Source organism: Pinus tabuliformis, chromosome 1_1, assembly GCF_031772625.1.
Source record: "Pinus tabuliformis cultivar Carrire ecotype Pingquan chromosome 1_1, CPIR1, whole genome shotgun sequence".
In the NCBI taxonomy this organism is placed as follows: Eukaryota; Viridiplantae; Streptophyta; class Pinopsida; order Pinales; family Pinaceae; genus Pinus; species Pinus tabuliformis.
The window spans coordinates 741,344,760-741,416,848 of NC_142297.1; the positions used below are offsets into that span (position 1 = coordinate 741,344,760).

Sequence of the window (72,089 nt, forward strand, 5' to 3'; positions counted from 1 at the left end):
TGGAGAAACTGTTGAAGAAGGATATCACGTTCTGTTGGAATGAGGAATGTCAGAAAAGATTGGATGTGTTAAAAGAGAAAATGGTCACTGCGCCGACCCTCGTCTTCCCAGATTGGAAGAATGAATTTCATGTACATGTAGATGCGTCATGTATTGTGCTGGGAGTAGTACTGACACAGGCCGTGAGGGAGACTTGGACCATCCTATAGCATTTGCAAGCAGGAAGTTATCCAACGTTGAGAAAAATTACTCCACTACTGAGCGCGAAGGACTAGCCATGGTGTACGTGCTCTAGAAGTTGAGGAACTATTTGTTGGGCAGACATTTTAAGATGTATATAGACCATTCCGCGTTGAAATACCTGGTCAATAAGCTTGTGTCAGGGGGTGGGGAAGATCTATAGATGGTTGTTTTTGTTCCAGGAGTACGATTTTGAAGTCATTGTGAAACCTGGATGGTTGAATGTAGGACGAGATCATCTGTCGCGCATCAAAACTGGAGAAGAGCCTACTAATTTAGAGGAAGGACTGCCTGACGTGTAGCTCTTTGCAGTGTGCGTTGCGGATAGTCACTTTGAAGATATCATACACTTCCTGACGATGGGAGTAGTGGCAGAAGGATATACAAGCCAACAGAAGAAGGAATTGGTAGCACGTGCGACAGAATTTTCTATCATTGTAGGGCACTTGTACAAAAGGGGATCAGACGAAATATTGCGATGTTATGTGCCAGAGTTTGAAAGAAGAAGTATCCTCGCTGACGCTCACGGGGGAGCTGCGGGAGGACATTATGCAGGAAAAGCAACAATGTAGAAAATTTTACGCGCTGGGTTGTGGTGGCCAAACTTGCATACTTATTCAAAAGAATACCGTCGAGCATGTGATGTATGTCAAAGGACTAGTAGACCATCCCGGAGAGATGATCCGCATCTGAATCCGCATGTGACATTACAACCATTCGAGAAATGGGAATAGAATTTGTGGGAGCGATTCAACCTTAAGGAAACAAGACAGGTGTGTGGTACATCATCACCGCGACTGTGTATTTGATCAGATGGGCGAAGGCACAACTTGTGAAGGACTACACAAGTGCGACAACAACAAAGTTTATTTTTTAGTATGTGCTGATGTGATTCGGGTGTCCAAATATTTTGATGAGCAATTGCGGTATGCACTTTCTTAACGAAACAATCAGAACATTGAAAAAGGAATTTCAGGTCTACCATCAAAAGAGTACGCCTTATCATCCGCAGGCTAATGGGATGGTGGAAGCATTCAATAAAATATTGGAGGGCACACTGACAAAAGTCTGCAATGCTCAGAGAAATCACTGGGATGTGCATGTACCCGTGGTGCTGTGGGTTTACTGAACGACTTGCAAGAAGCTCACTGGACAAACACCTTTCAGCCTCGTGTATGGCGTAGAAACTATGATGCTAATGGAATACATTATACCTAGTCTACACATAGAGCCATTCAAATGAATGGCGGATCGTGGAGCCCTAGGAGAGAGGCTCGTGCAGCTAACAAAGCTTGAGGAGGACCGATTTCTAGTTGGATTTAATCAACAATTTAAAAAGGAGCGCGAAAAGGCATGGCATGATTGGCACATCAAACTACGCACCTTCAAGGTAAATGATCTTTTTTTGTTATATGACAGCAAGTATGATAAATTTCCAGGGAAATTTATGATGCACTTGTTGGGGCCATATCTCATCAAGGAGATTACTGATGGTGGAGTAGTTCAGTTGGTAAAATTGAATGAAGAAATCTTCCCAAGAAAGGTGAATGGCAGCCGATTGAAGCCATACACCAGTGATCTGGTTAGGTGACTATATGAGGGAAGCACAGTCTTAGGGCTCTAGGCAGTTGAAAGGAAGCACAAGACTATAAACTAAACTGCTCGAGTTGGAGAGTTGCACGATTGGCAAACTGCATAGAATGAAGAAAAGTCATAGAGCCCGCAGAAGTGCGCAGGGAGTTGCGTTACCAAGGGAGAAACTGCACAGGGCAATTGGAAAGTGACCATTATGGTCATGATGGTGAAAAAATGGCCAAATGGAGCGAGGGGCGGCATTTAAGTCAGAATTTATGGGCAAGATCTTTGAAATTCTGTCACCAATCTAGCATTAATGAATTGATTTTGGGGGGAACGGTCATATTTGAATTCTAAAATGCCTATAAATTACAAATGGATTCCTAACGAAAAACACTTGGCATTTTGAGAATTGAGGTGTTGAGCTCTCAGGCACACATGAACCGTGAATACTTTGAAGCTTTGATAACGAGTTCAGCGTTTGAAAAGTTGCCAAAGGAGACACATGAGTTATTGAATAACATCATCTCGATGTCGGCAGAGACTGTAAATGTTGGGGAAGCAATGCCAGCCGAGGGAGCTACCCCGGAGGTTGCACCTGTGGAAGTACCAGCTGAAGTACCTAAATCACCATCACCTAGGCTGAGGCCTACCTCGACTAAGGAAGGTCCGAAGAATAAGAAAGGTAAGCAGACTGCGCCACAGCAGCTGGTGCGCACATCACCTAGAAACCACCCACAGAAGGACAAACCCATCGAGAAGGAAAATGGGAAGGTGGTTGACCTAGAGCCTGAAGAAGAGGTCGAAGAAATCCAAATGGGTGATGAGGACAGTGAGATGGGATCAGAGGATGTTGAGGTTGAAGGGTCTGACCCCATTTCTAAGCTGCTCGAGTGCATTCCTCCGCACAGGGGCAAAACGAAGGTGCCGAAGGATATTGATGAAAGTAAAGTCACCCTGCACACACCCCTACTGTCGGACCAAATCGTCTTTGAGGGACCGCGCTTGGGGCATGTCCCCCTTCTAAAATTGGAAGATTGGGATTTAGCTGACATGGAGCGTTTTCCCTATTTAGCGACATACCAACTTATGCACTATGTCTTCCAAAAAAACACTGGGGTGACCGCCTTGGAGCCAAGGAAGTGGCTGAAAGGCGTGGACAGGGCAGGCCTACTAAACCTACTATGGGTGCTGCATTAAAACCGCGCGCCCATCACGATGATAGTGATCAACCAACTGTTGTGCTTGGTGCACGATGGGTGTCTGTGGCTGGAGGAGTCGATACCCATCATTGACATGATGATCCATAGGATCACCTCATTGCCTCACTTAATAGAAAATCTAGCCATGTCATTTGGCGGAAAGACCAAAGAGCATGACCTCGCTGAAGCGATGAAGGATAAGTTCAAAATCGCGAAGAAGCGCGCGGCTACGCCATCACCAGTATATCTGACCCCACAGTCAAAGTAGTGACACAGATCCTGGTAGGAAAGATCATGCGAAAGTGTTGCTCAGATGAATAGTCGATACCAATCGTAGCCTTAGCGGCCCAGTGTGCAGAGAGAGTTCAATTTAACTAGGCACACTACCTATGTGGTGAGTTCCTTGTGAACTACTGAGAGGCGCAGGATCACAGTAAGACATTCCACTATGCATGGCTACTCCTGTCCATAGTGTTGGTTGCGTGGGAGTTGCCTGAGGATAGCCAATTTCCTCTAGTCACGCCAGACCTACAGGAAGCAGCGAAGTTCGATTCGCTGTGGGCTACGAAGGACCCTCAGCAGATCAAGGACAGCAAGATCTTCTGAATCTTGATGGAGATGAGCATCCATATGGCCATAAACCGCAAACTACGTCTATCACCAGCAAATTTTGATAAGCTGTAGGAGTATGTGGAATTCAAGGCCGACTTCCACGATGTCTCGATACATGCATGAAAGGACCCTAAGCAGAAGTGGTGTGACCTGCCATACCTGGCCACAGATGACGGGATTGCAGTGGTCCTCAACCGCTGGCTGACAGAGTGGCGCATTGCCTCGGACTTGACAGTTGGGTCTAGCAAGTCTATCGCACTGCGAAAGAAGGAAGAGGCCAAGCTGAAGATGGAACAGTTGGCCGCTAAGAGAAGAAAGGAGATCGAGGACAAGGCCAAGGAAGAGTGCATTGCTGCGAAGTAGATGGGAAAAAAAGCGGAGGAAGAGGAGTGTGGCTCTGACAGGAGTCAGAAATCGCCTTCCCCGGAGACAAAGGAAGAGGACGAACAATCGGAGTAGGGAGGAGCGGACCCAGAGACCACTCTATTCTGCGTCAAACACAATAGATATCCAGAGAAAGTAGGGCTGCGAAAGAAGTCCATGGCCAACAAGATGTCTCTCAATCCCATCATCCTAATAGAGGGGGAATTGAATGACATAAGTGATATGGTGAGGGATGCCACTGCAGAACTACTGCAGCAATTCTAGCTACAATAGTAACATGCCTTGGGTGCTATTTAGATGGGTCTGTGTGAGCTGCGGATCCAAGCATCATAGGTACACACCAGTGTGGGTCGAAGCAGCATGGCATCAACTAGTTTGGAGTCTGGCACCTCAGATGCAGCAGGGATGGTGCGCACACGGGATCCCTGAGAAATGGTGCTGCTAGATGGAGCACTGACTACAAAGACAAAAGCTGACAGGCTCACTGTCAGCACCTTCAAGGGAGTTGGACTTAATTTGGCCATGCTTCCCAATGAGGTGCTTCACCTTCTGTGGGATGGTGTGATCACGGAACTTCAGGCCCGCGAACAGCGCGCGTTACAGGTAATTAGTGAGTAGAAAGTTAACAATGCTCAAATGGTTGTGCAAAGAGACTTTGCTATTGACCTTGTGAAAGCGATCACAAACAAGAATACACGACCAAGGTAGTGACTGTGGTATGCAGGTCTATCCCACAGCTGGACATTCCCAATGCTAAGCCAGTGGATGTATGGATTCACAAGCTTGCTGCCGGAGTGCATGATGCACGCACAAAATTGGCAAAGGTTCAATTGGAACTGAACCTCAAAATCGCAGAATTATAGTTGAAGGCCCAGCCTTTGACTCCGCCAAAAATCAGAGAGTAGCACGAGTTAGCTATGAAAGACGCTGTGGGAGCAGTAGATAACGCAGTGAAGGATTGCACTGCGCTCTTTGTGCAGTCACTCGAGGTATTCACCAGCCTGCAATAAGATCCCAATGTGTAGAGGTTGGAAATAGAGGCGTGGGAGCCGCAACGGCGCAATGATGAAGTTAAAGCGATACGTGCACTGTCGCCATCACATAGAGGCTAGCAAAGTTGCAAGAGGCCAAGACGCTGAAAGAGCAGGTAGATGCAGCTCAGCACAAGGAAGCAGTGATGAAGGCTCACTTGAAGCATTGGCTGGATGAGACATATTTGATCACGGCCACTATTGAAGGAAAACTAGCTAGTCTACACGAGACTCGACAGAATATACAGTCAGATAGTGCAGGGCGAGTGACAGTGCAGTTGGTCGAGGAAATGAAGAAGGCGACAATGCAGTGCACCACCAAGATAGGAGTTGTCCAAGTCGAGTTGGGAGGTCTTCACAACAAGATCTCCACACCAGCAGAGTGACTCGAGGGCGAGTCACCATGTTTGTGTTGGGGACCTGTTGGGAACGGGTTCCCCTAAGAGCCATTTTTTGGGCTAAAAGCCTATGTTTTGGGGTAGAAAGCCCAAATTTTGTATAAAGAATGTAAAGTCTCTGCAATTTGTGGTCGCAGAGCATGAAGATGTAAAGAGTCACTGAGGGTTTTCCACCCTTCTTTTGTAAAAGTCATGTCGGCTGTAGAGATCCACCCATGGTCCGTGGATAGTCGGAATGTGACCATTATGGTCACTGTTCATGATTTGGCGGTGAAAAAATGGCCAAATGGAGCGGGTGGGGGTATTTAAGTCAGAATTTATGGGCAAGATCTTTGAAAATATGTCCGCAAGAAGATCCCAATGTGAAGATGCTAGAAACGAAGGTGCGAGAGCTTCAGTAGTGCTATGACAAAGTTAAAGCGATGTCACGCACTGTCGGCATCACACAGAGGCTAGCAAAGTTGCAGGAGGCCAAGGCACTGAAAGAGCAGGTAGATGCAGCTCAACACAAGGAAGCAGTGCTGAAGGGTCGCTTGAAGCCTTGGCTAGATGAGACATATTTGATCACAACCACTATTGAAGGCAAACTGGCCAGTTTGCATGAGACTTGACAGAAGATACAATTAGATAGTGCAGGGCCAACGATAAAGCAGTTGGTCGAGGAAATGAAGCAGGCGGCAACACAGTGCACTGTCGAGATAGCAGTTGTCCAAGTCGAGCTGGGAGGTCTTCACGACAAGATCTCCGCGCCAGTAGAGCGACTCGAGGGCAAGTCACCATGTTTGTGTTGGGGGCCTGTTGGGAACGGGTTCCCCTAAGAGCCATTTTTGGGGCTAAAATCCTATGTTTTGGGGTAGAAAGCCCAAATTTTGTATAAAGAATGTAAAGTCTCCGCATTTTGTGGTCACGGAGCGCGAAGATGTAAAGAGTCACTAAGGGTTTTCCACCCTTCTTTTGTAAAATTCATGTCAGTTGTAGAGATCCACCCATGGTCCGCGAACCATGGGATTGTATAAAAAGAAGTGTTAGAAGAGTCTTTTAGAAGTTCAGTTCAACTAAGTTAAGTTAAGTCATTGATGAGTCTGTGAAGAGCTAAGAGCAAGAGTCTTAGCGTAGGAAGAGGCTCTGCAGCTGAGTGCGCATAGGCCTAGGGTAGAAGTCCACATCTGAGTGCACAGACCCCTGCAGCTGGGTGCACAGGCTAGTTAGAGTCTATACTAGAAGTCTGAAGCATCAATAAAGAGAAGTATTCTGAAATTATTGTGTATTTTACTTCTGTTAATTGCATGCGATCATGTTATGTTAAGCTCTGGGTTTATGTTATAATGCTACTTTGATGCGCGAATATATATGTTTCCATTTGTTACATGAATGCATGTAAGGATATATGTTTACGTGAAGATAATCTTAACTGCATAGTAAAGTTGGCAAGCACTTAAGATAATTTGAGAACTTATACAGTAACATAGTTACAGAGGTGCGTAAGTGCTTGAATCGCTGGTTAGGGTTGCATGAATGATGATCGTATACCTTTGCGGAGGCTTTGAAAGATGAGTAAGAAGGTACATCAATAAGCCCTAAGGGCTTATCGATCTGCACGGAGGTAGGGTTTAAGGTAGAAAAATGACATCACAACCATCTCAGGGTGCGGAAACGTGGTTCGTGCATCCCCCCATATTGCTTCGGGTGAGACTTCAGTCCACGCTCCACGAATTGATGCCGAAAGGACCAGTAGCATAGGGATTTGCTTGGATGACTAATGATGAACCTGAGTCAGGGCCCATCAAGCCAACATGGGGGCATAGCCAAAAATATAGATCATTTTCTCGTACACTCTTCCTTGATTAATAGATTGTGCAATCTCTTATTCTAGACATACTTCACTGGTAAATCTTACCACTATGTGATTGTCCTTGAGTGGACTGGGTAATAACAACGTAAGATATGTCATTAAAATTTAATCACATGTGGCTACATGAGCAGGTATTTGTTGTCATGGTAATAGATTAGTGGCTTAAACCTCCAGAGTCTCCTCTATTTCCTAAAATGGAGGTGGTATTTCGCAAGATGAGGAGGCTAAAGGTGGAGGTAAAACAATGGATAACTAGGCAGAAAAAGGAACTATATAGAGATTTGATTGAAATTGATAAGGAGGTGAAGACTTTGAACATCCCATCTAGAATCAAGTTTTTCATCAAAGAGACAAAGAAGGCACTCCTGGCCCTTGCGTCCAGGTACCATCAGATATTGAAGCTCCAACCAGAAGAGTGAAAATTGAAAAGTAGGATGGCTTGGGTGGCAGAAGGGAATAAGAACATACACTATTTTCCCAATATGGCATCCAAAAGGAAGAATACAAATGTTATTTGGGACATAAAAGATGAGGCGAACAATGTCCTAACTAGGTAGGAGGATATTCAATAAAAATGTGTTTTGGTATTTTAGTGGCCAATTTACGACAAAGGAAGAATGTAACATCTCCAATCAGCTGGCATTCACTAAATTTTTTCCTAATATGGTGGATGAGGAGGCTAATGCAGAGTTGAATAGGATGATTACAATGGAGGAGTTGCAGAGGGTTGTGAAAGTTGTGGCCCGAGATACAAGCATTGGACCTCATAGATGGCTAGTAGAGATCTCCCTTCAATTCATTGAGCTTATGGGGCTAGATATCCTAGAATTGCCTAAATCATCTAGACTTTAGTGTCACATACCTAGTTTCATTAATGCCACTTTTATCACTCTTACCCCCAAAAAGCCTTTCCCTTTCTCCTTTTTGAATTTTCGGCCAATATCCTTATGAAATTCGATGTACAAGATGGTATCTAAAATAATTGCAAATAAAAAATACGTTATCCAATCATATTACTTCGAAACAATTTGGGTTTTTAGCTAGTTGTCAAATTAAAGACGCATTGGCCATCTCACAAGTTTGTATACATTCTATGAAAATGCATAGGTTAGGGGCATGCTTATTGAGAATCGATTTAATAAAGGAATGTGATTTCATTGAATGGGAATTCCTTAGACTAATTCTACACAAAATTGGTTTCACTCACAGGCTTATTTATTGGATAATGGCTTGTATTTCCTTAACGAATTTGGTCATTATGATTAATGGATATCTGACTGAATTTTTTAGTGACATAAGGAGTCTTCGACAAGGGCGTGCATTATCATTTTTTTTTGTTCATATTGGTCATAGTAGACTAAGAAGAGTTATCAGTGAAGCCAGGTCTATGGGTGTAATTGTTGGATGTAGGATCATGAGATCCACTAACATTACTCACCTAATGTTTGTGGGCGCTGGCTTATTCACCGGGGAAGACAATATTAATGAATTGAGGTAATTTCATGACATCCTTACTAGATTTGGTGATGTGTCAGGGATCACTATGAAGAAAGAGAAATATAAATTGATAATAGCCAGTATGGAAGAGGAGGCAGTGGGAAAATCCCAACACATTTCAGGTAAAAATGAGCTCGTTGGCTGGTGTCTTTAGGTATTTTTGGGTTCGATTGAAACCAAATAAGTATCAGTGCCAAGATTGGGACTCGCCAGTTAAAAAGTTCAAGAAAAATTGACTCTTTGGGAGAAAAAAATGGCTGACATTGGGTGGCATACTGGTAATGACCAAATTTGTTATGGAGGGTATATCCATTTACTAGATGAAACTTTTCAAGTTACCCAAAGGGGTTATAAGATTATTCGTTGTGATCATTGCAAAATTTTATTTAGGATGGTGCATAGAAGTCAAAGAGAATATATTTGGTTCGCCTTGAGTTGTTAACTCGGAAGGTGGGCGAGGGGGGATGGGGCGTTAGAGCCACCAAAATTTTTAACGTGGCATTGCTAGCTAAAAATATCAGGAGGGCTTTCAAAAGTAATGGCCTATGGCAATGAGTCATTAGAGAGAAGTATCTTAATTTATTGTAGCTTAAGGCATGGATCAGTGAAGGCGCTCCTAAAATATAGAGTGCATCATATATTTGGAGAAGTATGTTACACGAAAAGTAGGGGCTTGTGGGAAATCTGCGATGGGAGGTTGGCAAAGGAAATAAGATTGTTGTGGGTCCCGAGGAAATAAAAGGTATGTAAGTATCCCACTTATTCTCTACCTAGATTATCTATTTTCTTAATCAGTCATGCATACATTTTCTTAATCACCTTGTTAGCCATAAATAGTCCCTACTCTCTTTCCTAAGATGGCTGAGCTCTAAGGATCTTGACCTTCCAGCAACTTATGAGGCAAAGTGGGAACAATATAGATATATGACTAGTCTCACTGACATCAGGCTATCTAAGAAGGAGGATAGGTTAGCATGGGGTGGGATTGAGGATGGAGGGAAAATCTCGGTCAATGAAATATACACATACATGAAATAGGGGTACAAGAATTTGAGCTATGATCTAGTGCTCAGACTTGCTTGGCGATGGGAGGTACCTTTGAAATTGAAATATTTTATGTGGTTGGTTCTCCACCAGCCGCATCCTTACATGGGATACTCTCACTAGAAGAGGCTTTCAGGGCTCCGACATATTCTCAATGTGTGGTGGAGCAATGGAAGAGGTGGTACATCTCTTTCTTACATTCCCTTTTGTGATAACTATTTGGAAAGTGGTTCTAGTGCATCTCAACATACAAGTAGATGTGGACGTTCCTTCTATTGAAAAATGTCTTAATAATTGGTTTGAGGGACAAAAAGAACATAGGGTGCTCCCTTTCTATATAGTTTGGGGTATAAGGTGGATTAGGAATGCAAAAATATCCGATAACACCATTCCTGAAATGAGAAACACCAGTTTGAATATTTTGGCATATTATCAATAAATAAGGCCCTGGAGTCCGAATCCAAAAAGGAGAATTTGCAGCTACAAAGAAATCAAGTCATCCACGCCGATGGGATTCTTTAACGATGACTCATATAATGGGGTATGTCGGTGTGGGGCTCAAATCATTCTTATGCCTGGGAAGTCTTATCATTTTAGTTGGTCAGGGGTGTCGACACCAATATTCGAGTTGAATTGCTTGCACCATGGGGTGTTATGAGGTGTGCTATCTAGTTGGGTATCGAGGATGTTATCCTCTACAATTTCCTAGGCTGAGGAGGAGATCGAAAGTGGTAACTTCAAACCACTTTCAGCTCAGTAGCTAGCCCTACTAAGCCAGAGAGGGATCTCTAATTTTTTTTATCAATGAATAGCTTTAAAGAACAATTTTTTTAGGCTAGATATGCAAGTTTGTTTGAGTTCTTGTGAATTTAGGTTTTTTAGGTTTGATGGACTAGAGTTTAGAATAGGTAATTAGGTCTAGGCTTCAAGAATGCAAAGACAAGTATGGAAAGGCGCTAGGTATCAGTGGGCTATGATGTACTTGAAATGTTGTCAATGTAGAGATTAGAAAATTTTGAAGAGACTAGTGAGCATATGTAAGTATGAATTCATTAGCTTTAGAAGAAATAAACACAACTATGAATTCCACATAAACAGAGCTTGAAATCAAGAATCATGTCTATATAACTGCAAGGTAATTCATAGAAAGAATACAAATCATGTGAATAAAGATTGTTCATCCATTAGAAACTGATATAAAGAGTAAACAAACACCATAGACTCACTGAACTAGAGTTCCTGAAAAATGGTTGCAACTGCTCCTCTATTAGCTGAAAAGATCATAACATACAAGCCTCCTCCAAAAAAGTCCAAACCATTTCTATGATAGATAAATGATACATATAGACTCAATTAGACCACTTCCCTACCTTCAGGAGTCAGATTCCTAGTTGGTGGAACTGATTCCAAGATTCTCTCAACCAACAGGTGAGAGTGAGAAGGTTAAACACAAACACTTCTTGGAGACTTTGTTTTGGATTTTGCTTCCTCAATGAGGCCTATTAAACATAAAAAAACCCATCATGTGAATTTATTCATGATTACATCATCTAACCTCGAACTAAGTTCAATTACATCAAGAGTTTTGAATTTTACCAAGTCAAACTGAAAACTAGGAAATTTACATAGTGAAATTTTAAATTAAAAACACAGAAAATTGCAGAAGCATAGTGCCGACTTTGAGCCCACTTTAAGGTGCCTTCCTTAGGTCCAAATGAATATCTGAAAGAATGGTCAACTAGAGTTTCAAGTCTAGTTTCCAAAACACCTTGCATTTTTGAAAATGCCCATGGGAAGGCCTTCAAAATTCCAATCTCCTAAAGTCCCTCCAGAAGTATAGCGCCTATCAAAAAGAGGTCCATAAAGCTGATGTTTGACCACTTTTTCCCATTTTTCTCAAAATTTGGGCCCTCTCTAGGAAATATGAATAAATGGGTTTTGAGAGGATGCCAAGGGCTTTCTAAAAATGCAAGCCATTTCTGATTTGGGTGCCCGAGGAAAAAGTGTAGCGCCAAGGCGCTACGCTTCTGTGATTGGCCAAATTTCTGCATAAGGCACCAAAATATCCAAAAAACCAAAAATGTTCAGAATTTCTTCAAAATTGGTCATGAGTTGTAAAATGAAGTATGTTAAGCCCTCATGGATTCTTTAGCAAGCATCTCGAAGTTACCCTTCTCATTTTGGTCCTTTAGGGCTTCTTTGAGCTTGTTTTCCCGCTGTTTGACCTTGGCATTGCAAATCATATTCTTGGCCTGGTAGTGATGTGCCATATGCCTTAGTAGCTGGTTGTCTCTATTGGCCTTGTCCAGAAGCTTCTCCAAGTGGTAATTTTCCTTGTCTAACCAAGACTCCCTGTCTTCATTGACCTCTAAGGAAATTCTGTTTTCTAACTCTAGTTCCTCATCTAGTAAGATGTGTTTTTTCTCCTCTTTTAATGCCTTCTTAAGCCCTTTGGTTCTTGGCCTCTTTTTCTTACTTTGTCCTTGAGTTCCTTCGAGCTCATTGATCTCCAAGGTTGCTTTTTCCTTGCCTACTTGCTGCAATAGTTTAGCTTGCTCCTTTTCCACAATAAGTTTCTTTGCCTTTCGCTGACTGTTTTCTTGTTCTAAGAATGAAATGACAAACCTTGCCCTTGCCATGTTGTCCATGAGTTCTCTAATCTGAGAGTCTTTGTCTTTGATAATCTGTTACATGCTTGAGGGCTCATTTTCTGCTTCTAAGTCTACTAACTCAAACTCATGCTCAACCAAATCTTTATCCTGCACTGGTATCCCCTATTTTGTCGATGTAGAAGGCTTGGCCCCTTTCTCACCATGAGAAGTAAACACAAGCCTTTTTCCTCTTTTGTACATCCTAGTCACCTCAGGTCTAGGTGCTTTAGGAATCTCCATTGATTTTCTTGAGGACCCAACCTCCATTTGTTGTGTTGGCATGCTTGAATGCTGAACTGAAACATTGGATTCATGCCATTTCAAAGCTGCCTCCAAGAAAGAATCCCATGTCATGTTCTTCTCTGCAAGTTGATGGAGCACTACAGTCTTGATCAAACTATGATGAAAGAGACTAGGATAGTGTTCTTTGTTTTTCACCTGTACCTTCTCTGACATCTTGGAAAGGCTCCTACATAGATAGTTGCACATGTTTAGAGGTTTCTGAGTTGTAAAGTGCATTAGAAGCCGGATGTGATAGGAATATAGTCTAGAGAACCTTCCTTCACATGTGAAGAATCTCATGAAAACTTTCATCAATGGAGCATACTTCTCCAATAGGTACCTAAAAGGTATGATATGTGTATGGGTTTCCCTGTATGGTGTTTTCAAGAAGGACCTGTAATGCACAAGATCTAAGTTCATGCCCTTAAACCAATATTCTCCATGATTTGGTATCCCTGTAGCAAGTGAAATAGAAGCCACTAAAAATGTGAACTCAACACCAGAAATAATGACACTTTCTCCTTTCAAATGAGTAGCAGCCCAATCTGTCAACTGTTCATGGAAACCTACTTCACACACCCTTTTGCAAAAATCTAGACAATTCACATCTTCAAAACACTGTTTGATAAAGGGTGATGTATTGATCTCATTGCAGTTGGCTTGTTCATATCTGAGAGTTTTGCCTCCCTTATGGTGTTTCTTACTTTTTAGTGAAGAAACTCCTTCCATGATGACATAAGCCCTAGCAGCAGGAAAATGAGAAAAAATAGTGAGGGATGAATGAAAAATGACATGCTGGGTAGGTGGAGTGCAAAAAATGGCAAGGGAAATTATAGGAGGTGGATATGGACTGTGAGCAACTTATGAAAATGAAATGAGGTGAAATGAAGGAAGGGAGTGTTTGTGAAAAATGAAAAACAGAGTTTCTAGGAAAACTATCCAAATTCCTTAGGAATAAGTTAGGGTTTCATTTTTGGTGAAGTAATTTAGTGATTTGTAGTTGTTTCAGTGGTTCATAATGTATATTAAATAGGTGTATAGGTGTAGAATGATAGTTTTACATGTTTAACATATTAAAACTAGACCAACCATTATCAAACCTGGCTCATTTCATGAAAAAATCACTAAAAACCCTAAATGAAGAAATCTTAAGCTTGAATCTATCTTGCGAAAGAAGAATGTAAGTGAAGTGATGTACTTACTTGTAGAGGAGTCTAAGTTAGCAAGAAAACAATTTGCAAGCTTGAAATTTCAATTTGGGTGAGTTTTGGACGGTTTTAAGCTGCTCTGGCACAAGTGCAGAGCAATCTCTGGAAGCGCAACGCTGAAGCACAGTGTAGTGTCCAGAAGCGCAGCGCTGGCCTCAGAAGCGCAACGCAGTCTCTGGAAGCGCAACGCCTTGAATTTTTTGCTAATTTTGCCTAAAAACTCAAGTTTTTCTCTTCAATGAATTTGAGGGCTTGATGCACAAAGGGGGGTAAAAGGAAAATAAAGTGAGTTTGGGGCTTTTTGGGTTTATATAGGCAAGTTAGTTTTCCTTTTGAAAATAAATGGGCCCCACAAACCCTTTAAAAAACTGATTTTTCACCTTTAAGACTGATTCACCTTGGAGAGGTGAAACGTGGGCTGCATTTTCACTTTTTGAACATTGAAACTTTTTCTCCTAGAGCCTTTGAAGCTGAAATCATGATGAACTTATGAAAACTCATCAAGTTAATGTCAAAGAGCTGCTTGTCATGCTTTATTTTAATGTTGGATTTACATAGGATGATGATGGACTTTGAAACCCTAATGACTTAATGAAGACTTGAAACTGAATGAAATGATGATGATGATTGATATAAGGAAAACCTTCTTTCTATTATGACACCTTCATCTTAATGAGGTAGGTGACCAGCATATGTGACTTTCCCAAAAGACTAGAATCATTCCTAGACCAATTAACTAGTGACCAAATTTTACTCTGTAAACCTAGTGACATGACAAAATTTGACCTTGAGACCTTGACAGACTTGGTAAAAGCATATTTGATCACTGGTGACAGGCAAACAAGTCTGACACTAACAGAGGAGTTGGAGGTTTTCGGCGATTCCAAATCAGTCATTGAGTGGGTACAAAGGCACTCTGGATTCGGGCCGCTCTCGCTATATCGCTGGGAGAAAAATATCAATGCTCTGTTGGAGTCTTTTAAGCATATCTCTTTCTCCCACATTTCTGAGAGCAAAATATGGACACATGGTGGCCAATCAATTATCTAAATGTGGTAGATTGTCCAATCCGAGTGTTATTAGCTGCCATTTCTACATTGAAGGGGTTCTGCAAGGTTCTGGGTGCTTTTATTTGTAATGAGGATAGTCGATGTTATAAGCTTCCTCTTCCTCTCCTCTTGGGAGTTTTTCTTTGTTAGATCCAACTAACAACGTATTGATGGTTCGTGGCCAGTTGGGGACTATTTGTAGTCAGTAAAATAGATAGCCCACGTCCATGATCCATTTTTCAAATCGAGATAAGAGGGTTGTCTGATGCGAGCAAGCCTTATATCCATTTTCAGGTGATATGGGTGGATCTTTGGGTCAGAATTATTTGGGATGCATAGAATTGGATATTTCTTTCTTTTGATGTGGATGGCCTCTGATACATATTGTTGGGTTGTTTCTCTTCCGCGCCTTTCATTATGGTTTTCCTTCCACTTGCCAGCAACTGATCCTTTCAGGTGGTCTTGTTGTTCCTCCAATGGGCGATATTGGAATCCTCTGTTTCCACTAAAGAGCGATGTTTTCCCAAGTATCAGGGTTTTTTTTTTCTTCCTGTCAGTCTGCTCTTAGGAGAAGGTTTATTTTCTGGTCTTTATTGCTCTGTGTTTCTGTCTTATTAATGCACGGTTAATCTGTTATAGCCATTTAGCAATTACAGATAGAACAGAGATTTATTTTGTAAGGTTCTTTTGGGTAGCATTTAGCGACACAGGTATCTAGTGATGATCAAGCTCACTCTTCTTTGTAATCAGAAATTTGGAACTCAAGAATCGTGGAATTGCAACTATCTTTTGTTTTGCGATTTTTTCTTTTGAATATTTTTATTTGGTTGTTAATTATAGACTTAGCTTTCAAATCTATTGCCTCATAAGAACTTCAACAAAATAGTGATTAATATCTCGCAACTCTTAGGCATGGTAGTTTTTAAGTAATGTATAGGGATACAACATTGTTTTGATGTAGCGTGACGGAAGTAAATATTGTTAATTAAAATTAAAAAAAATAAAAGTTAACCTGGTTTTCATGTAATGTATAGAGTTACGTTGTTTGATGTAATATAACACAAGTGGAGACCCTCGATTAAAATGAAATGATAACTAAAATTTTGGAAAAGTTAACCAAGGTAAAAGCCAATTAGATGAAAAAGGCCTAGTTTAATTTATAGAGGAAATGACTTTTTTCACGATCATTTTTCTGGTTAATTTTAATCAAAATTTGATAGAGACTTTTAAAAACTTGAGTTTAAATTGTTTAGTCTGCATAATTCGAGTGCCTAGAGTTTTTGAGGGTGCTAAACCCATATATGCATTCAAAAATGTATTTTAAATAACAAAAAAAAAACTTGAAATTGTATTGCCTAATTTGAGTTTTTGAGGGTGCTAAACCCATATATGCATTCAAAAATGTATTTTAAATAACAAAAAAAAAACTTGAAATTGTATTGCCTAATTTTGATGAACTCCCGTGAAAAACGCTATGTCGATAAGTTAGACTATTAAAACAATTAACTTTTTAAAACAAAATATGTTTAAGTATGAGGGGTTTTCGTAGTGCATTATCTTAGATATCATTTTTTGGGATTCAAGAGCATTAAGTAAATCATTCATCTATGACCATTTCCATGCGAGGTAGTCATAACTGACTAATTAATTTCTCATAGCATCAATCATCACTTCACCTGGTAACCAAGATTTCCCAGGAGGTCATGCATCCTAGACCACCTCTTGCTGAAGTGTGCTTAACTGTGGAGTTTTCCCCACAATCAAGCTCACTTAGCAACAACAAAATATGTTATTCAATCTTTTTCAAAAAAATGCATACAATGTTTATGTATATTACAAATCTTCTAATAAATTATATATATATATATATATATATAATTAATTAAGGTGTATATATATAAGTTTATTTATTTAATTACAAAAATTTTCAATCAATCAAAATACATAAAAATAAAAATAAAATAAAAAGATCAATCAAAATAAAATAAAAATAACCCTATGTTAATTTAAAATTCTACCTTATTATTTTTATTAATTTTTGTTGAATTAAGGTAAACTTGACTTAATCAAATTATCGTGCTTTTTGAACTCCAAGTTTATGAGAACCTATGGTATTCATGTGGAATATAACCTATTTAAAACAAGAATTAAACCAACATAAATCCCTCTGAACTCTAAATCTACCAAATATTGAGAGGGATCAAATCTATTAAAATAGAAATATCTTAAGATACAAAAAGATTTGATGTCTCTAAACTTTTGGTACATCCAAAATTAAGATAAATTGAAACTACTATTAAATTAAATAAAAATATATTAACCAATTAATTTCAATTATTATAATTTTTATTTAAATATTTTTTATAATTTTTTATACTTTTCAATTATTATAATTTTTATTTAAATATTTTTTATAATTTTTTATACTTTTAATATAACATATAAAAATTTCGAATATTATTCATTCACTTTCAAATATAAATATATATTGATAAATGATATTTTTCGGGATTAATCACTCTTAAAACAGTGCTGTATCTCTCATTATTATGAAAATATATTATTGATATCAAAAACATGTATATTTGATTATAAAAAATTAAATCTAAATCCATTTCTTTGTATATTTAAGTAAATGCGCACTTTTAATCGTGGTATCTGGGCATAGAACTTCAAATTTAGTTTATCTTTTCATTGAAAATCAAATGACCGCCACTTGTAAGGAGGATAGTTTACGGTTGAGGCATATGACTTGAGTGTCCCATCAAAGAGGCTATTTTCCTGCGAGGATGGCTACTCCTTATTTGGTTTCCAGTTTCGACCAAAGGGAAGAAGTATCACGCCTTCATAATGGACTCCATCCAAAACTTTCGCTATTGAATTTTGCAAAAAAATATTGTTTTTAGAATCACAGCATACTAAAGCATATTATCATTACAAATCCTTATATTTGAGAAATGACCACTGTCCCACTGTAAAACTATTTATTTAAGTAAGAATTATTAATAAAAGTACAAAACATTGCCCTCACTTGATATCTTTGTTCATATGAAAATAATTTTGGACAAAACTTTCTTAATTACGTGGTAAGGTGTTTTTCTATGAAAAGAAGTCTCTCGAATGTTATCTGTTCGATGTTGATTTTAGTGTTAAATGATTAAAATAAAGTTTATTATCAGATTCAAAACTTCCTTAATTACATTATGAGGCGTTTTTCTATGAAAAAAAAGGTCTCTCCAATGCCATCTGTACTACTTTGATTTTAGTGTTAGATGATTAAAATAGTTGATTTTAGTGTTAAACTATTAAAATAAAGCTTAGCATCAGATTCAAAACCAGTATTGTTAGTTACAATTCAATTAATTAAATGATAGGCGGGGTATTATTAGTTACAATTAGGTAAAATGATAGGCCACCGCTGCTACTGAGAGGATGATGGCCACGGCTGCGCAGGCTCTTGCTCAGACGTCTCGAGCCTTTTCCTCGCCACATTGGTTTTCTTGGGAGGACGCCTGTCCAATATGGGTTTGGGGGCATTCGTCATGGAGGCTCTGCCCGTCTTAGAGTATAAAGCGCAGAGCTTCAAAGAGGTGCTTAATTGCGCCGTCTGTTTGTCAGAATTTCAGGAGATCCAGAAAGGTCGGTTTCTAACCAATAGCAAACACAGGTTTCACTGGCATTCAACTTGCGTTCAGCCGAAACAGTGGGCAGGTAACAATACTAGCATTTGCATCCGATGTTGCAAAGGAAACGCCGTAAGGCATAAATTTAAATGGTCGTTGAAAAGAAGATAAAGCATAGATTTATCCCATGAATTAACTGTGAGCTTCCCCAGGCACTAAAAGTTGTAGGGAGGACAAAGGCAGGGTGTATTGATCCACTACAGTGGAAATGGACCGCTCAGAGACTGCGAAATGATCATAGCCTCGATGCTTGTCTAAGCTTGAGTTACGATGCACTAGGTAAGGAGACTATTCATTTGCAATTATTCTTTCTATGCATGGCTGCAACATTTGCAGAACACCAAATTATTCATGCCAACCATGTGATTCCATTGTGGGTGGGAGAAGGGTTGTTGGCAAGAAAAGATCGCCATCAACTTAGCTACAACCCATCCGCACTGGGAGGGGTTTATCTCAACCTTTTGGCAGATCGTTGTTTGATTGACAGGTATTTGAAAAAGAGGAAATGGGTGAGTAGCCACAGGTTGGAAAACAACGCAGCTACTCCCTTTTGAGTTTTTGGTGTGTTCACATGGATGTCAATGTGTGCTTTTATGCGATTGAGGAGGATACTAGATCTTGATCATCACAACTCTAAAAATATGGTGAAGCAAAGTTGTCAATATGGTCAATGGAATTTTTAATATCAACGTTCTTTGTCACATGTTAACTGGTATTGTAGGCTTATTTCGCGCTCTGCTTTGGACATTCTTTTCTGTCTACTATATTTTTCCCTGGCTTGGGTTATCCATTTCTCTTTGCTCTGATTTTTTTTATTTTTTTGAGGGTTTGCTCTGTTCTTCTTTGCCATTTCTCTTCCTTTATGCAAAGTAATTCCATGCATCTCAAATTAAAGTTGAATCTCATATAGGACCATTTCCTTCATTATTCATCTTTGCCATTTCTTTCATGAGAAGAATATACTTCATTTTTGCAGCATAGATGGTTGCAAGTCTATCATACTCGGTAAGTTCACATCATATAGAAACCATGGCACTCACTACAGCAGTATAGAAATGAGCAACAACACAAGTTCATTTTGACAAATCAATTGATCTGTCATACAAAGGCCGCAGAGATGGAAAAAGAATGTGTCAACAAAAGATAATGTGGCACAGAGTTGTATCCTTTCCAAATTCTACTCTAACAAATCACCACATCATGACAAACAAATGTTAAGTTACTGCCCGTAGTTGGAACAATGATAAAGCAAATATATAAATATATAATAAAAACTGCATACTATTACTTGAACAGTAGATATACATACAACAACTAGCAAACTGTAAAGGTTTTCCAAGGACAAAAACTATCCTCTATCAAAGGGATAGTATCTGGGAACAGAACGAAGTGACAAAAAAATTCATTAGAACCACATGTTTTACTACAATCCTGAAATAAATTACTAGAATCCTGAACTAAAGAATACAATGTCACAATTTTTCTTGCATACTGTAATGCTCTCAGATAGTTAGTCTAGAAAACGACATAACATAGATAAGAATCAATTTTCAATACCTCTGGAAGATGCCCTTAAAGCATGGGAAGATTGCATAGGACCTGTCATCGGTGGGGCTTGTGAGTCTGCAACCCAACTCGGCGATGTTCCAGAGACAGGTATTTGAAAAAGAGGAAATGGGCGAGTAGCCACAGGTTGGAAAACAACGCAACTACTCCCTTTTGAGTTTTTGGTGTGTTTACATGGATGTCAGTGTATGTGTGTTTTTATGCGATAGAGGAGGATACTAGATCTTGATCATCACCTGTTGCAAACAACTCTAAAAATATGGTGAAGCAAAGTTGTCCATATGGTCAATGGAATTTTTAATTCTTTAATATCAGCGTTCTCCGTCACATGGTAACTGGTATTGTAGACTTATTTTGCACTCTTCTTTGGACATTCTTTTTCTGTCAACTATATTTTTTCCTCGCTTGGGTTAGTCATTACTCTTTGCTCTGATTTTTTTTTTTTTTTAGGGTTTGCTCTGTTCTTCTCTACCATTTCTCTTCCCTTATGCAAATTAATTCCATGCATCTCAAATTAAATTTGAATCTTATATAGGCCCTTTTCCTTCATTATTCATCTTTGCCATTCCTTTCACGATTGAGATATGACTGAGTGAATGAGAAATTTGCAGTGCTGAAACAAGAAAAATGGGTCAACCATAGAGTGGGTAATCATCATGATTTGCAATGGGTACCCCACAATTCTTCTATCAGGTGTGTATCTCAATCACAAATCCCTTCCTCTTCTGCAATGCTATTTTGCTAGAAACGAAACAATCTTACATACAGATCACAGACTTTTCCAGCTCCTGAACCCTCAGTTCAAACTTTAACAGCAAGTCCATCTGCAGTGCAAAGCTTATTTGTAGGAGTTCCACCTTGTGATTTAATACAAGAAGTCTACCAACAATAAAGCAGTTGGATTTCTCGGCAGACCACCAGTCCAGGTTCTTGGCGTTTTAGGTGTTCAATATGCTACTTATGATTTCTTGAAAGTGCACTACTAAATTTATCCAGATTGAAGGCGTTGCTATAATTAAGGGTTGATTTCTGCCAAATAAGCAGCTTGTCCTTCTATGTAGACCATGGTGGTAGTTATCTAGGCTGTACATGTTTTCAGAAATGAAGAATATACTTCATTTTTGCAGCATAGATGGTTGCAAGTCTATCATAATCGGTAAGTTCACATCATATAGCAACCATGGCACTCACTACAACAGTGTAGAAATGAGCAACAACACGAGTTCATTTTGACAAATCAACTGATCTTTCATCGAGATACAGGGCATATGTGCGTACAAATGCGAAATAGTCCCAAGAATTTGAGTGTGAATCATCTCTAAAATCAGACAGATTGAGCAGGCGTGCACCACGCCTCATTCCCTGAAGAACTTCCCGCTCAAAACTTGGATCGACGTCCTGAAATAGCCTATGAATGAGCATCAGCGCCTTCATTGCCACTATCCAATTGTGCATTTTGTTGATCCTCTTGGACAGACTGTGGACACAAGCACTAACATAACCCCTGGAATAAGAGGTGAGGTGAAAAATTTCATACACATATTTTTCATCTATAGGTACTTCATCATGACTTGTTGCCATTACAATGGCAGCATCCAGATCCGGCGCATTGTTGCTTGCAACCTTTGCTATACTAATACTCGTCTGGTCCTTCACAGCACCAAGAGCTTTCCTTAGCTTACTTGGAGCCATTCGCAAATCTCAAAAAGCACAATTAACCTTAACAAAGGTTTGATCTCAAAAAAGGCAATTCAAGCTCTAAAAAAACCAAATTTCTACCAACGGGACCTAATCTCCCTACTGCACTTTTCACGGTCTAAATTCCCCAAATAATGACAAAATGTATGGCTAACGGCAAACTTGCCGATTTCACCGCCCTGGAACACCACCAGCCAAATCTTTCCACGAGAAGCGATGCCGGGGACCTCAAAGACACGGATTAAACCCTGTTATAAAAGCAGCCGACGTCAAAGGCCACAAATTACCTGCGAATATCCTCCACAGCTGTGGTTTCAGCTCAATTAGGTATATCAATTGCAAAATTTCAAAAAAATCCAAACCTACGTAACCCAAATAACAGCTAAATCAGAGAAGATATCCAAAACATATGAGAAAGATGACAATATCCTCGCTTGAAATTAAAGCAAACAAAATCTCTGCAAGATTTTAAAAATGCAACAAAATCCATTATCAAAAAGCAGAACACGGATCTCCAATAAAAAAGATAAAATTTCACTAAATAATCCTATACATCGCACATCTATAAATACAAGAGTACAACTTCCATCTCGAAAATGAAGATCGAATCGCCGGATCTAAGATTTGAGCAAAATTTTCCTCCAAAACATAAATCAAGCCACATGTCTTTCAAAAACTTTACAGAATCTCTCAAAAATACCTGGACAGCGGCCGATATAAATGGATCCTTTGACGCTGGTTTGAATCCTCCTCTCGCCAATCTCCAGCAAAGCTATAAACCATTGAGAAAATCCTCTTCTTCAAATATGAATCCATGTTATATTGTCGTAGAGGAAGAACTTTGATTGAACATTTTAAAAGCCATGACGGAGACGGCCGACCTACAGAGCACAAAATCCATCCATCTTACCAATGAAAAATGCTTGGATCCACTACCGCGACAAATTTGCTGGAATTTGATGGATTTTGGAATGCAAAATAAAATTTGATGATTTTTGGAATCCTCTTCTGCATTATTTCATAGTCTGAGATTGACGGTGAGCTCCTACTTGAAGATGCCCTTGAAGCATGGGCAGATTGCATAGGCCCTGTCATCGGCAGGGCTTGTGAGTTTGCAACCCAACTCGGCGGCGTTCCAGAGACAGGTATTTGAAAAAGAAGAAATGGGAAGTGCTTTCCTCGGTGCTGGAAGTCCTTGAATTGCAGAACAACCCCAGGACCTGCAGGCAGGAAAAGAAACAGAGAATTACCAGATTCCATGCATCTCAAATTAAATTTGAATCTTATATAGGACCTTTTCCTTCATTATTCATCTTTGACATTTCTTTCACGATTGAGATATGACTGAGTGAATGAGAAATTTGCAGTGCTGAAACAGGAAAAATGGGTCAACCATAGAGTGGGTAATCATCATCATTTGGAGTGGGTACCCCACAATTCTGCTATCAGGTGTGTATCTCAATCGCAAATCCCTTCCTCTTCTGCAATGCTATTTTGCTGGAAACGAAACAATCTTGCATACAGATCACAGACTTTTCCAGCTCCTGAACCCTCAGTTAAACCATTGAGAAAATCCTCTTCTTCAAATATGAATCCACATTATATTGTCGTAGAGGAAGAACTTTGATTGAACATTTTAAAAGCCATGGACGGAGACGGCCGACCTACAGAGCACAAAATCCATCCATCTTACCAATGAAAAATGCTTGGATCTACTACCGCGACAAATTTGCTGGAATTTGATGGATTTTGGAATGCAAAATAAAATTTGATGATTTTTGGAATCCTCTTCTTCATTATTTCATAGTCTGAGATTGACGGTGAGCTCCTACTTGAAGATGCCCCTGAAGCATGGGCAGATTGCATAGGCCCTGTCATCGGCAGGGCTTGTGAGTTTGCAACCCAACTCGGCGGCGTTCCAGAGACAGGTATTTGAAAAAGAAGAAATGGGAAACGCTTTCCTCGGTGCTGGAAGTCCTTGAATTGCAAAACAACCCTAGGACCTGCAGGTAGGAAAAGAAACAGAGAATTACCATATTCCATGCATCTCAAATTAAATTTGAATCTTATATAGGACCTTTTCCTTCATTATTCATCTTTGCCATTTCTTTCACGATTGAGATATGACTGAGTGAATGAGAAATTTGCAGTGCTGAAACAAGAAAAATGGGTCAACCATAGAGTTGGTAATCATCATCATTTGGAGTGGGTACCCCACAATTCTGCTATCAGGTGTGTATCTCAATCGCAAATCCCTTCCTCTTCTGCAATGCTATTTTGCTAGAAACGAAACAATCTTGCATACAGATCACAGACTTTTCCAGCTCCTGAACCCTCAGTTCAAACTTTAACAGCATGTCCATCTGCAATGCAAAGCTTATTTGTAGGAGTTCCACCTTGTGATTTAATACAAGAAGTCTACCAACAATAAAGCAGTTGGATTTCTCAGCAGACCACCAGTCCAGGTTCTTGGCGTTTTAGGTGTTCAATATGCTACTTATGATTTCTTGAAAGTGCACTACCTAGTTTATCCAGATTGAAGGCGTTGCTATAATTAAGGGTTGATTTCTACCAAATAAGCAACATGTCCTTCTATGTAGACCATGGTGGTAGTTATGTAGGCTGTACATGTTTTCATAAATGAAGAATATACTTCATTTTTGTAGCATAGATGGTTGCAAGTCTATCATAATCGGTAAGTTCACATCATATAGCAACCATGGCACTCACTACAGCAGTGTAGAAATGAGCAACAACACGAGTTCATTTTGACAAATCAACTGATCTTTCATCGAGATACATGGCATATGTGCGTACAAATGCGGAATAGTCCCAAGCATTTGAGTGTGAATCATCTCTAAAATCAGACAGATTGAGCAGGCGTGCACCACGCCTCATTCCCTGAAGAACTTCCCGCTCAAAACTTGGATCACCGTCCTGAAATAGCCTATGAATGAGCATCAGCGCCTTCATTGCCACTATCCAATTGTGTGTTTTGTTGATCCTCTTGGATAGACTGTGGACACAAGCACTAACATAACCCCTGGAATAAGAGGTGAGGTGCAAAATTTCATACACATATTTTTCATCTATAGGTACTTCATCATGACTTGTTGCCTTTACAATGGCAACATCTAGATCCGGCGCATTGTTGCTTGCAACCTTTGCTATACTAATACTCGTCTGGTCCTTCACAGCACCGAGAGCTTTCCTTAGCTTACTTGGAGCCATTCGCAAATCTCAAAAAGCACAATTAACCTTAACAAAGGTTTGATCTCAAAAAAGGCAATTCAAGCTCTGAAAAAACCAAATTTCTACCAACGGGACCTAATCTCCCTACTGCACTTTTCACGGTCTAAATTCCCCAAATAATGACAAAATGTATGGCTAATGGCAAACTTGCCGATTTCACTGCCCTGGAACACCACCAGCCAAATCTCTCCACGAGAAGCGATGCCGGGGACCTCAAAGACGCGGATTAAACCCTGTTATAAAAGTAGCCGACGTCAAATGCCACAAATTACCGGCGAATATCCTCCACAGCTGGGGTTTCAGCTCAATTAGGTATATCAATTGCAAAATTTCAAAAAAATCCAAACCTACGTAACCCAAATAACAGCTAAATTAGAGAAGATATCCAAAACATATGAGAAAGATGACAATATCCTCGCTTGAAATTAAAGCAAACAAAATCTCTGCAAGATTTTAAAAATGCAACAAAATCCATTATCAAAAAGCAGAGCACGGATCTCCAATAAAAAAGATAAAATTTCACTAAATAATCCTATACATCGCACATCTATAAATACAAGAGTACAACTTCCATCTTGAAATGAAGATCGAATCGCCGGATCTAAGATTTGAGCAAAATTTTCCTCCAAAACATAAATCAGGCCACCTGACTTTCAAAAACTTTACAGAATCTCTCAAAAATACCTGGACAGCGGCCGATATAAATGGATCCTTTGACGCCGGTTCGAATCCTCCTCTCGCCAATCTCCAGCAAAGCTATAAACCATTGAGAAAATCCTCTTCTTCAAATATGAATCCACATTATATTGTCGTAGAGGAAGAACTTTGATTGAACATTTTAAAAGCCATGGACGGAGACGGCCGACCTACAGAGCACAAAATCCATCCATCTTACCAATGAAAAATGCTTGGATCCACTACCGCGAAAAATTTGCTGGAAATTGATGGATTTTGGAATGCAAAATAAAATTTGATGATTTTTGGAATCCTCTTCTGCATTATTTCATAGTGTGAGATTGACGGTGAGCTCCTACTTGAAGATGCCCCTGAAGCATGGGCATATTGCATAGGCCCTGTCATCGGCAGGGCTTGTGAGTTTGCAACCCAACTCGGCGGTGTTCCAGAGACAGGTATTTGAAAAAGAAGAAATGGGAAGTGCTTTCCTCGGTGCTGGAAGTCCTTGAATTGCAGAACAACCCCAGGACCTGCAGGCAGGAAAGGAAACAGAGAATTACCAGATTAAAGAAAACAAGAAAACAAAAGAATGTTCAGATACCTAATGTGTAAATCGCTACAAGACGGCTAACCCATCAACAAAAATTAAGCTTACTTGCACCCTGTGAAACTGGATTCTGGATGGTATTCGGTAGCAGTAGTTGGCAGTAGCAGTGGATAGGCAAGACGCATAGACCGGTTCACTGCAACGTCGTGGCCAAGAGGCAATAACTGCCACCCAAGAGGCAATCCTAGCTGAGTTAGGGTTTTGCAGAGCGTTTTCACAGAGCATGGCATCGAACACCCTAGATGAGTTAGGGTTTTGCAGAGCTTTTTCACAGAGCTTGGCATCGAACAACTGAGTTATTTCTGTTAATGAAAAGGCTTAGGGTTAGATGCACCCAGCGGAGCCACCGAACCGAGAACCGAGTTGTTACAGGTAATGAACAGTCTCAGGGTTAGATGCACCTAGTGGAGCCACTAAACCGATTTAATTGCCTTGATAGCATCTAACAGTGGAAAAACATTTAATCGTCTAACAACGCATCTAATGGTCAAGATTATGACAGAAAGGCAATTGGGGAGGTTGATTTCAGAGGGGAACGCCTTACGGCGTAAAAATAAATAAATAATAACCACCATACAATAAATCAATAATAGTTCACTACATTTGTCATAATTCCCGGTAAAATATCACATTATTCTTATAAAATAAAATAAACATGTAAATTAATAATTAAATACTTTTAAACAAATATCGATCGCATTTAATTTATTGATAATCATTATCATTAAATACGGCTTCCTCATTGCATTTATAATTTCCATCTACTATAAATCTGGCCATGAACTTTTGATTCGTTGATAACTTTAATTTGGAATGAAAATTGGACTGTTAGCATTAATACTCGCCATGAATTTTTTAGGAAAATCCTATTTCCACCACTATAGGATCATTAATGCGCTCTTACATGCGCGGGAGATAGACTTTTATAACACGCGTAGGGGTAACGCGCCGTTTTTATTTTTATTATCTAGTTATAAACGTCTATCTCCCGCGCATGTAAGAACACATTAATGATCCTATAATGGTGGAAATAGGATTTTCCAATTTTTTATTCGTTGATAACGTTAATTTGTAATGAAAATTGGACTGTTAGCACTAATATTGTGTGGTGGGAGGACCGAAACCCGAGTGGGACTATTCACATTAACATTGGTTTGCGAATAAGGGTTTAATTGTTATCATTGACATTAAACACCAATGTATATTTTCAATGGGTAGGTTTAGTTACCAGGTAGTTTTCCCATCCATGGAATTTGAAATGGGGATAAGTTCAAGTACGGTATATAAATTGCATTTCAAAATTTATAAAAGTTATGGTTGGGGCTCATCCTGAATAGTTTTGAGGCCTTTCCTCTTTCATTTATATATATATAATTGATTGACAAACGGACAAACACTTTTGAGACATGAGGCGTTGTTTTGATCCCTAACAGAAACAACAGAACGAACAATATGCCAGCATCTTTATTTTTCCCGAAAAAGGTGAACATCATGGGTTTGTCGGAGCCATGACGGTACAAAGAACAAACTACAAAGTTCTGTGGAGCCATGACTGTACAAAGAACAAACTATAAATCTTGCAATAGCGGTTTTTTAATAAAAAGAATACTTCGGATTGCTTTATTGAAATACTCAGTGTGAAGGAGAGGATTTCTCATTCCACACGTATGAAAACTATGCCCATTTGCCAGAACCATACGCCAATTTCCTGTCTCCTTATCCGTTTCTAGAACTGTGAAACGCACATTTGCATAATATTAGCGAAAAATTTCAATGTCACAGACGAAATGAGATTTCTATTTCATATTAGGCAATTATCTATTTATTTAAATGAGCAGTGGGTTTCGAAGTGATAAGGACATATTTTAATTGGTAGAACTTGCCTGTTTAGCAGGCATGGGATTTGTTTTTGTCACAACTCTTTTATCCAGGATTGGAGTGTTTACAGCATGATGGTGATGACGATGTCCTGCACACAATGTATTAAATAAATGTATTAGAAATGAAGAAACCCATATTGCAAATCATTTGATTAAGATATTGATAATACCTCAAACCAAATCCCTACCCTTTGTGAGCGGTGTTTGCAACAGAAAGAAGCACGATCCAATGACAAAGTAACAGAGCAGCAGCACTAAACCCTTCATGTAGTTTGAAGTTCCATCCTGTACAAAAATCAATTACATGATACAAATAAAAGCAGAGTGGACATGTATTTAAATGCTATAACAAAAAATAAACATACAGCTATCTTAACCTTTGGATTCTTTACAAATCAGGGGGTTATGATGAATCTAATGAGTCTAGATTTGTCTATTATCACCTACGACAAATGATGAATGAAATAAGTTTCTGGATATCATAACATTGCAATAGGGGGCCAGAGTCCAAAGTTCAAGCCTGTAAGATACATGCTGTTATTAGTACAGTGGCAAATAGAGCAACAGTCTCCAGGATATGAAAATCCAAGTCCATGGGTTTTCCCATAATCCATGCATCTCAAATTAAATTTGAATCTTATATAGGACCTTTTCCTTCATTATTCATCTTTGCCATTTCTTTCACGATTGAGATATGACTGAGTGAATGAGAAATTTGCAGTGCTGAAACAAGAAAAATGGGTCAACCATAGAGTGGGTAATCATCATCATTTGGAGTGGGTACCCCACAATTCTGCTATCAGGTGTGTATCTCAATCGCAAATCCCTTCCTCTTCTGCAATGCTATTTTGCTGGAAACGAAACAATCTTGCATACAGATCACAGACTTTTCCAGCTCCTGAACCCTCAGTTCAAACGTTAACAGCAAGTCCATCTGCAGTGCAAAGCTTATTTGTAGGAGTTCCACCTTGTGATTTAATACAAGAAGTCTACCAACAATAAAGCAGTTGGATTACTCGGCAGACCACCAGTCCAGGTTCTTGGCGTTTTAGGTGTTCAATATGCTACTTATGATTTCTTGAAAGTGCACTACCTAATTTATCCAGATTGAACGCGTTGCTATAATTAAGGGTTGATTTCTTCCAAATAAGCAGCTTGTCCTTCTATGTAGACCATGGTGGTAGTTATCTAGGCTGTACATGTTTTCAGAAATGAAGAATATACTTCATTTTTGCAGCATAGATGGTTGCAAGTCTATCATAATCGGTAAGTTCACATCATATAGCAACCATGGCACTCACTACAGCAGTGTAGAAATGAGCAACAACACGAGTTCATTTTGACAAATCAACTGATCTTTCATCGAGATACAGGGCATATGTGCGTACAAATGCGGAATAGTCCCAAGCATTTGAGTGTGAATCATCTCTAAAATCAGACAGATTGAGCAGGCGTGCACCACGCCTCATTCCCTGAAGAACTTCCCGCTCAAAACTTGGATCACCGTCTTGAAATAGCCTATGAATGAGCATCAGCGCCTTCATTGCCACTATCCAATTGTGTGTTTTGCTGATCCTCTTGGACAGACTGTGGACACAAGCACTAACATAACCCCTGGAATAAGAGGTGAGGTGCAAAATTTCATACACATATTTTTCATCTATAGGTACTTCATCATGACTTGTTGCCTTTACAATGGCAACATCCAGATCCGGCGCATTGTTGCTTGCAACCTTTGCTATACTAATACTCGTCTGGTCCTTCACAGCACCGAGAGCTTTCCTTACCTTACTTGGAGCCATTCGCAAATCTCAAAAAACACAATTAACCTTAACAAAGGTTTGATCTCAAAAAAGGCAATTCAAGCTCTGAAAAAACCAAATTTCTACCAACGGGACCTAATCTCCCTACTGCACTTTTCACGGTCTAAATTCCCCAAATAATGACAAAATGTATGGCTAACGGCAAACTTGCCGATTTCACCGCCCTGGAACACCACCAGCCAAATCTCTCCACGAGAAGCGATGCCGGGGACCTCAAAGACACGGATTAAACCCTGTTATAAAAGCAGCCGACGTCAAAGGCCACAAATTACCGGCGAATATCCTACACAGCTGGGGTTTCAGCTCAATTAGGTATATCAATTGCAAAATTTCAAAAAAATCCAAACCTAGGTAACCCAAATAACAGCTAAATCAGAGAAGATATCCAAAACATATGAGAAAGATGACAATATCCTCGCTTGAAATTAAAGCAAACAAAATCTCTGCAAGATTTTAAAAATGCAACAAAATCCATTATCAAAAAGCAGAACACGGATCTCCAATAAAAAGATAAAATTTCACTAAATAATCCTATACATCGCACATCTATAAATACAAGAGTACAGCTTCCATCTCGAAAATGAAGATCGAATCGCCGGATCTAAGATTTGAGCAAAATTTTCCTCCAAAACATAAATCAGGCCACCTGACTTTCAAAAACTTTACAGAATCTCTCAAAAGTACCTGGACAGCGGCCGATATAAATGGATCCTTTGACGCCGGTTCTAATCCTCCTCTCGCCACTCTCCAGCAAAGCTATAAACCATTGAGAAAATCCTCTTCTTCAAATATGAATCCACATTATATTGTCGTAGAGGAAGAACTTTGATTGAACATTTTAAAAGCCATGGACGGAGACGGCCGACCTACAGAGCACAAAATCCATCCATCTTACCAATGAAAAATGGTTGGATCCACTATCGCGACAAATTTGCTCGAAACCCAGTGGAGCCACTGAATCGATTTAATTGACTTGATAGCATCTAACGGTGGAAAAACATTTAATCGTCTAACAAAGCATCTAATGGTCAAGATTATGACTCAAGATTATGACAGAAAGGCAATTGGGGAGGTTGAGTTGAGAGAGAAACGCCTTACGACCTAAATATCGTTGAAATTTCCATTAATGTAGAATTGATTTCCATTAATGTAGAATTGATTTCTTCAAGTAATAGAGAATTTGCATCAGTCCACAAGGGGAAACACGTTCTCATGAGGCAGAAACCCCAGAACAAACTCAATACATCTATCAATAATAACCAACCATAACTATCCCTATTTGAGTTTATTTGAGTTATTGGAAAAAAAAAACACGAGGGGGAAAGAAAAAAGTGATAAAAGAAATGGCAATAGTCGTTATAAACTGAAAACAATAACAGGGAAACGACAAGAATATAGTCTTTGTCGATTGCCAACGACGGAGGGACTTATTCAAATGATCACACGGGTTAACGGACGGTGCATTTAACGTGGAGAGTGACCAGGAAAATGTCTGCAGCTGAGAGGATTTTAACAAATTCAGAAATTTAATTTTTGAAATTACTCTATTACTCATTATCAATTGTTACATTTTCAAATATTTATTATTTAGTGTGAAATTTTGTTGTTATTATTGGTTTAATATATAAAAGACACGCAGTTACAAATTTTAATAATAGAAGCTTCCAAAAAATTTAAATAAAACTCAATATTAATATTAATATATAAACTTAAAAATAAAACTTAATATTAATATTAATATATAAACTGTGATTTTTTACTATTTATTAAATTTTGAGTATTAAATAATTTATTATGTTTATAAACATTTAATATATCTAAATCTAAAATAAATTTATTACAATATTGTTTTATGAAAAACTACCATTTTTTAAATAGGGTTTTGCAAATGATGAATCCTCTTCCTTCCAAGCTTTTTGTTTTTATAACATTTGAATGATTCAAATCTTTTCAAGCTTTTTGTTTTTACAATATTTGAAAGAGATGCTTGTTATTATCTTGGTTTTTATAATAGAAGATAGCATAAATAGTAGTCTTTCTCATAGTAGGATTATCTCTTCTACACAACCAATAAAGCTTAATCTTGACCAATCGTTAATCTAACATTTTAGGAATGATTGACATGAGACAACAAGAAATTATACTATTGTTTATCATTTCATTCTATGTTTCTACTAATCCCATAAAAGTAATTGAAATTATGTGTTTATCATGCATGAATTATACTATTGTTTATCACTTTATTCTATGCTTCTACTAATCCCATAAAAGTCATTGAAATTATGTGTTTATCATGCATGATGATGAATGAAATTGTAATATAAATTATGTGTTTATAGAGTGATATAAGTAGAGAGTGAAAGGTCAATTTTACACAGATTTGCTATTCCACGTGTAATATGAATTATGGAGAACTATGTCCACATGTAATATGAATATCTAGACATTTCTTTATGTTGATCTTGGAAGCATGCAAATGTGAACTTTATCTGGGCATTCTTTCCTGTGTGAAGGATATGGGGACAACCATACGGAAATATTTTTCTTGCTAATAAGGGATTGAGGGTGCCCAAGGGAGGAGAAAGCTTGGTGGAATTGGTGGGACTTATTGTTTACATATTGTGCAAATTAAAATCTAATGGACTTATTTTAATAACTTTATGGAATGCCTTATTCACTTTGTTCAAGAGCACTAATTTGGGTTTTTAACATTGACTTTAGGTTTTCAAAGTCAAGCTTCATGTCAAGTACACCAATTTTTCTAATGAATTGATTTTGTTATGACTTTACAGGGTCTTCCCATGAAGTGGCAAGATGATGCAGTATGCATACTATTTTGCGAATCAAGAGAAAATATTTAGTTTCCACAAAGGCATAGCTACAATCTAATTGGATTATACCAAAGCAAATCTTGTTGGCATTAACCAAAGACATGTGAATCACTACAGTCATTAAAAAATATCATGAAGATTTGGGTTGTTAATTACATGTTTCTATCCAATGCAAAAATATGCATAATATTTTGCGAATCAAGAGAAAATATTTAGTTTCCACAAAGGCATAGCTACAATCTAATTGGATTATACCAAAGCAAATCTTGTTGGCATTAACCAAAGACATGTGAATCACTACGGTCATTAAAAAATATCATGAAGATTTGGGTTGTTAATTACATGTTTCTATCCAATGCAAAAATATGACGGCTCTATCCCATGGTTTCTATAAAAAGGAACCCAAATTATGGAAATGCCTACAACTTGTGTAAGAGCTTCAAAAATGTGAGAAGAGACCCACCATCATCAAATAAGTAGCAAGGGAGCTTCTCTACAAGATAGTTAGCTAGAAGAATAGAAAGAATAGTACTGGCAGTAACAAGAGGGGTTTCTATAGAAATAAGTAGCAAGGGAGCTTCTCTACAAGATAGTTAGCTGGAAGAATAGAAAGAATAGCATTGGCAATAATAAGAGGGGTTTCTATAGAAAGGAACCCAAATTATGGAAAAGCCTGCAACTTGTGCAAGAGCTTCAAATGTGAGAAGAGACCCACCATCATAAAATAAGTAGCAAGATAGTTAGCTGGAAGAATAGAAAGAATAGTATTGGCAGTAACAAGAGGGGTTTCTATAGAAATAAGTAGCAAGGGAGCTTCTCTACAAGATAGTTAGCTGGAAGAATAGAAATAATAGTATTGGCAGTAATAAGAGGGGTTTCTATAGAAAGGAACCCAAATTATGCAAAAGCCTGCAACTTGTGCAAGAGCTTCAAATGTGAGAAGAGACCCACCATCATAAAATAAGTAGCAAGGGAGCTTCTCTACAATATAGTTAGCTGGAAGAATAGAAAGAATAGTATTGGTAGTAACAAGAGGAGGCTCCGTGTCTAAGAATAGGTATCAGGACCTATTCTCTCATGTTCAAAATCATATCCAATCAAACTTACTAAATTTTCCAAGCATTTGTTTATGAAATTGAAACGCTTATGTATGAAGCTTCTTAGTCCATTTTGCTTATGAATGTTCTTATGAATTAATATAGATGAGAGGCTAGAAATTACTTGTAAGGGATGAGAATACTAGTAGATATTGAAACCTTCCTTCAGATTGACTATGTAGAGCTTGACTTGTCTTTGCATCTTCAAGACATTAAAAATTGTGTATGTTGTGACATTAGGATGAGAATACTAGTAGATATTGAAACCTTCCTTCAGATTGACTATGTAGAGCTTGACTTGTCTTTGCATCTTCAAGACATTAAAAATTGTGTATGCTGTGACATCTGAAATCTGAAACTTCATTGTCGAACATAAACACAATTTAGGGGTAGTGTTTGCATAATGGTTTATATTTATATCAACGTCCCATTAAAGATTCAAATAGCTCAAACCTAAAGGTGTATAAAATGAACACGTAGTAGAAAAATGAACACAATATTTCAGGGTTGGGGGTATAGTAATATATATACCAATGCTTACCTTGCAGCACTTGAAATTTTGTAGGTGAGATTTATTTTCAAAATGAACACGTAGTAGAAAAATGAACACAATATTTCAGGGTTGGGGGTATAGTAATATAGATACAAATGCTTACCTTGCAGCACTTGAAATTTTGTAAGTGAGATTTATTTTCAAAATGAACACGTAGTAGAAAAATGAACACAATATACCAATTCTTACCTTGCAGCACTTGAAATTTTGTAGGTGAGATTTATTTTCAAAAGGTGAAAGACAGGTCCCTGATTAGTCTTTATGTTAATTGTTTTCACATTTCAACCAATTTAAGAACATTTGTACATCAACTTTCACCAGAGATTTCATTATTTCTAATGTGTTAGAGTAACTCAGTTTAATGTAGGGCTATGCCTGGAGAAGCATCCATGAGATTGACACTCTCAAAAGCTACAAAGTGTTACAATATTCTACTTCCTTGTTCCCTTCATTAAAATCCAATTCATATTAGATGTGGACCAGATAGTTCGCCATATCAAATTTTGTAAAACTGACCTTTCACTCTCTACTTATATTACAACTATGTTCATCATCATGCATTATAAATACATAATTTCAATGACTTTTATGGGATTTGTAGAAGCATAGAATGAAATGATAAACAATAGTATAATTTCTTGTTGTATCGTGTCAATCATTCCTAAAATGTTAGATTTACGATTGGCCAAGATTAAGATTTTTTGGGTGAGTAGAAGAGATAATTCTACTATGATAAAGACTATTATTTATTCTATCTTCTATTATGTGCCTCATTATAAAGTAAATTTGTGTATTCGCCAGCAACAAGAGAACTCTTATCTCAATTTTATGTAAAAGTATGATGCATCAATGAGGACATATGTTACGTTGTGACAATATATTGTATTATGGTACATTAGTTAGATTTCATTTAAATTGATATTTCCAAGGGTCTAAACTACCTGCAATATATTTCAAAGGTTGTAAAATTATTTAAAATGTTGTATAAACTTTTCTTCTTTTGAATAGGAGGCAGAGTTGTTAAATAATATTTGGCTTTCCATATTACTAGTATTAAATAATTGAGGTATGGGATCGAAGGCTCTTTTATGAATTGGAAAAAATGATGCAAATTTCTACACATCAAAGCTAATAAATCTAAAAGAAAAAAAATGATGTAAAAACCAAGAGAAAGAGAACAAAACTGTAATTTTTAACGAGCATCTCTTTCAAATGTTGTAAAGACAAGAAGCTTGGAAGGATTTGAATCATTCAAATGTTATAAAAACAAGAAGCTTGGAAGTAAGAGGATTCATCATTTTCTACTAATCCCATAAAAGTCATTGAAATTATGTGTTTATCATGCATGATGATGAACAAAGTTGTAATATAAGTAGAGAGTGAAAGGTCAGTTTTACAAGATCTTCTATGGATAACTATGTCCACATCTAATATGGATATATGGACATTTCTTTATGTTGATCTGGATATTTCTTTATGTTGATTTTGGAAGTAATGCATGCAAATGTGAACTTTATTTAGACATTCTTTATGTCGATCTTGCAAACGTGGACAACGCCTCTAGCTTCACAACAAAACAAATTTATTTATGTTTACAAAATTACTGTGTGAAGGATTTGGGGACAACCATAAGGAAATATGTTTCTTGCTAATAAGGGAAATATGTTTCTTGCTAATAAGGGATTGAGGGTGGAATTGGTGGAACTTATTGTTTACATATTGTACAAAATAAAATCTAATGGACTTATTTTAATAACTTTATGGAAGCCTTATTCACTTTGTTCAAGAGCACTAATTTGGGTTTTTAACATTGACTATGGGTTTTCAAAGTCAAGCTTCATGTCAGTACACCGATTTTTCTAATGAATTGATTTTGTTATGACTTTATAAGATCTTCCCACGAAGTGGTAAGATGATGCAGTAAGCAGAATATTTTGCGAATCAAGAGAAAAAATTACAGTTATTGTACATCGTTGTGGAGTAACCAATTATCTCCATAAAAGAGTTAGTAAGCAGAATATTTTGCAAATCAAGAGAAAAATTTGCAGTTGTTGTACATGGTTGTGGAGGAGTAATGAATTATATCCATAAAAGAGTTGTAGATGTACAATCAAAGTTATTTTCCAAAATGGCATAGCTACAATCTAATTGGATTCTACCAAAGAAAATATTGTTGACATTAACTGGAGGCATGTGAATCACTTGACGGTGATTACAAAATATCATGAAGATTCGGGTTATTAATTACATGTTTCTATCCAATGCAAAAATATGATTACGAGGCTCTATCCCATGGTTTCTATAGAAAGGAACCCAAATTTTGGAAAAACCTGCAACTTCTGCAAGAGCTTCAAATGTGAGAAGAGATCCATCATCATCAAATAAGTAAGAAAGGGAGCTTCTCTACAAGATAGTTAACTAGAAGAATACAAAGAATAGTATTGTTAGTAACAAGAGGAGGCTTCTTATCTAAGAACAGGTATCAAGATTTATTCTCTCATGTTCAAAATCATATTCAACCAAACTTACTAAAGTTTCCAAGAATTTTTTTATGAAATTGAAAAGCTCATGTATGAAGCATCTTAGTACATTTTTCTTATGAAGATTCTCATGAATTAATATAGATGAGAGGCTAGAACTTACTTGTAAGGGATGAGAATACTAGTAGGTATTGAAACCTTCCTTGAGATTGAAGATGTAGAGCTTGACTTGTCTTTTCATCTTCAAGACATTAAAAATTTTGTATGTTGTGACATGTGAAATCTGAAACTTCGTTGTCAAACATAAACACAATTTAGGGGAAGTGTTTGTATAATGGTTTATATTTATATGAGAGTCCCATTAAATATTCAAATAGCTCAAACCTAAAGGCGTAGAAAATGAACACATAGTAGAAAAATGAACACAATATTTCGAGGGTTGGGGATATAGTAATATAGATACCAATGCTTACCTTGCAACACTTGAAATTTTGTAGGTGAGATTTATTTTCAAAAGGTGAAAGATAGGTCCCTGATTAGTCTTTATGTTAATTGTTTTCACATTTCAACCAATTTAAGAACATTTGTACATCAACTTTCACTAGATATTTCATAATTTCTAATGTGTTAGAGTCAACTTAGTTTAAGGTAGGGCTATGCCTGGAGAATCATCCATGAGATTGACACTCTCAAAAGCTACAAAGTGTTACAATCTTCTACTTCCTTGTTTCCTTCATTAAAATACAATTCATATTATATGTGGACCAAATAGTTCTCCATAGCAGATCTTGTAAAACTTACCTTTCACTCTCTATTTATATTACAACTTTGTTCATCATCATGCATGATAAATACATAATTTCAATGAATTTTATGGGATTTGCAGAAGCATAGAATGAAATGATAAACAATAGTATAATTTCGTGTTGTCTCATGTCAATCATTCCTAAAATGTTAGATTAACGATTGGCCAAGATTAAGATTAAGGATATTTTTCTCAAATTTTTTCCTCTTGAGGGTGAAGGATTCATTAGCACTCATTGTATTTATTGGTGGGTGGATTGAAAATAGAATCAATTGAATACCAACACTAAAAAAAATATACCTAAACCCGAACATAAATTGAGGTGCTCTATTGGGTGATGTTAAATGATTTAAATACTTTTTGTATGTATAGGTGAATTAAGCGTGCATTGTACTGAGTATGAATATTAAAACATATCCATTTAAACCTGGTATGATATGTTTATTTGGGTTGTGAAGAATGTTCAATAATGTGTTCGATGCCCTCTTGCCTATTGTAGATAATTCACCACATATATGTCTTCAAACTAAGGGGAAATATTACATTGGTCCATTTGATGCAGTGGAAAAGAATCATAAATATCGGCCCCATGAGGCACCCTTTCAAGTATATAGTATTTGAGGTTGAAAAGAAGAAAGAATGATTAACTTGGTTAATAAACCATCTGACACAAATATTTGGCTTCTGTATTTGGAGCTTGATGAATGGTTTAGGTACACTGTGTGTTCAACTGCCATTTGCAAACATGAGGGGTTCCCTTTCAAGTACCCAGGGAACAATATTTTGTGGGAACATTTTATGGATGCATCTGATGTAGAATTGGTTGCAAAACATGAAAGTGGGGCTATCACATATCCTTATCCAAAGAACGAGACCCTTAATTATGCTAATGGAGTCGTATATAAATGGAAACACCTCTAGAGATTAGTCACAAGTAAAATTGATCTGGAGCCATTACCATATGAGGGTGAATGGTTCAGTCTGGCTAAGGGGATCAAAGGAAAAGGTCTGGTTTGGGATGAAATTGTCAATGAAAATAATCTCTTACATGAAGCTCTTGGGAAGGAAGTCGCAGATGCCTCTATTTTGAGTAGATTATTTGATTGTATTACATTTAACATTAATGTTTATTTTTCATTCGAATTGGGCTATAGCTATATCACATAACATATCACATCATTTTTCATCTATACTCTTTCTCCATATTCTCTACCAACTTATGGTGTTTCCTTTGCAACATCTGGTGCAAATTCTAGTATAAATAAGTATGGGCCTCCCCTACCTATAACTCGTAAAACCTAGAAACTAACAATTGAAAAATTGAAAATTATAATATAATTTAAACTATTGGATGTCAAATTTACATGTTAAATTTTTTTAATGGTTAATGTATTTAAAAAAAATTATTATTTTTAATGTTTTAACCTATACTCTTCACGTTTGGACTATGCATAATGTCAATAATTGAAGTTTTACATTTTTTCAAAATTAAAAATATCATCATACTTTTGTTAATAAAAAGAAGTAGATACATTTTCTGGTTTTTCTTATCTCAGTTCCTTGCATTTATGAGCTTGTTAAAAAGATTTAAAATGTCTCAAAAAAAAATATACACCTAAAACACTATGATTTTACAAGTTGTTATGAAATTCTATATCATCTAACATATCACTTGTCTCTTAAACATTTATGTCACAACAACTATGCTAGTATGTTCTAAAACTTTTTCATGATGATAGATATAAACATGACTAGTTCAGACAAAATAAAAAATTGACAGGTTCTCTAGGAATTGTCTTGGGTTGTCCATTATATATATATATTCCCCGAACTAAGGAGAGTTTTGTGGCCAAAATTTGTGTAGAAGATCTTTCCTCACATGCTATTGCACCCCTTCTTTGATAGGAGATCTACTACTTGATTTGTCTTTCTGTTGACGTGATTAATAGACAATATTTGAAAGGACCTCATCAAAGTTCTAGCATGTTGCATCCAAAATGTAAGGGATGGTGGCCGAAAAAGTGACCTCTGTTGAACCCAATCTAGGATCACCTTAGAATCACCGAAAATAGTTAAGCCCTCTATTGGTAACCAATTAGCACATAGGAGGGCCCCCCAAATTACAATAAGTTCAACTCTATTATTTTTCCTTGAACCACTATTCCAATTGAAATGAAAGGAGTTTCCAGGCTTCAAAACTAAAAAATCCCCACTGCCGCAAACCTTATTAGTAGATGCCCCATAAAAAAATACTACAGGATAATGTGACCATACCTCCTTATATTGAATGTGCCTCCATAGAGGTTTCTCCTTCATATATCCAATCTGCAAAAAGTATGCATAGATATTTAAACAAGTGCCTCTTATATTTGTGACAATCTGATGATTTTTTTTCTCATTCCAGCTTTTGCATATGCCCCATATAATGTAGAAAGGTAATGAATGATAAGTCTTTCACTCCTCAAACCATAGAGGTAAACACCTTTCTATGGAGCTCATATTCCAATCTACATGAATTTTAAGAGATTGAAGGACCCCACTCCATACCATAACAACAAAAGGACATGATAGATTGAAAAAGATGATCCACATATTCTAAATCCTCTTTGCATAAAGCACATCTGTTAGGTCCATGAAAACCTCTTTTGAGGAGATTATCCCATGTTAAAATCTTGCTATGGACCACCAGCCACAAAATATTTTAATTTCAGAGGTATATTCCATTTTCATGACTTATGATACCATATATTTATAAATATCTTTGACCGATATCTCCTCTTTATTCATACTTCCATCCCATGTCAGCTTGTCTTCTTCCTTATAAAATACTAAACCAACTTGACATAATTGTGTTGTGAACAAGGTCCATTCCGACAATAGTTCCACTGGAAAGCCAAGGTCAAATGTGCTAAGCCAAAAGCTTGAAACAATAGAAGAACCCTAATCAGCACAGAGTTGGATCATAAGTATAATCCTTTGTCATGTAAAAATTCAAGGAGAGAAACAAAAATGTATGCACTCCTCCACTCCTTTTATGGCATCCAGACCTATTTCAATCCTATTCCCCTTACCGACCTCCCATCTCAAGTTTCCAAGTAGCCAATGTTTGTTTCTCATCATGCTTCTCCATATATATGATGCCACCTTCTTCTCTGAAGCCCCCTCTTTATTCCATTCCTCAACCTGTTTATTTTTTAAATATTTTTCTTTAATGACATGTTTCCATATACCCTTTCCTTGTAATTCTCTCCATAAATTATTGACTGTTAATGCCTTACTAATACTCTCTATGTCCTTTACACTCCATCCCTCGTCCTTTTCATGTCGGAATAGTGAATCTAAACGAACAAAATGGATCTTTTGTAGGAGACCAGGCCCAACCCATAGGAACCTAGCAATAACGGCATCAATTCTTTTCAATACATCTTTAGGAAAATAGTAAAGATATGTTCTCAAGGACAGATTTGATGGACCTTCACATGGTGGTTGTGAAGTCGAATTTCAATATCTATTACAATAGAATTTAACACTACCATGTAGGATACTTAACTTTTTCCTATTACAAGTTGATTATTTTGTCTTCACGTGTTGGTCGGCCATAAAAATATAGAGTGTGGAAGCATGGTTCAAAATTGTACCCTTCACATCCCATCAAAAAGCCTTTAGCACGTCATAAAAGTGCTAGGCAGAAATTACCTGTCAAAAGAAATGTATATATATATATATATATATATATATATCTATATATATATCTCTATATATATAATTCCCTATGAAGGGCTACGAGTCCTTTCAACCGTCCATTTTTTGGAAAGTATTTTGAAGGCGACTTAAAGTAATTTGGTCACCCATGCACATTACCTTCAAAGTGCATTGTGCATGGTCTTTAATGTTCATATGATTTTTTAATTAACTGCTATGCGTTTGCAGTGACTAAGTGACTCAGAAATGCATTGCAGATCAACAATTCAAAGATCAGTAAATAGAGTGTAATGGAGGTTGTTGTATCGTAACCTTTCAAGTTCTGATTCCTGAATATAGTTGGCAACATCAATTTCATATTGATGTTGTGCCACTCAAATAAAATAGGGAAGAAAACCATTGAAATTTGGGTGATTTGATAATGGTGGCTTGTTGGGTCTTGAAGCTCTAGTATTCCATCCAGTTGGGAACTTGGGAGCTCGATCTTGGAGCTGGATTTTGGGGGTTGAATAGCTTCATCTTGAAAAATTTAAAATACAATTACTACTTTCGGCTTGCATTTAAATCAAGGTATATATACATATTTTTCCAAGTATTATTGTGCAAAGAATATCATGTTTTATGGTCAAATTTGTTTTGGGCCCTCCTTTTTTAGCATAAAAGGGGCCTCGTTATCTATATAACTTGTATGGCTTTGTCTATGTTGGGTTGTGTTATATTCTTTCCACGCCTAGCCCACGTAGTTAACTAGGGGTTTGGAAGGGGGGCGGAGCCCCCCCTTCATTGTGCCAATTGTGTAGCGGGGGTGGGGCAAGGGGGATCACAGGGGTTTGAGGGGTGCAGGTAACCCCACTATATGGCAGACCTACCTATGGTTTTGTGCATGATTATTTGCACATGGTTTTGGACGCGATGGTTTTCGGTCCATGGTATTGGATGCTTCGACATGTATAAATATGTATTATAACATTGAAAGGAAAATAATGAAAAATCAAGCCGGTAGTCCCAGTTTTGGGATCTAGGGGAAAATCTCTGTGTATATGTGTTTGATATGTTATGCTCTCGCATTTTTTATTTTTTGTGTTTTAGAATTCGTATGCAGGTAATTTCTATACGGGGTTAAAACCTACAGTTTATACAATGACTTACTTAAGAATATGAACTATATGGTTTGGTTACTGATCATCCTGTGTAATAGGGAATTCATTTTGATATGGACGAATTTCCCAGAACCAGATGACTTTCTCATAACCACTCTTAAGAATTCCAAAGTCGGATAAGAATTGCATGTCTTTAATGAGCTTAGTAGAGAATAACTACTCGCTGAAATGCATATAATACAAGCTGAATTGCCTTCCTTGTGCGATGATTACTTAAGAAAAACCACTATCCCTAAGCTTCTTCTCTTTCTTAGTTTCTTTCCTCCATGACCAAATGTATTTCCACATCTCAATCATTTGATTATTTAGTAATCAACAGGATAAAAAACACAAGTCAATGGACATCCAAACTTTTAAATTTCTAGGAAACTACTTTTTTTTTACTGTGTCAAAATAACTCCACGCCTTCACCTTACACATCAGGTGAGATGTGTATATGAAGACATAACAAAGGACAATTATTTCAAGTAGTTACATGTCCTCATCATATAGTCCTTTGGGTAATGTGTTTCAACATTTGGGAAGCGTTTTACAACTTTGGTTTCAGAGTACAGTTCATCCAAATCAAAGTTTAGATTTGAGTATTTTCATTATACATCACATTTCAGAACTCTATATGGGCTAGTTGCGAGTTTAGAAAATCAATAAATAAAACCTTGCATTGTACTGGATGGGAGATTGGAACTCTAGAAATCCATATAGAAGTCAATATAAAAATATATGTAAAGATGAAGAATTGAGTTAAATCTCTCTCTTTTTTTAACATTTTGTTTTGGATGGAATTCTATGATGAGTAATGTACATTGGCAACCAACATCCCAAAATTCCAAAATAAAAAGAATAGGAAAATGTATAACAGTATTGCAAAGGGTTGTAATAATTAATCCCTGATTACTTGACATGTGTATTTTCCAAGTTCAACTCATACACAAGTGGAAACCTATTTTTCGCATAACAGAAAACAGATTCCCTAAACCCACGAACCTGCACCTTATTGTTCTTAGAACTACAAGATTTCAATGAACCAGAGTGATTCTTTTCCATGCAAGAAACGAATGTGACTAACCTCTTAAACTCATCCCTTTTACAATCCATGCCGACTAGTGCAACTGCCATGACGCATAAGTGGAATTTCTTTTCTCTACATCCAAATTGCATTTGATATAAATAGGGATGTCTCCACATGTGATCTGATAATGTGATCTTAGATAATTATTAAGGTATTAAAAACTCATGTGCATGGATTTGCCTATGTTACTTTGTGAAATGGATCGATAAGATTGCAAAATACATAGACAATGAAGCAGTTAAAGAACATAATAGACAAACAGACATAAACACAACAAGTTTAATAAGGATTTCACCCAACACTCCTGAGCTACGTCTCCTGGTCCAACCTTCAGTGGTGACCTCTCTATTATGTCTTCAGAAGTAGAGTTTTTACAAAAGTGAACTCAATTTGAGTCTCACACAACATATACAAAACAATAAGGCTTTACTTGGATCCCCCAAGTCTTTCTGAGTACACAGACTCTCCTCACTAACTCTCTGTCTCTGTTTTCTCTCTGTCTTAGCACTGCTTGTCTCTATCTCTGTTAGTCTGTGGCTTTAAAGCCAATCGACACCGTCTGTTCGTTTCCCCTTCTTGGGCTCTCTGGCTCCCGGCCTCTGTCTGCTCAGATCTCCCTCTGAGCGTTAGCAATCATTGCTAAATGCTTTCAGGGATGGTGGCCACTTGTTCTGTAACGGAATGGGTCATCGAGCCTTTGAAATCCCCAGAAACAGCGTTCTCTGTTTACACAGAGAAATACATTGAAAACTGTGAAAATCCACTAAATATTCGTTTATCAAACTTGAAACATTATGAATCCACCTTATAACTCCTATTGGGTCTGCCTTTATGTCGCTTATCACATCTTCACCATTGATCTGGGAGATCTGGATCCAACGGCTGAGGTTCATTTCGGGCAGCCCATTCGTACGGGGGTTAACCACCCGAAAAGGGTGGTTTTCTCTCTCCAGGGCCTGGACACATGGCAGCCAGTGTATGGGCTTGGGTGGAGCTCAGCCAAAACCACTTACCGCCCACGGCCCGCCTGAAATCCCGCTTGTTTTGTGATTTCCCTTTGTATTTAAAAATACATTAAAACATGAAAATCCCGCTCATATCGGACTTGAAATAATATACAATAGCATTAATAAACCCTTTCGGGTCCAATTTCATCGCATCGACGCTTTATCATTTGTATTTTGTTTCTTTAACGAAAAATGCGATTTACATTGAAAAATCCCTTTTACCGAACTTGAAAGTATATCAAATATTGCTTATAATTTTATCAGGTCCAGTTTATCACATTCATAGTTATTATCGGCCCCACTCCTTCACATAGCTTTGATGCAATATTGCGATATTACAATTGCATGTCGCCGATCCTTCGAGCCGCGGTTAAGTCCATATATATATCAGCGATGCGATGGTGCAATTGAATCTGGACCATTGATCTGTGCGCATAGATCAATGGCTCTCGTTTAATCGTAGTGATCACTGTCGCGCTTCCCATATAGCTGCCTCCAATAGAATCTGATAGCCTCCGCTGACTGCGATATGCCGATCGGATCTGGACCGTTGATCGGCCTGATCCGACGGCTCCTGTGCATTGCTCTGTTGACCTCCGATAGGCTTCATTTCACTGTTTTCTTTATGTTTGCCTCCCGATAGTGTTATCCAACTTTTCTAAAAGTTCTTCTCATGCGATAGTTTTGATATTTAGAAGACTTAGAGGGTTTTAGGATCCACTTGGATCAACATGGGTTCACATCTACACAAGGGAAGATATTTTTATTCTCATTAAATTAGTCCAACTAGGGTACTAGATTTGCACATTCCTTGTAGACTTTGGCACCTCTAATGATGATTCTTTTTATAGGTCCCCTCACCACACTTAATTCAATATTGTTGTTAGGGTTCAAATTCTCCACCTAGTTCCCCAAGGAGTACACTTCCCTCCTCATTGTCTGAGGCATTCCGTCAAAAATCACATGCATTATGAAGCATAACAACATATTGATCTATAAATCCAAACCCTCAATATCATGGAAAAATCCATCACAATAGCAACAATAAATCTTATGATTATAGGAATGAGCCAATAGATTTGTTGGTTGGTTTGCAAGAACAAATCCACCAAGCTTAAAAACTTTAGCAGTTTTTCCTCGGACACACACAAATTCACAAGGAGAAGCAAATAATTGTCTAAAATCTTGATATTGTGGTTGTCAAGAATTAAATGATCCAGAACCTACGATACGATCATCACATCGCATGTAGCTACTTACCAAAATTATTTATGTCCTTTTAGAAATAACATCTCGGGGGCAAGTTCTCCCATGTCCAAAAAAGATTTCCAAATTGTATCGGTTAATATAATATGACATTTTCCAATTTGGGTAAAAATTGTTGCTTCTCTTCACTCTTGAAGGAAACCAATGCCCAAATAGGAAGATTTGGTGTCAGATATCTCATTACCCATTTACCTTGGAACCATCACCTAGTCTTCTGAAATGGTCCCATGGCAATGCATCTCCTTGTAGAGAATTTCTCGAAAACATTTCATTCGGGAGTATGTTTGGGACAAATGAAAATGTAGGAGAAACCACCCCATTTCGCTTTGTATAATTCCCTGAGCTCCAACTGGTGTGAGTTTCCTGACCTACCAAACTATTAGATAGAGTTTCAAGGCCAGCGAGAGGCTACTCAAAATTGAATTGGTTGACATAATTCCTCCACCAACAAATCATAACTCTATTTGCTTCTCCTCGATAGTTTAGTTCTTGCTACCTAGTTAGTTTAATAGGCCTAGTAGATGTTTTCCCCTCTTTTGTTTTTTTTGGCTCTCTTTTCCCATGAGAAAATGGTCCTCCATGACTAAAAATAAAAGGATTACATCTAATAGTTTATTTTTATAGTCTATATGAAATAAAATGAGGATACTTAATAGTCTATATGTTTATTTTTTCTTATTATTTTAGACTCATAATATAGAAAAAATGTTATGGGATGTGAAATATGTTAGTAAAGTTTGATCTTTCAGATCTTTCACCAGAAATGGGGTATATTTTTTAAAATTCTACTATATGTAACAATCATTTATTAACAGAAAGATGGGGTCAATTTGAGTTACAACACTCCCCGCCATCTAGTTTTAGGAATATATTTGATTAAACATTAAATGTAAATATAATATATCGTTGTCAATTTAAATGCAATTTTTTTAAGCTTTTCATTATGGAAGGGCGACATGGATATATGGCCTTCTAATTAAAATTAAGACTAGCCTTTCAAATTTGATCACTGTGTGGAAGTGGAGGGATCACGCAACGCCTATGGACCTGGTATATTCACCTTTAAGACAGGCCTATCAGGTCCCATTCCAACAACGGATCCCATGCATACATCTGGCATACATAGACACCATTTTTTTCCGGTGATGCCCCACCCTACCTAACCTGCCTGACCAAACTTGATGCTCCATTCACATCAATCAAACTTCATGTCATGGTTGCATATTAATTAGATTGTGTGATCATCTATTGTTATCCAGAACCACATTGTCGCCTTCGTATATATTCTTGTAGGAATTATTAATTCTAATAACTTAGCAATTATTTCCATTTTCCTATACTCACTCCTCCTCTTGCTCTTGCTCTGGCTCTGGTTGCAGTTATGCATTCCCAACGATGTTGAATGTGGGTGGCAATTTACATATAGACATTGTTGTGAATCTAGTGATATGGAAATTTGATGACTATAATATACATTATAACTAATTATTTCCCCAATTCACTGGGTTTTCTTGGGGCATAGACTCATATAAATGTTGTTTCTCGTGGGTGTTTTTAGACATGTTGATTGTTGCTGCTTGTGGGTATTTTTAGACCCATTTCTGCAAGAAATTTCAACTCCATTAAGATAAATTGAATCACTATTAAATCTCCATTGATTTTAAATACTTTGGTGCCCATCAAAGGCAGTTTTCCTTATCAGGTTTAGATTCAAATAATCCAAAATCACACATCACATTGAATATTGGTTACCTTTTTTAATCATCCCTCAGTTGCCTTTTCTTTCAGAGATCAGATATGTTGTTTACTCTTGCTCCCTGTGTAGTTTACTTCAATTGAATTGTGTATGTACATCATTATTACATGGCATGTAATGCATTACTACTGATGTTAATGAGTTGGGCATCTCTACTTGTATTTGCAGTAAGATGCATTTCATGAATAAGTTTATATGCTTGGAATATGAGGGATTTGTATGTGCCTCTAAATAATTGCATGTTCTTGATTTATTGCATGATGTTGGATGACTGTTTAGAAGTATAAATGAAATGTTAAGAATGGATTAGATGCCATGAATTTGTAACATACCCCATTTAAAACATCAATTTTCTTTTTCTTTATTCTTTTTTAAAACCATAGATTTATATCACTAGCTTGTAATTTTATATTTAATGACTCCTCCTCTTTATTTATTTGATAATAATAACTCTATCTTTCTTTCACCTTCACCACATCAAAATTTAATTGTTATTTATGATTGATTTTTTTTTAAAGAAATTTCCTCATCACGCAACATTATTTTAGATACAATTTCTTAAATCATTATACCATCTCTTACTTGAAAATTTATGTTCATACCCTTTCTTTCTAGTTATAAAAAATCTGAGATTGTTATCTTGTAACTATTGTTTTTTCATATAGTGAATTGTCAAAAGTTGGTACACTTACCTACTAAACTTTTGTTTCAACCAAAAGCTTTAAATTTAGTGTTGTCTAAATTACCTATTGTTATCAAAACATTTACAACCATAATAGAAATTTCCTATATTGATTTGACTTTATCTTTCTTTTAACAAAGTATTACGTCCCTCTTCATGAAATACGTTTGTATCACATTCTATTTGTTAATATATATGTTTAAAGCTTTGTTTGCATACGCCATGTGGTATGTCCTTTACATAGTTGTTCTAAAGTGTTCTATATATGATGACATTTGTTTTTTTTTTATGGACATATTACGATATGATATCGACACAATTACCTAGTCCTTTATTGTGAATCAATGGTGTTGATTAAAACCATAATGATCTACAATGGCGATAGAATAAGGTTTTTCTCTATGGTTTAAATGACTTTCCAACCAACAACTCAATTCATTTTATGCATTCAATAGGTTTGGAGCAAAGCTTCGTCGCTCTGTAACCCTCACCAATTTCACACTAAGTTACGTTATGTAAGAGAATGAGTGTTTAGTTCAAAGTTATTTCTTTCGTTGAATGACTGGAACAAAATGTAATTCTTCTTGCACTTGAGGAGTTTCTTCCAAAGGCAATTTTCTCTGGTTCGTCAAGAATTCAATAGTTAGGTTAATGATTGATCTATATATATATCATTCTTCACAAACATGATTATATTTTTCCTTGTTTTATTTGCAAATATAATTGGGCTTTTTTCCTGGTTTATGCTAGGGTTTGTTCCTCAAATGAAATGTGCAGTTATGTTTGTTCTACAGGAATATCTTAGCAATTTCGTTACCAGATAATACAACGTAATAAGGAAATAGTGTTCCAATTTCAATATGACATTACTTAGATTTTATTCTTTGTTCCTTTCTACTTCAAGGATTAAATTTTTTAACCTATTTCTTCATACAAGTTAATTTCGTAGCAATTTTATGTAGTTGCTATCGTGGATAAACATTATCATGTGGCTACTTATGAAATCTTTGTCTCATTCTTATTACGACTTCGTATCAATCTTTGAATCAATTTTTTTCAGGTAAATTTCCTAAATAATAAATTGTTCTTTTGTTAACTTAACATTTGGAGTCATTGTTTTTGCTTTTCATTACTAAGAGTTCACTAGGATAAAACAATTTCATTCTAGACTTTGATATAAATTCTTTGTCATATTCAGGTTTCTAGAACTTACACCAAAAAGGAGGACCGCACAAGTAATAACCCTCATGAGAACATTTTTCTTCTGGTTACAATGTATTCGAGTCATTATATGTTGATATACGAACAATAATTGTATATCCTTTATTTGTTGCAAGTGCTAAAGCATAAACAATAACATTTTGGAATGTTTTCCTTCATGGTGATATGATGGAGTTTGTTTTATGCTCATGAAGATTTCAATTTTTTCATTCCAGGTTGGTAGATTCAAAAACCCTAGACTGATTTCTCTACATGTTTGTGATTGTTCTTTCAAGAAATTCCATTAGGATTCTTGGTCATTTGGTTTTCTTAGTCTATACTCGTTGTAAATATTTAAATAATATTCTTCCTTTTTTGAAGATTTTTAAGCTACAGGCTTGTGTGCCTATTATTGTAAATTATTCATGGTTCCTTCGACCGTGAACTCTTGTCATTAAGTAATTAAATGAGGTCATGTCAACTTATACTGTTTTTAATGTTATGCCTCTATTTCTGTAACAATACACATATAAAATATTTGTATATTGGAATATTTAAGGCTATACTACTATCTTTTCATGCTTTTTCTTTCTCAAGTTCTTTGTATAGTAACTGTAATTAATTAATTACTTTGTTTTTTTGAACTATATATATTATTGTTTATTTCCACCATGTTTGAATTAGTTACCATACAAATGCTTTCACTATCATTTTTTTTACGACTTATAGTCACACTCTCCAAGAATTATCATTTCTTTGTTTACTTCTCTCAATTTTTGTGAGTCTTAATATGACTCATGCTTGTATTTGTCAATGTTAAATGGTATATATAAATATACCATATTCTCTTTTTATTTACTCTATAATTATTCTAGTCTGAACATTGTTAAAGCTACAATGATACTATACTTCTATATAAAACAAAACACAAGTATTTTACTACTTCCTAAATTATTCTTTGCATGAGTACTACTTGTTTCTATACATAGAAAATAATATAAAATTTGAACTATAACATATTTTCTTCATTGTGATATAAATGTACATTTACTTTTGTGCTTACATCACTGTACATACAATAATAAAATATACATGTATGCATAAATTGTTCTGACAACTAATTATTTCCTTTAAATTAACGCTTCAGAAGAATGTTTTAGGACATACACAGATGCATATAAAATAAAACAACAAGTTACCATATTCCTTTCTATAATAAGTAATTTTACTCATGGAATAAAATTTTTAAAATAATGACTTCACTAAATAGGTCTGGTACTGATACGAAAATTAACTGGCTCCTCTCAACCTTCGATACTCATATCGACAATATCCTCCTGACATTATCCCCCCGAGCATATATGTTTGCAAGTTCGCTTTGTCCTTATCTTTCTTTTCACCATATTTTTCTCCACAAAGTGACTAAATTAGATTACCCTTTCTACTATTTAGTTAGTAGTTGGTGACTACCTCCACCTCACCTAATAGGTGTCAGGTAGTTACTAGTTCATTTATGAGCTCCACTTCCCCACTTTTCAAGACAATTTCCTATTTTTTAGGGAAGTAATGATAAATTACTTCCATGATAATTTATAATTTAATAATTTAGATTAAATGTTGAGGACTTAATGAGTGGTAATAAATATTAATAATCAATTTTCATACATAACTCTTTCAGCCATGTATAAATCAAACATCAATCCTAGATAATTATTTTATTAACAGTACTAGAATTACATAATTAACATTCAAATTTTATTATTTATCATATTGATAAATTATTTTCAAACAAGTCTTTTTAATGTAAGAACATAACCATACTTAACCATTTATAAAAATTCACAACAAAATCTTCAATTCAAGGTTATCACATCCTTCTCCACTTGAATTTGACATTGCCCTAGTGTCTTCTCAAAAACTCTAGAAGTCATTCTAGTTTGTTAAAACAAAGATGGATATTCTTCTTTAAAATCATCCTCCAACTCCCAAGTCACCTCTTCTGGATTGAAATGTTTCCATTGAACTTTCACCTAACTTATGTCTCTATTCAGGAGCATGACTACCCTCCAGTCTAGAATAGGTTGTAGTTCTTCCAGAAATTGTTGTGCAAATAAATCCATTTCTCCCTGTGTGTGTTGTGACGTGGATTACTGCCTCCCAGAGATCCTGAAATCTAGCAATGTGTCTTTTCACCATCACCTGTGGGTTTTGGTGCAATGACAATCGCTTTCCATTAAAACGTGGTATCATAGCTAAGGTTGAGGGTTCAATACACACTTGATCACGTTGAGGGGGATATTGAACTAAAAATAAAGACATCGCTCCCTTTGTGTGTTGTGATGTGGCTTAAATGCCTCCTAGAGATCCTAAAATATGGTGATACATATGTTCTTCATCACCTGGCGGTTTTGGTGCAAGGACAATAACTTTCCATTAAAATGAATTGTTGGAAACATTTTTTAATACTGAGAGGGGGGGTGAATTAGTGGTAAGGCTAATTTAAAGTTTTATGCCAATTCAATATTGGCATTCATGATGTAAGCAATCACTAACCAATCATAATAGAAACAACATAAAATCAACACATAAACACACACATCAAGAATAACATGCACATAAGACACCGAGGTTTTACGTGGAAACCCTTCCGGGGGGGAAACTACCAAAGATTATTTGTATTATGATGTAAATATGAGATCCTATTATTATATCAATTTTATGAGCCACCACTCACAAGAAGCACTAAATCCCTTAATTTATTTTCTAACACCCACTAGCATGAAGCACCAACTCCCTTCTCTATAGACACCTCATCAGCTTAACAAAAGCACCAACTGAAGCACTAACTTTTTGTATTTGTTGCAAGCACCAACTTGTAGCTTCTTGGATTTTTATGCAGGAACCCACTTCCAAGAGGCACCAACCCCCAATATTTCCTCATACATCCACTAAGATGGAAGAACCAACTCCCTATTTTGTGGGCCCCAACTCACACTCAATAAGGAACTTGATATTCATTGTAAATCGCAGACACTCTACCTTTTTTCAGCTTTTCATTTTCCAACTTTCAGACCTTTGTTTTTAGCAACATACACAACATTCTTTTGCAGTGTCTCTTTGTTATCTACTCTTATCCCTCACTCATCCTTAACCCACACATCTCTGTGTATTTTTACTTTGCACACCTCGTAGTAGATGCATTGCCTCCCGACCCTCACACAATTAGCATATAAGAATCTCTCGACCTTCACACTTTCTTAGGAACCCTTGGTATTTCTCTCCGCACATATATGTTCAGCCTCTCTCTGTAGCACACATTTACAACTACGCTCTCCACTCCACTCAATAAAAAATGTTACATTACCCCCCCCAGCCAACCTTAGTGTTCCTGAGTTTTGTTCCTATGCAACACAAGGAATCATACAATCTTTGTTTTCATTCACACCTTGCCCAAGAGAGTACTCCTGCATGGATTCTCATTTTGCTGACACAATTTATTCTCAATCACTGCAACTAAATTAAATCTGAGAATGGGCACCTGAGCATTTCTCCATCATGAGAATTAAATATTAGTCAACCTATATATTCAAAGAGCTCTTCCATTAATTTCAGCTTGTACTAACAACATGGCACTCTGAGATCTTGGTCAAATATTTTTCACCCAAACATCATTTTTTATTTAATTTTTCATAGCGTGCAAGTAAGATTAGAGATGGCTTGTTTATGTTTAAGAAATGCTCCATTAATTCCTTATATGCATCGTGGTTCTTGTTTCTTTGAACCAATACTTCTCGGAAATTGCCTTTGACTTCAATTCTCAATTGAAGTTGTCAACCTATTCATTCTTCAAATTCTTTTCTGATCCAATTAAAGGCCAATAGGAAATTTTTCCATTGCCACTAATTCTTCCAGATTTAGTTGCTAACCCATTCCATGCCTTTAAACATATGCCCATTGTTCTTCAAGTTTGGCCCTTAGTTCTTTAAACAATTTTCAACTCGTTCTATGCTTTGTTATCCACAAATGTGGCACAATGCCACATATGGAACACTTGCCAAATATGGAGACCCTTCTACCAAAGTTCTCAACCCATCTGAGCCATTTAAACATATGTCCTCAACGCTTTTTCATACATCCAAAATCCCACAACATTTTTCATTGGAAATATCCCGTAGGCCCATGGTCACAAGAGCATGCAAAAATGCCATAAAACCCCCGCAAACTAGCTTCTAGGCATCTCTATTTACTATAACCCCAAGGGCCTAATCTATGTATATCAACCCTTTTGATCCCTTTATCACATGGCACCCACAAAACCAAGTCCTGGGCCAGCTTTAGCCTCTAGCCTTCTCCTCTAGGATTACATGTCAAGGTGGGTCTGCTTAACACCTTTTCATTGGCCCTGTGCTTTGAAGAAACCACCACTACATCACCTTCGTGTCCCGATGTCCAATTAAGCCGCACCTTTCTCTCTTGTGCCCTTCTAAAACCTTCTTGGGTCAAACCTCAGGGATAATGTGTCTTGGTGGGAACCACCACTGCACTTATGAACTAATAAACGAACAGTCAAGTTGATCTGTCTCTAACAACACATTTTCCCAATGCCTTGTCAGTCGTAGCTTCCGCCTATGCACCTTTCTAAACCTTCAAGGGTAGCTCTTTTGAGATGACATCATGCTTGTGTCAACAACCCCATGTGGCACCTCCTAAGTGGTGATATGTGTCACCTGGATTTGGCCCCCTAGGGTACCTGAAAATGCACAATCTTCCTACCATGTCTACTCTATTTTGTACTACCACATCATGTTGATATCATCCCTGGCTTACGTTATCCCATGTAATCCTCTAATGCATGCTTTACCTTCCAGGAAAACTCCATTAGGATGATGTGGAACTTAGGACCACCTCTGCAGACTACTATCAATCACTACCTTTTCCACCTACTTTTTTCTATGCGGATTTTCCATGCAAACCTGCTTCTTAGTCATCCTGAGACTTAGCTCTTGTGCACCCTTGAACCTTCTGGGATAAACTCTGTCGGGATTATATGTGAAGTGGGACCTTCACTGGCCAATAAAAAAACTTAATGTCATTGTTCTATCTTCCCACATCCTTCTAGATCTCTTTTAGCATCTCCACTAACTAATCCACTTCATTTGGAAATGCTACTAAACTAAAATGCCACTTTGTCTCCATGCCACATTTAGAACTACTACTTTTACCTTGGGGCACCTGACTTTGACTGGCAGTAACTTTCGTTCTAGGAGGCCATTTGTGGACTTCAATTTACCATTGGAAAGCTCTTTTTGAGTATTATCCAACTACACCAATTCCAGAAGCATCTGAGCTAATATCCAAAGGTAGAAACTCCTTCAAATCTTGGGCCAACAAACTAACATAGCTATATGATTTTATATCTTCTTTTCATATCCTGCTACTATGATGGTTCTCTACTAAAGACTGCATCAACCATGGGACTCCCCCTGAGCTTGACATACCACCATGCACGTTAATGCTAGCCTAGTTTCTGTCACTGCTAGCTTATTCGACATCAACTCTAGCTTGGTTGGAATCAATGACAACACACTAGATGCCACCAACCATCTAGATAATGGAAATTGTCCAACATAAATTCAAATTACGTTCCCTTTTTTTGTAAGGAAGTAATTGGATGTGCCAATTTATAGAAACCTTTTATGAATATTCTATAGTAACATGTAATTCTCATAAATGACCTGATATGAATGACATCTTTAGTTATTGGCCACTCAGTGATAGCTTTAATTTTTTTTTGGATCCAAAACAATTCCTTCCTCAAACACTAAGTGCCCCAAATATTGAATCTATTTTTGGTAAAATAAGAATTTTCTAAACTTAACATATAACTCATTCTCTCTAAGTGTTTGAAGAACAATTTCCAAGTGTTGATCATGTTCTTCCTTAATTTTTGAGTAAACCAAAATATCGTCTATGAATACATTGAAAAATTTATCAAGAAAAGGACTATGCACACTATTCATTAGGCACATGAAAGTGGTTGGTGCAGTAGTGAGTCCAAATGGAAGCACTACAAACTCATAGTGTTCAGATCTTGTCCTAAATGTTGTTTTGTGAATATCTCCATCATTGATACTAATATGATTACATCGAGATCTTAGATCAATTTTTGAAAATATTGAATTTCCTTAGAGTTGATCAAACAATTCATCAATACGGGGCAAAGGATATTTGTTTTTCATAGTCATTTTATTGAGCTTAATATAGCTTATACAAAGCCTAATATTCCCATCTTTCTTCTTAACAAATAAAACTGGTGCAACCTAAGGAGATACACTAGGTCTTATATATTTCTTATCTAGCAACTCTTGCAGTTGAATTTTTAACTCCATTAGCTCAATGATACTCATTCTATATGGATATTTGGATACCGAGAATGCTCCAAGAATGAGATCAATGTTGAAATCTATATCTCTCCTTGGAGGAAGTCCTGGTATCTCTTTAGGAAAAAGAATCTTTATATTGCTCCAAAATAGGGTAGTCATCTAGAGATGGTTTATGTTTGGTAATAGATAAGTCTTCAATGTGAAATGCAAACATTTGGTAGCCTTTATGAGTGCATTTATTTAATTGTAAGGAAAAAATATGCCTTACAGAAATAACTCTTGGCAATCCTTTGACTATGCATGATTCCCCTTCATCATTAATGCAAGTAAAAGACTTTTCTAGGAAATTTAAATCACTATGTGTGGTTCCAACTAGTCCATCCCAACAATAACATCATATGGACATATTGTCATTCATCAACACCCACCAAAATTTCACTACACTCCAAGTTTGGATCATACCAAACTATCACATCAAGTGTCGCTCTGGTCATTAAGTGTCGTTTCAAGTCTTTCTACATGTTTCAATTTCTTTTGATCATTCCTTAGTGTTTTCACAATGTTTAGAACATTTCTGGTGCACTCCATGGTTATAATACCTTTGTTGTTGTAAAATGACACTTTGGTCGCAATCACAAACACTTTGTTCATTATACTTGGGGAGTGTTTGTAAAATTTAATTTTGATGTGTATTTCTCATTTTTAAATCATGTCTAAGTATTATTGATGAGTTGGTGAGTGTTGAACTTGATTCTATTTCTAAACTCATTATGTTTACCCCTTGTCTTATCTTCTAAGACTTAGACAAATTTCAGTTGCACAACTTAGTCCACTAGGGCTAGGAGAGTGCATGGCGCACACTCAAGCCTTAGTCAGGACCCCTCCCTATTCAAAAGTGTGCCTTTTTCCCTCCAAGAGCACACACCCAAGCATCATTTCCCTTCCTTGTTTTGAACTATGCCCTCAAAGTAAGCCTTCCTCCTTGTTGAGCACATGGTGCACCATCGAAGCAACATCATGGTTCCTTCAACCACCAACCTTGCACCGTGCGCCTTCTTTGGCTCCCTTGAGCACATATTGCACTTGATAAGGTCAATGCTTAACCCCTTCATCATTCATCCTTGTGCCCGACAACCTCCTGGCTTCTATTGAGTGCACATCGATCTTGGTAAGGCCTAATCCTAACCCCTTAAACCTTCAGTAGTGCATAGTGCGCCCTCCTTAGATTCCTTGAGCACATAACACACTCCCAAAGCCTCAATGGCATTCATACATCCTTCAGACCTGTGCTCTGTTCCCTCCATTGATCTTCGTCTCCCAGTTGAGTGCACAATTCATCCTTGAAGCCTGAAGCACTAAGTCCTTCCCCCTTTGGCAGTGCGCCCCGCACCCAAAAGTTTCCCTTGTTCTTCCAGAGCACATTGTTAAGTCAGAAAAAAAAAAATTTACATGAGACATGTTAGAGTAGGATATTTTTCATACTGATGTTCGCTTTCCATGAGTGATTTAAGTTGCATGTATTTCATAACACCATGGAAAATATGCATGAAGATACTAGGCAAAGAGGGCATTCATAGGAAGCATTCAAGAACGAAGAACAAGTGATCTGACAAAATGAAGAATGTTGAAAACCTGACGATTGAAGTAACCCAAAAGGGCTCCATATGATCAAATACCCTTTGTAGGGTGAACACATCAACAACATGGAAGCTACATGCAAGATCGAAGATACAAGTGGAAACATTGTCACCCATCATTAAAGTGCATGTCATCAGTCAATATGAATCCAAGTCATCAATGTTAGTGACTTGTCATTTTCTCACCATATGATGATGTGGAAATCATAACATAATTATGTAGTTATTGTAATTCCAAAAGTAATTTAGAAGTCCAAAGGTAATTAGAAGTTGAAAATTCATATGAGAAACTCAAGAGTCATGAGGATGTGAAAGGTCATGCCTCAAGTTACAAAAGGAGCCTCATTACTCAAGAAAAAGAATTTTAACCTTGGATTCTCCCACAAGGCATTAGAGAGAGAAAGATAGTACTTTTTGGGAGAAATTAGTGGATCTAACACTCCACTGTTGGAGCTAGTGATGTTCATTGTACCTATATATCTTGGAAATTTTGCTTAATACTTGAAGTCATTCGCCCAACAAATTTTCATGCATGAATTTTGGATGTTTTAAGACTACTCTTATAATGTTTGTGGTTTATTTCGGCTTTCTTATGTACTAAAGTAATTGAACTATTTCGGTGACTCTGGTGCTCAACTTGTTGGAAATGTGTTGTGATGATTTTAATGGTTGTTGCATCTATGTGAATTATTTCTCTTGATGTCTAATGATTCTTCCTTCTTTATGTGCATGCATCTCCACTAGATTAGTACTATTACTTTTCTTTTAGAGGCTCACTTTTCTTCCTTGCAGTGAAAGAACCTTGATACATATACAATTGAACATTCCACATGACACACTTTCTTTCTCATTCAAAATAACATGCGTGCTACTCTCTCATGCTAATCTCTTATGCCAAGGAAAATATCTAAGTTAATAGCAGTTGAGCCATATTTTCGGATGGGACTCATGCACCAAATGGTGTGAGGTATAATTCAGACCTCATATCGAGGAGAATCCCTGTATGTAGGTGGGATCCAACACCATGAACAGACCCTAGAGGAAAAATTTTTATATTTAAATGAGCATTCATTCCATTCAAATTTAATAAACAATCCTTGATTATTTCTATAACTTTCCTTTTTTTTCTTGTGGTCAATTGTACTAATTAAGTCTTACTCTATTTTTTCTTTTTTATGTCCACACTTTTCAATTGCAGTAGGGGAGATATAACTTAAAGTATATCTAGGTTCTATTAACATTGAAACATTTTTCTCATAAATTCTACCTTGGATTTCCACCATAGCATACTGGTGGTCTACTTGTCTACCATCCAAAGCCACACTAATCCTTGGAATATTCCAAGAAATCTCATTGACTGTAGAGGCCTCCTATAGGTTATTTATTGTTTATCTTTTGTTTACCAAGTTCTGTGGACAGTGTCTACAAAAATGGTTCTCATTGCAACCTCGACATTTGATTGGTGGTCTGGTTGATTCTCCAAAGTTCCTATTTCCTATTCCTACCCCTTATCCACCTTTCTATCCTATATTTTTCTTCTAATTTACACTTCTATTGTAATTCCCTCCTTGATTACTTTTAAAGGTGTTAGAAGAGGAAGGTTTCTTAAACCCCTTTTTCTTTGTATTGAACTTACAATTTTTCTTGGCCATCCAACCCCTAGAGTTGTCACCTTTCTTTTACTTCTGGTTAAAACACAATGTTTCCTTCCTTATGGTCTAATACATGGTTTTTGGATTGTCAAATTTAATCTTTTCTCTATATGAAAAAGGAAAGAAACTAATGAACCTTTTTATTTTAGCTTTTTCTTCTTTCAAATATGGTACATATCTCAACAAACTCATAAAATTATTTACAAATTCATCCATAGTGGATTTTCCCAACCTTAACTCATGGAACTCTATGGCCTTCTCATCAAAATATATTTCTACTAAATATTTCCTTTTAAATTCTTTAAAAAAAAATCCATGATAGATTTCTCCTCTTGATCCTCTTTATGGCTTTATTTTCCTCCCACCATAAGGTTTCTTTACTAGTTAACCAGTGATCTGAAAATCACTCGTGAGTGACCTCAATTAAATAACTAATGAATGAAGGTATTACAGAATCATGTGTTGGTGTGTGTCCATGTTATTTTATGCAACGGATCAATCAGATTGCAAAATACACAGACACTGGAAAATGGAAAACAGTAAGGGAAACACAGTAAGCAAAGACAAGAACACAACAAATTAATAAGGAGTTCACCCTATTCTCCAAGGCTACATCTTTGGTCTAGCTTTCAGTGGTGGCCTTCTTTTATTGTGTCTTTCAAGCAGAGTTTTTATAGTGAGGAGCTCAATTTGAGTCTCCTGAAATAGATAATGTTTGGTAGGGTGGTTCTTGGATTCCCCAAGCCACTAGAGTGCACAGACTCTTTCCTTACCAAATCTCGACCTCTCTAGTCTTTAATGGGAGGAGCCCAATGTGGTGTTCAATTCCCAATAGATATCCTCACAGGGATCGCTTGAACCTCTCAAGCCTTCTGTCTACTCGATGCTACCTAGGGTCAGCTTGGCTCTCTATTTTCTGCTTCTTGCTTCACTGTCTCTTTCGCCTTTTCTTTCACTATTTTTCTTCTCTGGTTCTTCCTTCCTTTCTTTTTTTCCTGTTTTGTTCTCTGTCTGTTCATGGCTTAAAGCCAATCTATCCTTGACTGCTCGCTTCCTCTTATGCCCCTTTGGTTCGCCTGCTATTGTTTTCTTGGAGTTCCCTACCTCTACGTCATCGCCAACGTCTCACAGGGAGGTGGCCACTTGTCCTCTCAAGAACTGCGCCAGCTCTTCCTCAACGGTTTTGTTTTTAGTTACATTGTGAAATGATTCATCCGCCAACTCAGTGGTCAAATCTAACTTCAGACTTTTATATGCCGCGACTTAATTCCCCTGTCAAATCCGGTTTCTCCATCGGGTGCAATCTCCGTTGTTAGATCTGGAGCCCCCAGATCCTACGGTGTTCGCTCGTTTCACGCAGTTGACTTGCTCGACCATTAGCACGCGATGAGAGGCGGTTTTCTCTCTCATCCACCGGACACGTGTTGTGCGATGAATGGAATCGCTTGTTTTTTGCCAAATCCGCTTACCACCCCAATGTGCCTCCGATATACCGCCGGTTTTGGAGTACGAGACCCGCCTTTCACCTTAGCGCTTTCCCTACGGTTTCCTGGCTTCCCATGCGATCGAGCACTTTGGGGCTTTTCCTTCTCGAGGGGTTTTTCCCTAAGCGCTAATCGCGCATCAGAAATGGCCTCTGTTTCCCAATCTGCGCTTCCTAACTACCAGTTTTTCCTCCTGCGTGGTCTCCATGGGCCTCGGTTAGCGTGCTTTGACTGAGGTCCTTGTCGTTCCTTGCTGGCTGCAAACTGCCATTGTCTAGAGGTCTTCCTAATAGCTCTTTGTTCACAAATTCGAAGTCTATCCTGATTTGATACAGTCATGGCACTTTGATAATTTTCATGGATCCAATTCAGATCACGGCCTTCCCACTGAAAAAGCTTTTGGACCACCAAAAGTTGGTTTTCAAGCATCGACTAAGTGAGGGTACAATTGTCTCACTTGTCCAATCTCTATCCACTTTGCACTGCTCGGCTTTGAACCCTTGAGCCCAATTCTAAGGTACTCAACATCTCCTCTGCACGTCGTCCTCACCTTCCTGTCCAGAACTGTGTCTTCCTGCAATTCATTAAGATATTCAGGTAGCAGGTCATCAATAGAAGGTAATTGACTCATCTAGAATGATTTTAACAAAATAGCTCTAATTTCATCATCTAGAATGATTTTAACAGAGGCAAGCTGACTAGTAATAATATTGAATTCATTCAAGTGTTAAACAACTGAAGCACCATCCTTCATCTTGAGATTATAAAGCTTCTTCATCAAGAACACTTTGTTTGATGCCATGTTCTTCTCATATAGATCATGGAGTTTCTTCCATAATCCTTCTTTCATCTTTTCTCCGGACACATTGAAATACACATTCTTTGCTAGATATTGGTGGATTGTTGCAATCGCCTTTCTATCTAGCTTATTCCACTCTTCATTCGTCATTGATGAGGGTTTCTTTGTTGCAACCTCAATCAGAAAATACTTATCTTTTAAAATCAGTATGTCCTCCATATGTGATTTCCATAGGGAAAAATTAGCCCCACTCAACTTCTCCATATCAGTAACTGTTGTCTCCATTTTCAATAAAATTCATGCCCACAAAGAAATCAAGACTTTGCTTACAAAATAATATACCACTTGACCAAAAACAACTCAGTTGACGTCATTGACCAAAATAATTCACCAGAAGCTTACAAAATATATTTCGAGGTTTGAAATCCTACAATCTTGATCTTTGTGAGCATTGCATATATGGTAGGCAAAAAAGGGTTTCTTTCCTTAGAGGTGGCCATGAAAAAAAGAAAGATTTGTTAGAATTGATACACTCATATGTGTTTAGGCCTGTTAACATCAAGTCATTAGGAGGAGCATCATATTTTTTAATATTTATAGATGATGCATCCATGAAGGTTTGGGCCTATCATATCAAAAGTAAAAGTAAAGTGTTTGAAATATTTCAAAAATTCCATGTTGTTGTTGAGAGAGAGACTAACAAATTGCTCAAGTGTCTAAGAACATATCATGGTGGAGAATATTGCTCAAATGCATTCTACGAATATTGTAACGGGTTTGGCATAAAGCATGAGAAGAATGTGCCTGGTACTCCTCAACTGAATGGTGTCATAGAAAGGATGAATCACACCATTATGGAAAAGAAAAACGTAAACTTTGAAATGGGAACTGATACTGTTACTCGTTTTGTAGACATAGCAAAAAAGTGACCCGATTTTGAAAAGGGGTGATGCAGAATATACATGTTTTTTTTAGAGCATAGTTTTTGTCACTATAAATTCTTTTATGTTCATTGCATTTTAGAATGGTAGTGATTTTGATGTTGATTTAAAAAAGTGGTAATTCTACACCATGCCCTTTTTCTAAAAGGCTTTTTTTTCTTTTTTTCTCTCTCTCTCTCTCTTTTTTTAATGTATGAAATGTAAATAATTATTTTGTAAGTTTAATAGTTTTGGAAGTGGTCTTCTTCTTCATATTTTCTTGTTTTTATTTTTATTTTATTTTTTTTATAGTGAGGTTTTTATTGTTTTGCATATTTAAAGAAGAAGGTCGATATTTTGCATTTTCGATATTCTACATATTTATACATCGTTAATTAAATTTTCAATCCACATGAAATAATTGTCTCTAAAAAACACACACACACACACATATATATATATAGATATATATATATATGAGACAAAATTAAAAAATAAAAAATGTTAAAAAAAAATTATTTCATATATATATATATGAGACAAAATTAAAAAATAAAAAATGTTAAAAAAAAATTATTTCATAATCCATAAAAGAATTTGGAAAAAAAAAACAAAATTAAAAACACACACACACACACACACACACACACACACATATATATATATATAATTAGGTAAGTAAAAAAAAAAAACATTAGCAAAAACTAGGAAAAATAAATAAATAAAAACAAACTAGTTAAATTTTTTTTTTAAAAATAAATAAAAAAAAATAAAAAAAAAACTAATAAAATTAATATATAAAAAATTAAAAATAAACTCAAATTTAAAAAAAATATATATATATAAAATATAAAATAAAAAAATTGAAAATTATTAAAAAAAAAACCAAAAAAATATAAAAATAAAAAATTAAAAATTAAAATTTAATTTCTTTTCAACAATTTTTTTTATTAAAAAAAATTATTATTATTATTTTTTTTAATTAAAAAATAATAAATTTTTTTTAAAACTAATTTCATATTTTAATTTAAAATTTAAAAATTAAAAAAATTATTCAAAATTTTTTAAACAATTTTTTTTATTAAAATAAAAAATTATTATTATTATTTTTTTTAAAACAATTTTTTTTTAATTAAAAAAAATCATTAAACAAATTTTAATTTTTTAAAAAACGAATTCATATTATAATTTAAAATTTAAAAATTAAAAAAAGTTATTTAAAAAAAATAATAAAATTTTTTAAACTGTCGTCCGCTCCCCTGCCGCTCGTGGTGGCACGGTCGTGGGCGGAGGGGTCTGCATGCAGGCCCTCTGCCCATGACCGCGCCACCACGGACAGCCAGGAATCAGTCGCTCGCCCCCTGGTCACCTGTGGTGGCATAGCCATGGGCGGAGGGGCCGGCGGAGGGCTTGCGTGTAGGCCCCTCCGCCCATGGCCGTGCCACCACGGGCGGCAGGGGAGCAAGCGGCAGTTTAAAAATTTTTAATTTTTTTATTTCAAATAATTTTTTTTTTTTAATTTTTAAATTTTAAATTATAATTTTTTTTTTAAATAAAAGAAAAATATTGTTTTCAAAAAAATATTAATAATTTTTTTTAATTAAAAAAAAATTCTTTAAAAAAATTATTTATGTATTTTTTAATTTTAAATTAAAATATGAAATTAGTTTTAAAAAATTAAATTTTTTTTAATGATTTTTATTTTTTTTTTATTTTTTTAAATATATGGTTTAAAAATAATAATAATAATATTTTTTTTAATAAATAAATTGTTAAAAATAAAAAATGATTTTTTTAATATTTTCATATTTTTTTGGTATATTTTTTTTTAATAATTTTCATATATATATATATATATATATATATATATATATATAATTTATTATTATTATTTTTTTTAATTTGAGTTTATTTTTGTTTTTTTTAATATTAATCTTATTAGTTATTTTATTTTATATATATATTGTTTTTTGTTTCCAAATTCTTTTATGGTTTCTGAGATAATGTTTTTTTAACATTTTTTATTTTTTATTTTTGTCTCATATATATATATATATATATATATATTTATTTATTTATTTTAAGTAATCAACATTTTAATCTTAATTTTAATAGTTTTTAATTTATTTATTTTTTGGGTTAATTTTCCTTCTTTTTTTTTTTTAAATCTAGTTTGTTTTTAATTTTTTAATTTTTTCTTAATATTTTTTAAATTTTTCTATTTTTACTTACTTAATACTTTTTCCTTTTTTTTTTCCATATTTTTGTTTTTTTTTTTCTTTTTTTTTTTCCATATTTTTGTTTTTTTTTTTTCTTTTGCCAAATTTTTTTTTTAATGGTTTACAAGATAATTTTTTTTTTTTTTTTTTTTACTATTTATTTGTTTATAATGTTTTTGTTTTGTTTTTTTTTTTTTTTTTTCTTATCCTTGATTTTTATTTTTTTTTTCCCATTTTTATGATTGATTTTTTTTTAAAGTATATATTTTTATTTATGTTTTGTTATTTTTTTTAACATTTTTTTGTGTCTTTTCATTGTTTTAATTTTTTTAATTTTTATTTTATTTTATGTTTTCATTTTTTTTTTTAATTTTAATGTTTTTCGGGGTCATGATAAAATATTTTACGCCATTATTTCGAAATGTTGAAATTTTACTTTTGAAAAAAAAATAAAAAATGTTTTCCTAGGTTAACACTTTTCGTTTTGAGGGTGTTTTTTGGACAATTTTTGCGCAAAAAATTGGTTTTTACCGCCATTTTTAAAACATGTTGAAAATTTACCTAAGAAAAAAAAAAGGTGTTATTCGAGTATCAATACTTTTCGTTTTTAACACAGTTTTTGATGTTTTTTCGAGGTTTTTTGGCCATAGTTCCCATTTTGAGTTTATAGTTCCCGTTTCAAAGTTTACATTGTTAAAGGTGAGAAGTATGTTGTCCAATTATGGTTTGGAGAAGATTTTTTGGGCAGAAGTTGTAAGGATGACTTGCTACCTTATCAATCGATCTCCAACTACAACCTTGGATGGCGACATCCCTGAAGAAGTTTGGACTGGTAAGAAGTTGAATTATTCTCATTTAAAAATATTTGGATGTGAAGCATTTGTACATATTCCCAAAGAAAATAGAACAAAGCTAGATGATAAATCTATGAAATGCTTTTTTTTGGGATATGCTGATGAAGAATTTGGTTATCGTCAATGAGATCCAGTGAAACATAAAATTATTAGAAGCAGGGATGTTATATTTAATGAGTTAGAAATGTTTAAGAGGATTGTAGGTGAGTTGGAGGTCAAGAAAGTTATTGACAGGTTGAAGAGAAGCATGAAGAAATCCCACCAATGCAAGAAAATGGACAACAAATTCAAGAGCAGGAAGGACAACAAGTGGAAAGTGATGAACATCAAGAAGAAGGAATCTTGCAGGAACCTTTACAGGAGATAAAACCTGATAATCCACCACCATAGTTGGTTTGAAAATATTCTAGGCCTCATAAGCCTTCACAAAGGTATCCTCCTTCAAACTATATTTTATTGACTGATGAAGGTGAGCCTAATTGTTTTTAAGAGGGTTGTAAAGTTAAGCACAATAAATAATGGAAGAAACCGACGGAGGAAGAAATGAACTCCTTGCTGGAAAATATAACTTGGTAGTGGGTAAATCTCCCAAAACGTAGAAAGGCTCTACAAAACAAATGGGTTTATAGGATTAAGCATGAAGGTGACCAAAAGGAGACGTATAAAGCAAGGTTGGCGGTGAAAGGATTTGCCCAAAAAGAAGGTATTGACTTCACTGATATTTTCTCACTTCTTGTTAAGGTGTCATCCATTAGAGTGATTCTTGGTCTTGTTGTTGCTTTAGACTTAGAATGTGAATAGTTAGATGTAAAAATTGCTTTCCTTCACGGTGAATTGGAGGAATAAATTTATATGGAGCAGCAAGAAGGCTTCATATAGAAAGGCAAAGAAGGCCTTGTTTGCAGGTTAAAGAAGAGTCTCTATGGGTTGAAATATGCACCTCGACAATGGTACAAGAAATTTGATTCATTCATGTTGGAACATGGTTTTCACAAGTTGGAAGGTGACCATTATGTCTATATCAAGAGGTATGATCAAGGAAAATATATCATATTATTGTTATATGTGGATGACATGTTGATTGTTGGGCATGATAAAAATATGATCAATAGGTTGGAGAAGGATTTGGGAAACAAATTTGCAATGAAGGATTTGGGTCCAGCACAATAGATATTGGGCATGAGGATCATGCGTGACAGGAAAAATAAAAGTTTGTGGTGGTGACAAGAAAAATATATCAAGAAGATGCTTGACAGGTTTAATATGAAGGATTCCAAGCCAGTTGGTACACCCCTTGCAATGCACTTCATGACGAGTACTGAATTATGTCCTAGTGATGACAAGGAGAAGGAAGAGATGAGCAGGATTCCTTATTCTTCAACAGTTGGTAGCTTAACATACGCCATGGTATGAACACGTCCAAACATTTCATATTCAATGGGAGCAATGAGAAAGTTCCTTGCCAATCCAGGCAAACAACATTGGCAAGCAATAAAATGGTTTTTGAGGTATCTCAAGGTTACTAGTCATTATTGTTTATTTTTTGGTCATAATGAGACTGTGCTTGAAAGATTTACAGATGCATATATGGTTGGAGATATGGACACCAGAAATTCCACTATAGGTTATTTGTATACATTTTTAGGAGCAACAATATTTTGGGTGTCAAGGCTACAAAGAATAGTAACTCTCTCTATAACAGAAGCAGAGTACATAGTTGCAACAAAAGCTTGTAAAGAGATGTTGTGGATGTAGCGATTCCTAGGAGAGATAGGAATAAAGCAGGACAAGTATGTGTTATATTGTGATAGTTAGAGTGTCATTGACTTGGTGAAAAACCCAACATTTCACTCAAAAACTAAGCACATTGACTTAAGGTACCATTGGATCTGGCATGTGTTGGAGGAATGAAATTTATCCTTGGAAAAGATCCATACAGATAGGAACCCTACTAATATGCTCACTAAGATTCTACCAAGAAATAAACATGATTTATGTAGAAGCATGGTAGGACATGATGTGATATTACAGGTATTTTGAGGTGTAAAATGGGCCTGCTAAGAAAAATGTACAACCAAAATAAAATTTATAAGAACCAATAAGATTCAAGATGATGATTTCAACCATGGAGGATGATTCACCATTTTTGGAGTAAAAAAGTAAAAAATTAAAAAATAATAAAATAATAAAACTACTTTTTCAACTCGTATTTTCAACTTATCTCCCTAAGGTTTTACTCAAATTTTGAGCCGGAGTACTTGTTGGGTGCAAAATTGAATTCCTCATCCAAAGAGTACCCATGTTGCATAATTTTGATGGACTCTGCTACACGAAAACTGAGAACTACATGAAAAAACGTGATTGCAATCACATTTTTCGTGTATTTCTCATTTTTCACGTAGTAGGGTCCATCAAAAGTATGAAACATGGGTACTCCTTGGATGAGAAATCAAATTTTGCATCCAGCAAGTGTTTTGGCTCAAAATTTGAGTAAACACATAGGGAGATAAGTTGAAAATATGAATTGAAAAAATAATTTTTTATTTTTCCCTCTAAAATTTGATGAGGTAATCTAATATTATTTTATTATTTCCACTATTATTTTATAATTTCCTTAGGAGGCCCATTTTAGACCTCAAAATACCCCTAATGCTTGATTCATGACTCTTATTTGGCTTCAAGTGGGAAAATGTTAAATCTGAAGCCAAATCGATGCACACTGCTCTAATGTCGGTGCCGACTCCCTGACACTCTGTTGTCTTCAGCCGTCACCGCCACACCCGCGCCGAACCTACCACACCACCATTGAATTCTAGATCTTCATTTGAATCACATGCAGGATTCTAGACCCTCCTTCTCCCTCTATAAATTTGTATTTTCTCTGCCTGAGGATTGCAAGGCAAGGCCTGTGAATAATAGAAGTCTTTTCTCCATTGTTTCCTTGTGCTCTATGTGTGCTCTATCTTGTGTTTTTCAAGTCTCTTGTTGTTTCTGTTGTATTTACAAGAAATGTGCTACACTGTACCTAACAAATGGTATCAGATCCATAGTCGATTAAGCTCGGTGGAGTGAAGAGTTGAGGGCTCGGTGTTCTGTTGAGGAGCATTGTTTGTAGGTTGAAACCATAGTTGGTTTGAGCGCAGTGGATGTGTGGTGGCGTGAAATTATGTGAGTGTTTAATTGCAGTGAGTGTGAGAGTCCTGAGTCGTGAGGGCTCGGTGAAAGGAGTGCGGAGTATCTGTTAGTGTTTGCAGCATTGAAATTTTTTGTAAAGCCCATTTATTAGAAAGGGGTGTGGTCAGTCACTGGCCATGTGAGATTCTGTTGTTCAAGCTATGAGGAGCTCTGAGGACAGTTTGAAGAAATCTGTTGAGAAACCAGTGGTGTGGTGAGGGTCATGTGGTCACCGAAAAGTCATGTGACAATGCCTGCACACCTGGAGAAGAGTTTTGTGCTCTGGAGCAAGACTAAAGGCTCCTCTGGATCCACAAGCTTGGTTAGTTTTTTATTCAATCATGAACACTAGGGCCGCTGCGTGCTATTGTGAAGTTCGTTGAGTCCCTGTAATTGCTGCCACTGAGTTGTGAGAAGTGCTTGCAACCTAGTTGTTGGAGGATTCGTCAGAGGATATTTAGAAGCACTGTTCCTTGAATCTTTTCAAAAATAAACCAAGGAAAGATTTTTTCCATGAAGGAACTGACTACCACCAAGTTTTGGACTCACTAAGTGAAAGTTGATTGTGGACGAGTGTTGCCTGCTGATTGAAGGCCACTACATATTGGTGTTTGATAAACCTATTGGCTTGTGAAACCTATTGTAGGTGAAGCATAACAGATGGCAGCAGTGAGTGCAACTAATTAAGAGTGACTGAGAGCTCAGTTGGGCTGTGAGGAGAGGCCTGACAGATCGTGACGCTCCAGTGGTGCGGCCGGCGTGTGCTGCAGATCATAGTGATGTGTCGAAGGCGGTGTGGAGTTGTGAGCTCATTGTTAGAGCTATCAGCTTGGTGGTTGTGAAGGGAAAGTGGAATCTACCCTGTTGTTAGCGCTGTTGGATAGTGTTGTTTAAGACCTGTGTGGAGAGCCCGCTGTGCAGAAAGCATGAGCTCTAAGTTGGCATGTGAGTTGAGCAATTCGTGGATCGAGCTCTCGACAGTGTAGAACAGATTGTGGAAGTGCACTAGTTGATCGCAGGGATTCTTGAAGTCGAGGTGAAGATCAAGCTGGTGATTGGAAGAGTTGCTACACTCTGTGGAGTGGCCAGAGCGCATGTGGACTTTGAGTTTCTCTGTGTCGTTGTTGGATCAAGTGGACTAAAATCAATTTGAGGAAATCGTATGGGGGAGGCACATGCCTTTATTTGCATTTTTTGTTGTTATAGTTGCACTCTGTGTATCCATAAATATCACGCCCTATGTTTGGAAGGAGCTGTGAGTGTTGGGCGTTGCCTTCCGAGCTAGGAAGGGGCGTAAAGGAGCTTGATAGCTTATGCACCAGATAGTTGTCTTCTCGATCAGGGAAATTGTTTTCCAAATGAGTAATTCATTGTGTTTGGTGGGCGTTGAGGTTTGTTGAGGAGCTGCTTCCCACATGGAGGTTAGCCATAGGCTGTGATGTTCAGTTGCAGCGTGTGATCCAGTGGAGTGTTGGAAGATAAAAGTGTCTACAACCGAGTGTTAGTTGAAGAGGGTTGTGCCGACCATGAAGCATATGTGGTGTAGATCATAGAGATTTTCAAGTGGATTTTTGGTAGATAAGAGTGTCTGCAACAAGTTTCGGCTAAAGAGGGTTGTGCCGACCATGATGCCTATGTGGCATAGATCACAAAGAGTTTCCAGTGGAGCGTTGGCAGATAGGAGTGTCTGCAACCGAGTGTCCGCTGAAGAGGGTTGTGCTGCCGTGACGCTTGCGTGGCGTAGATCATAGAGAGTTTCCAGTGGATTGTTGACAGATAGGAGTGTCTGCAACCAAGTGTCTACTAAAGAGGGTTGTGACGTGTGAAACCAACAACAAAAAATGAAAGCCCTTTTATCAAGTTCTTTTATGTATTGTTGTAAGCCCTTTTATCAAGTTCTTTTATGTATTGTTGTAAGCCCTATTATCAAGTTTTTTTTATGTATTGTTGTAAGCCCTAATTGAGACTGAGACCAACATGCACCTTAAATTTTAGGTCATTGTGATTAAGGGGAGGTGTTAGAATATTAAGGACGTCATCCATGACTGTTTATATGATGACAAGTCATTAATGTTAGTCGGCGGGGAGTAGGTTGAAGTCGGCTAGATTTAGGTAAGAAATAAATTACAGTCGGTGAATTGTTGTAGAATCTATGGTTGTCTACTTATATAAATTGTCTTATGTTGAATGCAATGAGCAAGTTCACCTTGAGAGTCTTCGTAGTTCTAACATATCACATCACTACTGAGGGTCGAGTGATCATTGTGTTGAAGTTGTATGGTCGAGAGACCATTCTCATCAGCGCTAAGGGTCGAGGTTATACGACTTGGGTGAGAGGGACGAAAGGCCATATAATTATTACATTGCAAGGTGGGAGGAAATTGACATCCCCTATCTCGAAAGCACCATAATAGTGTTTGTACCGAAGGAAGTGGGTATAATCGTGGCGTGACAAAGGTCCCAAAAATACTAGGTAGACAAAACAATATGCCAAATATCCATAGCTTGATCGAGTTAAGATTGATCGACCAAAAAAAAACGAGGGTCTCACTATATGCATCTTGTATTAGTTAGATAATTTCATGGAGAATTTGTAAAGGAGAGATTGTGCCCACATGTCGACCACCAATTTCAATCAAAAGATAATCCCATGATTGGTTGTTAAAGTGGGCAGAGCCCAATTAGCTAAGTTTCAAATGCAAGAAGCACCAAAATATTTTCAAGATTATATCGTTTGATTGTGAGTTCAAGAGGCCACGTCAAAGGTTGTAAGGACGAGTGATCACACTCAACAATGTTGAGGATCAAAGATCAAACAATCAGTTGCAAGTATAGGGGGACATACAACCATAGTGCAGGAGTCGATGACTGAGAGACCATAAAACTACCAGAATGGAATATTATATAGTCTCAAAAAAGAAATACATTTCGATATTTTCAATTTGAAACATTTGAGAGAAATTCTTGAAAACCAACTTTCTCGTCTAATTTTTCCAGAATTCGACGCCATAAATAATATCACGAGAATCAATGTAACTGGGAACTGACTTCTAGGAACAATACCTTTGACATTTTGTTCTTCTAGCTAGTTGGAACTTTTTTTGGGCAATAAATTGTTCAGAGGAGGGATTCTTACAGAAATCGAGAACT

General features: G+C 36.6%; 1 protein-coding gene, 1 long non-coding RNA gene and 3 pseudogenes across 3 annotated transcripts; all 5 read right to left on the reverse strand.

Annotated features, from left to right (window-relative positions):
- Positions 1–21,498: 21,498 nt before the first annotated feature.
- LOC149216104 (putative clathrin assembly protein At2g25430 pseudogene) lies at positions 21,499–21,966 on the reverse strand (annotated as a pseudogene).
- Positions 21,967–24,735: 2,769 nt separating this feature from the next.
- On the reverse strand, positions 24,736–25,203 carry LOC149216105 (putative clathrin assembly protein At2g25430 pseudogene; annotated as a pseudogene).
- A 1,051-nt stretch (positions 25,204–26,254) lies between these two features.
- LOC149216106 (uncharacterized) lies at positions 26,255–26,911 on the reverse strand. The gene is made up of 2 exons (XM_089389828.1): positions 26,555–26,911; positions 26,255–26,429 (listed from the first exon to the last, which is right to left on the reverse strand). The coding sequence occupies exons 1-2, from the start codon at positions 26,788–26,790 to the stop codon at positions 26,255–26,257; spliced, it is 411 nt and encodes a 136-aa protein (XP_089245954.1). The 5' UTR covers positions 26,791–26,911.
- A 1,039-nt stretch (positions 26,912–27,950) lies between these two features.
- LOC149216107 (uncharacterized) lies at positions 27,951–29,297 on the reverse strand. The gene is made up of 3 exons (XR_016251093.1): positions 28,575–29,297; positions 28,390–28,475; positions 27,951–28,238 (listed from the first exon to the last, which is right to left on the reverse strand). It is a non-coding gene; the product is annotated as an uncharacterized LOC149216107 (long non-coding RNA).
- Positions 29,298–29,315: 18 nt separating this feature from the next.
- LOC149216108 (putative clathrin assembly protein At2g25430 pseudogene) lies at positions 29,316–31,110 on the reverse strand (annotated as a pseudogene). The gene is made up of 2 exons (XR_016251092.1): positions 30,894–31,110; positions 29,316–30,442 (listed from the first exon to the last, which is right to left on the reverse strand). The product of XR_016251092.1 is annotated as a putative clathrin assembly protein At2g25430 pseudogene (transcript).
- Positions 31,111–72,089: the final 40,979 nt, after the last annotated feature.

Coding starts and splice junctions, on each gene's coding strand:
- LOC149216106 (XM_089389828.1), bottom strand. CDS start 26,790: ATGCCAAGCTCTGTGAAAAAGCTCTGCAAAACCCTAACTCATCTAGGG. Junction 26,430..26,554: donor TCCAGTTTCACAGGGTGCAA/GTAAGCTTAATT, acceptor TCCTGCCTGCAG/GTCCTGGGGTTGTTCTGCAA.